This window comes from Bidens hawaiensis, unplaced genomic scaffold (assembly GCF_021521415.1).
Source record: "Bidens hawaiensis isolate Kalapana, Puna unplaced genomic scaffold, B.hawaiensis_p1.1 tig00034181_1, whole genome shotgun sequence".
Classification (NCBI taxonomy): Eukaryota; Viridiplantae; Streptophyta; class Magnoliopsida; order Asterales; family Asteraceae; genus Bidens; species Bidens hawaiensis.
In genome coordinates, this window is record NW_027505309.1 from 55,012 (window position 1) to 126,505 (window position 71,494).

General features: G+C 35.8%; 6 protein-coding genes, 1 long non-coding RNA gene and 2 pseudogenes across 7 annotated transcripts; 5 read left to right on the forward strand and 4 right to left on the reverse strand.

Moving 5' to 3' along the window:
* Positions 1–899: 899 nt before the first annotated feature.
* LOC143612257 (flavonol 4'-sulfotransferase pseudogene) lies at positions 900–2,279 on the reverse strand (annotated as a pseudogene).
* Positions 2,280–3,721: 1,442 nt separating this feature from the next.
* On the forward strand, positions 3,722–6,417 carry LOC143612264 (uncharacterized). The gene is made up of 3 exons (XM_077086289.1): positions 3,722–4,067; positions 5,936–6,041; positions 6,226–6,417. The coding sequence occupies exons 1-3, from the start codon at positions 3,737–3,739 to the stop codon at positions 6,341–6,343; spliced, it is 555 nt and encodes a 184-aa protein (XP_076942404.1). The 5' UTR covers positions 3,722–3,736; the 3' UTR covers positions 6,344–6,417.
* Positions 6,418–11,768: 5,351 nt separating this feature from the next.
* On the forward strand, positions 11,769–15,761 carry LOC143612263 (casein kinase 1-like protein HD16). Its single transcript, XM_077086288.1, has 14 exons — positions 11,769–12,098; positions 12,846–13,048; positions 13,149–13,218; positions 13,333–13,388; positions 13,459–13,530; positions 13,612–13,706; positions 13,793–13,859; positions 13,950–14,079; positions 14,155–14,373; positions 14,454–14,596; positions 14,683–14,948; positions 15,025–15,182; positions 15,264–15,452; positions 15,547–15,761. The coding sequence occupies exons 1-14, from the start codon at positions 11,874–11,876 to the stop codon at positions 15,604–15,606; spliced, it is 1,953 nt and encodes a 650-aa protein (XP_076942403.1). The 5' UTR covers positions 11,769–11,873; the 3' UTR covers positions 15,607–15,761.
* Positions 15,762–16,064: 303 nt separating this feature from the next.
* Positions 16,065–17,236, reverse strand: LOC143612255 (E3 ubiquitin-protein ligase SINAT2-like). Its single transcript, XM_077086283.1, has 2 exons — positions 17,001–17,236; positions 16,065–16,921 (listed from the first exon to the last, which is right to left on the reverse strand). Exons 1-2 carry the CDS (start codon positions 17,184–17,186, stop codon positions 16,211–16,213), a joined length of 897 nt encoding a protein of 298 aa, XP_076942398.1. The 5' UTR covers positions 17,187–17,236; the 3' UTR covers positions 16,065–16,210.
* A 9,404-nt stretch (positions 17,237–26,640) lies between these two features.
* Positions 26,641–30,647, forward strand: LOC143612259 (formate--tetrahydrofolate ligase). Its single transcript, XM_077086286.1, has 5 exons — positions 26,641–26,926; positions 27,781–27,930; positions 28,218–29,393; positions 29,476–29,622; positions 30,183–30,647. The coding sequence occupies exons 1-5, from the start codon at positions 26,777–26,779 to the stop codon at positions 30,456–30,458; spliced, it is 1,899 nt and encodes a 632-aa protein (XP_076942401.1). The 5' UTR covers positions 26,641–26,776; the 3' UTR covers positions 30,459–30,647.
* Positions 30,648–31,143: 496 nt separating this feature from the next.
* On the reverse strand, positions 31,144–32,511 carry LOC143612268 (peroxidase N-like). The gene is made up of 4 exons (XM_077086292.1): positions 32,380–32,511; positions 32,068–32,250; positions 31,814–31,977; positions 31,144–31,522 (listed from the first exon to the last, which is right to left on the reverse strand). The coding sequence occupies exons 1-4, from the start codon at positions 32,452–32,454 to the stop codon at positions 31,144–31,146; spliced, it is 801 nt and encodes a 266-aa protein (XP_076942407.1). The 5' UTR covers positions 32,455–32,511.
* Positions 32,512–37,906: 5,395 nt separating this feature from the next.
* Positions 37,907–56,126, reverse strand: LOC143612258 (callose synthase 3-like). The gene is made up of 40 exons (XM_077086285.1): positions 55,927–56,126; positions 54,905–55,005; positions 54,660–54,784; positions 54,480–54,573; positions 54,301–54,411; positions 54,111–54,224; positions 53,846–53,938; positions 53,393–53,484; positions 53,077–53,203; positions 52,603–52,740; positions 52,449–52,516; positions 52,279–52,375; positions 51,897–52,019; positions 50,908–51,025; positions 50,518–50,789; positions 50,362–50,414; positions 50,228–50,288; positions 49,926–50,007; positions 49,795–49,844; positions 49,621–49,707; positions 49,411–49,548; positions 48,502–48,578; positions 48,335–48,419; positions 48,087–48,247; positions 47,869–47,992; positions 47,703–47,794; positions 47,527–47,629; positions 47,292–47,443; positions 46,961–47,070; positions 46,762–46,887; positions 46,620–46,688; positions 46,186–46,523; positions 41,632–41,751; positions 40,503–40,621; positions 40,349–40,432; positions 40,141–40,253; positions 39,044–40,074; positions 38,899–38,937; positions 38,617–38,796; positions 37,907–38,516 (listed from the first exon to the last, which is right to left on the reverse strand). Exons 3-40 carry the CDS (start codon positions 54,755–54,757, stop codon positions 38,271–38,273), a joined length of 5,385 nt encoding a protein of 1,794 aa, XP_076942400.1. The 5' UTR covers positions 54,758–54,784; positions 54,905–55,005; positions 55,927–56,126; the 3' UTR covers positions 37,907–38,270.
* Positions 48,487–49,601, forward strand: LOC143612261 (uncharacterized). The gene is made up of 2 exons (XR_013149914.1): positions 48,487–48,583; positions 49,413–49,601. It is a non-coding gene; the product is annotated as an uncharacterized LOC143612261 (long non-coding RNA).
* A 12,961-nt stretch (positions 56,127–69,087) lies between the features above and the next one.
* The window catches only part of LOC143612269 (uncharacterized), a 3,194-nt pseudogene continuing 787 nt past the window's right edge, over positions 69,088–71,494 (forward strand).

Below are 71,494 nucleotides of genomic sequence, written 5' to 3' on the forward strand. Positions count from 1 at the left end.
GAAATCGAGTAATTTGTCTTGAGAGGAGTGACAAGGGTTTAACAGTAGTTGACTACACAGTTGTTGTCGGGCTAATAGTGGTTGTGAGTGAAGGAAAAAAAATAATGATTTTTTTGAAAATTTGGGGAGAGTTTGTTTGCCCCTATTTATCTAACTATCTAACTATTTATATAATTGTTTACCATAAAATCATAGGTGTCGCTCCCCACCCATCCTAGAGCCGCCAGATTGCTTGATTTCTAAATGGTGGTCTCTCATTGATTTAGCCCGTTTTTGTCTCAGCCGGGTTAGACGCAACCCATTTTCTTTAACGGTTTATAACGTTTTCTCTTCTTCTTCTTCCACATGTCTTCAAGTTCGATATCCGTACTTGCTTTTCTTTACTATACATGATCGGTACACTTGTCGTTGTGTGAGGTGTAAGATTTTTCCGTTTTTAAACCTTAGTTATTAATAAGTTCTTATTATTAATTTACATATATAATTTCACACATCAGCCTTCAAAAGAAAGACCAACTTACTCAGAATTGGTCGAGTAACATACATATATTGATTTAGACAAAGATTACATGTTAATCGCTCATTACTGAATGTTTTGTTTGTGCTACTTTGGAATGTACCTTTGATGGATAGTGTTATTGTTCGTACTATTTGTGCTTTTGTTTTCTACATTTCGTGTTAGCTTCTTCTTTTACTGATTTTACACTTAATGTCACTAGGCTAACAATCCTTTAATAGTTTATCATGGTAATAGATAGCACATTATTTGGTTTTAGAAATTATCAAAAGTTTTTTAAAGTTTTAATAGTGCATCTAGTGGAATTTAACAATTTTTTCCAAAAAGCATAGAAATAGAAACTATATCATTATTTGTAGACCAAAAAACAACATAGTTTTTTATACGAATGAAAGGACATCACACAACGTACAATAAATGGAAAGTATCCATCATACGAAAGAACATCATACAACGTACAATAGATGGAAAGTGTCCATCCAACGAAAGAACATCACACAACGTACACTAGATGGAAAATATTCATCCAACGAAAGAACATCACACAACGTACGATAAATGGAAAATATCCATCCAACGAAAGAACATCACGCAACGTACGATAGATGGAACGTATTCATCCAACAATTGACATATCCGTCACTTATTCAAAACCATAAACTTAAAAGCAAAGACTGAAATCAAGAGCCGAGTCGAGCCTTTCATTTTAAAACTAAACCAGTGGCACCCAGTTTCTCATCAATCAGTTTGTCAATCTTTTCGATCATCTCATCCGTGAAGTAGTTCTGCCAATCTCCGTCCTTAGCCTTCCTGAAGTAGAGTTTGTTTTCAATTGAAAAACATTGTTCTACTCCATCAACACCACTTTTGTTTACTTCGAGGTTGCTCAAATTCTCAAAACTACACATCTTCACAATGCTTTCTATCACACCTTCTTTCTCTTCTTGTGTCGTAAAGGGATATCCAATGAACTCCGCAAGTCTCTTGGCGTTGCTTGTAGGATCCTTTTTCACATCTTCATATTCAAGAGAAGAATGGTCTCGGGCCTCTCCAAGCTTGCTTTCGAGTATCCCGAGATATAATCCCAATATGGCCCAACAAATGAAACGCCCTGACAGAAGTCGTTAAATGCCTCCTTAAACGGGGCATCTTACACGTGTACTTTCTCTATTTGTCTGACAAAATGGTAATAAGAAACTATGACATCTTTTGTGTTTCGATATATGTAAACCATCTTGCATTTCGACGTTAGGATTGATTATGGCAAGTGGTTGTAAGGAAGGTGTGTGGCTATAGGTGTGTTCGGGTGGTTTTCTAGAATTCGTTCAATCTCTCTCTCAAGAGTGGGAATGCACTTATGAGGCGTGGTTGTAAGCAAAGGAGTGTTGGATTCATCAAACTTTTCTCGGGTTATGATGGCATAAGTCAAGGCCTTTAGCCATGTTGTGCCGCTTTTGGGATAACCGCACAAAAATACATCATTCGGTCGAGCCTTGAAGCTTTGTCGTGCTACAATTCCTCCTAAAAGGAATTCCCGGATGTACCAATCGTCTTGATACTTATACAAGATTCCCTTGGCATCTAACCAGCTGTGAGTGTGTTGAGGAAGTGTTTTGATCATCTCTTCAATTTCTCTAGTAGACATAAGTTGGGTTTTGGTGGTTTCCATTGATTATTGCTAGTGTGGTGGTTAGAGGTTGGATCATAAGAAAGTATAACACCTTATGCCGTATATATATTGTTTACATGGGACATGTGTGCACATCATATATATCTCTAGGTCCCCCCCCCCCCCACACACACACATATTATATATATATATATATATATATATATATATATATATATATATAGGATGAGTATCATTACAGAACTATAAAATTATTTAAGAAATTGAAGGAACCTATGAAAACTAACGTTTTTTATAAAAAATTTAGTATGTTAATGTTATTTGAGATTAGTTTTATCATTTTTTATATCTATATCTATAATTACAATTTTGAAAATTAGTTTTTATACATATCTATGTTTTGTTTGACACCTATGTAAATTTGTTAGTACATAAATTTTACATATATGTAAACTTGTGATTAATATATGTAATCAAAAAATTTTATATAAAATATAATAACACTACTCTTAAATAATGTTAATATATAAAAAAAATTAAAAAATTGTTTGATTGTTAAGGGTTCCTAAGAGTTTTTAACTTTTTTAGAGTTCTTAAATGATACCATCATTTTAGAACTCCAAAAAAGTTAAGAACTTCTAGGAACTCATAAGAAACAAACATTTTTTTAATTTTTTTTATATATTAACATTGTTTAAGAGTAGTTTTATCATATTTTATATATAAATTTGTTATTACATATATAAATCACAAGTTTACATATGTGTAAAATTTATGTAATAACAAATTTACATATATGCAGAAAAAAGTTTAGATATTTGTAAAAACTAATTTTTATAATTGTAATCACAAGTTTATATATATATATATATAAATTATGGGGAAGGTTAACGTACAAATTATATTAATGTGCTAAATGTGAAAATCAAGTCGTTTAATTATGTAATTATAATTACACTACATAATTACATTACGTTGTACATAATTACATTACTTGATTTTCATAGTTAGCACGCTAATTTATTTTGTATTTGATCCAAACATTATATTTTATAACGTAATTAATTAATCTCAAGTTTCGTTTCATGTATTTATGTGACATTCGTCAATTTTGAACTTATTCGTAATTTACTTTACAATCACGTGATCATTTATATGCAATTATATTTTACACCACACTTGTAGTATTTCATACTCATATAAAACATTCATATAAAAAAATATTATTCAATTGAACATGAGAGAAAAATATTGTCTTTTTAGGGTAATAATAGAAATGAAAATATGGGACAGGTTGAGAATGCTCTTATATAATGATTAGTAATAACCTAATAAACGCACTACTCTGCTAGTTGTAGCGACATTTGAAGTCACTGACCCACCTTTTGACGCTCGAATCAGTAAAATACTCGTAATCGACATCTGTGTGTAGTGGTAGGAATGCGCGTGTTCGGTACCAGTATTAGGTTTTGAGTTTTTAGTATCGGCATTTATTTCCCGAATTTTGAATAAAATACCGGTACGGAATCGAACATTTCAGATTTTGAGATCGATACCCGAGCTAATCCCTACACTAAACCAAATTAACAATGAAATCATCATCATCCTCATCTCCAATTTCTCTTATTATTCGAACAGCAATTGGATCAAGACTCCTTGTACTAACCCTAACTGTTATCTGGAGATCAATCGTTAACCCATACGACACCTCAGCTTCAATTAACCCCACCTGTCTCACCTCCACCACCACCGCCGCCGCAGCCGCCGTCCGGTTTCCACGCATCGCCGGCGCAATTGAAAACGGCGTCGTGTGGGACAGCGTGTACTTCGTTCGAATCGCTCAGTGTGGGTATGAGTATGAGCAGACTTATGCTTTCTTGCCTCTGCTTCCGTTTTGTATTTGGTTATTGTCTCAAACAGGTTAGTTTGTTTTGATTTTTAATAATTTAAATATTAGGGTTTTGAAGGTTAGGACAATGTATGAGATCTTGTGCATTAAAGTTTGTTAATTTGTTACAAAACAGTAGAAATGGAAGGTGATAATGAATGCTTATATTATTCTTGATATATGCCAATTGTGATTGTGCTTGTATTTCAGCATTTCGTATTCTAAGCTCTTAGGTTCGGTTTGGTTTATTTGGTTAGTTTGTTAGTTTAATAACCGAAACCAAACTTGGGCTAAAGTTTTTGCTTAGGAATACATGAAATGGTGATATAAATGCATGAAATGGAGGTGTAAAGGCTATAAATATATGAAAATATGAATGGTTCGGTCCGATTAACCAAGGGTACAAAAAAAATCGATTTTTGGTTAATTCGGTTAATCGGTTAATTTCTGGTTCGGTTTCGTTAGTTTTTGGTTTGGTTTGGTTTGGTTTGGTTTGTGTTAACTGTATAGCTATTGTTCCTCCGTAAACATAAACAAATAGAGTTGTTAATGTTCAAAGTTACTGCATTACAAGTTTTGGAGAGATAGTGTAGTCTTACACGGTTACACTCCATATATGCTGCTAAAGAGGCATGATATGACTTTGGGATCAAATTCCTACTTATGAACTTCAAAACTAAGGTTGATTCTCGCCTTTTCGTGACTGAACTTGGCTTTTTACTCCCTCTAGTTTAATGAAACTATGATAGACCAATGATTTGATATGCAAAATTTGTATGGATTCTTGTTGAAGTTATACCGTTGTCGTTTTTATTTGTAGTACTTTTTGTAACTTATAAGGTATTAAGGTTTGCTGCAAAAAGCAGCTCTTCTCAAAGAAGTTTAGAATCCCGATTTTAAGTTGAATCCTAACCTGCTTGATATGCAAAGTCAAACCGGACCACTTTGTTGGTTCTTCCCTTGTTTGGATCATTTACAGTGGAATGGAGAGAACAATAGTATTGTATAATTTACTATAGGATATGATAATTTCGTAATAAGATTACCATGGTACTTACCAATTGCATCTTACTCATTCAAAGCATCTTTTTTTAAGTTCCAGTCCTTTTCCTTGTTGTCGTCGAATTATTTTGTGGCTAAATTAATGGGCATTCATGTTGATTCTGTAAGAACCATGGAAACCCTCATAATGGACAGAAGATTGAGGTGGCATGCATCTCGGATAAGATAAAAGAGGGAAAAAAAGATTGAAGTGGTGTAGACATGTGAAGAGGAGACAAATTACAACTCTAGTAAGAACCGTGGAAACTCTCATAGTGGAAGGGAGAAGTAGAGCAGACCCAGAATAACATTGGAGAATTCATATTAAGGTCAATGTTGTAAAAATTGGTCTAGGCGGCCAAGTACTCGACGAGTAATCCCCGAGAATAACCCCTGAGTATTCCCCTGCCTAGGCCTAGTACTCGCGACTCCCTAGTCGACCGACCTGGCATCGTCTAGCGACTTCTGCAACCATGATTAAGGTTATTGACTTTTAAGGGAGCTTATGAACTTGCTTAGATTTGTCTTGGGGCCTTACTTTTTGGTATAAAGCCTAAGCCTTGTCTTAACCTTGTTTGGCGTTTAGTTCTTTTAGGAGAGTGTATAGGTATGTTTAAGGGGGTTAGTGATTTTCCGTCTCTTTGCTACTGTAGCTTAGTCACCACTGTATGCCGTTATCTTTATTAGTACTTGGGTATGGTTTTTGGTTTGATTGTATTAGCGACATTTTATATTATCTGGATCACTTATACGGTAAATTTTATATTTCATGAGTGGGATTCTACATTCTAGTGGGTAGTTTGTTTGTTTGTTTTATGTTGATTTTGTCATGAAAGCTATGTAATTATTTAATTTTCAGTTTGTCAGCCATTAATTCCCCTTGTTGGACATAGAGCCGTGTTAGTATTGTCTGGATATTTTCTTAGCAACATCTTGTTTGTTTTTGCTGCACTGTTTCTCTACAGGTAACTGTCTTAACCCTGCATCAAGCATTCTTTCTCTTCTTAACTGTCTTAGATGTTTCATGGCATATTTACTATTTTACAATGATTAAAATTATTTGCATTCTATTAGACATAAATCCAGGTCGTAGTTATCGCACATCGCTCTCTTTTCCTGACGGTTTTCTTGTTTTCTTTCTGGTTGTAGACTTTCTGTAATTGTTTTAAAGGATCCTGAAGCATCATTGAGAGCATCAATCTTGTTTTGCTTCAATCCAGCATCTATATTTACGACGTCGTTGCATAATCTTATCCGTTGGTGGTAGGGCCAGATGAGGCACACACATGACACGAAATGAAAGATAAAAAAAAAGAAATATAAGTTTTTATAATATTTTTAAAATTTAAACTAAATTTAGAATGTCGCATTGTTTACACTACTAAACAAATTGGTATCATTGACGGTTGTTTACTATTTATAATAAAAACGAAAATATGTCAGAAATGGTAAATCAAAATCTTATTATCAAGCCACAAATGTTTATTCCAAACGTTGTTACAAGAAAGCAAATAATATAAACAGATGCAAGACGAAACAACAAGAACATGCTTCAGATTGATAGCGGCAAGCGAGATCACAATCATCTGATGTACAGAAGAATCCTTGAAGAATAGATAAGATGAAGACAAATGTGCTGGAACTCCATTAACGCACATAAAACCCGTCTCCTAACTGAGATACTCTCTTTTCTTTTAATACACCTGATCACAAGTTTTAGCCCAACCCACGAATTCAGCACCGCGCTAATTTACAGGCTCATCACCAACTCTAGCAAGCACAAGCCCAAACTCTTATCTTTAACCCAAATTATGTTTAAATCCAGATCGATCTTGGTCCCATCCAACGTACAACAATAAACACAATTATATAAGAATTAACATTATTATTAACAACTAAACATTTGTATACTAACAATTAAACCTCATAACCTCATTAATATTTTTGAAAATTATTGCTATTAAATTGAAATATCCGTATACAACCTAAATCTATATCGTAACACACGTTGACAATAATTTTCCTATTCTACTGTAACATCTTGTCCATTTGACTGATATAATATATATACTTATATGGTTCAGATGTTGATAATGGTTTATACACATCACTTGCAAACCAACTTATTTAAGAATTTGATGAGTTTTACAAGAGAGAACATCATGATAGTAATAGAGTTATAGTTAGCAAAACTAATTACATAAACTTGATTTGTGATTGTAATCCTAAAGTAACTATTAATAAAATGAAGTTAATAAAGAACTTATGAACGTTAATTTTTTTTCCTTAAAAGTTAAAACAACTAGATTTTGTAACATTAGCTACCAAGAAGCAAGACGGGAACAAATGACATCGTCTCAGGTTATGAGTAGGAACATGATTCACTAACACTCGCCAAAAGCCAGAAAACAAACCATCCTAAAATTCTAACGGTTCCAAATAGTCAGCCTATCTCCATCTGAAAGAATCTTCCGGTCCATAGAATTCCTATCTCCATCGAATTCCATTTCCAAAAGTCATGCTTATCAACCACACGAACCTTTTGGAGCACACTAAGCAACCCATGTAGTCAAGCTACTACAAAATCTCATTGACTATCTCGTCGCCACCTCCATGACCAGCCATCCTGCGTCCTAAGACCCACAATACAACAATCCTAAGACACCCTAAGCAGGCAATGGATGTCATTGTAGATATTTTTTAAATTTGTTACTATGAATGAAATGTAAATATTTCAGTAGAAGGTTACACAACCTAAGCAGACGAGATAGTCAAGGAGATTGACTATCAACGTAAAATCTATTTTTTTCAATTTCACTATAACATGTTTAAACAACCTATTTTTTCAATTTCACTATAACGTGTTTACACAATCTAGTTTACAAAAGCTACTTTTTCAATTTCACTATAACGTGTTTACAAAACCTACTTTTTCAATTTCACTATAATGTGTTTATTATTCATATAGTACGATTGGATCCTGAATGAAATGACGATGTAAAATCTTGCTACAGTTTTGTCATATATTGTTAAGAAGTAAAGAGAGTTGGTCCATATGATCCACATGTATTGGTATCTTGAATTATTAACATATGTTGTTATCCTCATCCTTTAACATTGTCAAATACAAAGGGGCTTGTTTTGCCCTCTTCTCAGTTCACTTATTTTATTATGTATACTCTATTCTTCTCTCTTAAGTTAAAAGACAGTGGGCATCAGATGATTATTGACTAATCATATTCTAACGCGTACGACGAACCTATAAACACGACACTCCGGCACGTGAACGATGAGCATTTGCCCACCATAGCCAAGCCCTAGATTCGCCCCTGCTTGGGTGGGTGTCATGCTTTTAGAGTTTTAGATTCGAAGCCACAACAAAATATTTTTTTATTACATGGTAAAGTACTATGAGTGAGATAATAATCGTGTGTTAACATCTATTATATACAACTATTCATCATTATCATAGAAAACCTACCATTTTAATTTGATTAGGGTGCGCTTAACATTTAAATAGGTGTAAATTGTTAAGAAGTAAGTAGAGTTTGTTCAATGATCACATTTATTAGTATCTATTCAAGATATGTCATATTTAGTTGCATGGATCCTCTAATATTCATCAATACATGATGTGATTAGAGAGTGAGGGTGTCATGCTTTTAAATTCGTAGCCACAACAAAAACTTGATTTACTCTTGTCGTCATGGATAGTAGTACCTACATATTCAATTTCATTAGTGTGTTTAGCATTTATAGATGGTACGAATTCGACTGAATTTTGAATGCAATAATGATATACAACATGCTATGTCAAAATCTTACTACAGTCTTGTCATAAATGGTTAACATGTGAGGATAGTTTCTCCATCGATTGATCTCATTTATTATTATCATAAATAATTCAACATATTTCGTTAGAGACATTCTCTAACATTGATCAACACATGTGGAACTTTGAAAATTTCTCATGCACATAAGTCATAACACCTTAATTTCTTTTATACATTATACAAGTCGGCTCTTTATATAGATCAACAGAGAAGAAGCACACACATTTGGTTTTGGACAGAGAAATTCAATATTATTAATAATTCCTGCTTGAAATTAATACAAATGCGACATATTATACTGATTAAATACGACATAAATCCAAATTGACAAACACATAATTGGCAGACATAACTACGATACTCAAATGGAGGCGCGACCTGCAATAAAAAACCCTATACACATATAATCAAGGTCAACAACGTCTAAACAAAAGCTCTAGACAAACATAAAATCAAACAAAATACTTACATTGAATCATAAATTGATGTTGTTTAGTTATAAATTCACTTTTGGTGTTGTTTTATTAGTTACTACAAAGCGATTACAATAAAGTGACAGATAAACGGACACTACAATTGATGTTGTTTCTAAAAGCTATAAACATAAAAGTTACTAGAATTCACCTTAAAACCCCTAAATCTGTCGTTTGAGTACAAAATAAATAAAATAAATAAATAAAAATAAAAAATTAAACTGTTAATAAAATAAAAATACCAAAGAATATAATTGTAAAAGTTGTGAGCCAAAGATTATGTGTGTGCGAATCATGTGTGACACGATTCTTTGTACATTTAAAGGTGGTAAGATATGTGGATCATGTTTTTTTAAACTAAAGTGAACTCAAGCTAAAAATTTTTAAGAATTTCATGAAAATTAATCGGCAAAATCATCAAATGAATATTTATCAAGTGAAAAAAACAAAATAAATATGGGAAAAGTCAGAGTTGTATGGGTTTAAAATAAAACGAGACTTTCAGAGGCGATACATAGGTGAAACGTCTAGACTATAGGGGTTTCTTCTAATAATCAGACTTCAGACCGACCAATGATTTGCTGACACGTGACATTTTTAAAACGAAACGGCTACGTAGACTCTTGTTAAAGGAAAACGTCTTAAAAAGCTCTAGACGTTTCCTTCGGCTTAAGCGGCTCAACCCTAGACGCTGTAACGTCTAGGTCTCAAACGCTACCTCCACTTAACGCCTAAGGCTAAGACGGTTCTCATCACAAGACATCTAGGTAAACGTTTCCTCTAAAAAATACAACGTGTCAGCAAATCATTAGTCTGTCTATAAGTCCCGTTAACAAAGAAGCACCTACAGCCCAAACGTTTCAGCCATATCCTTCGATCCAGACTTTTTATAATCTTTTTTTTCTTCTTATTTTGGCTTTTTCCACATGATCAGTTGTTTTGGTGATTTTTACATGACTTATATGCTTTTAAAATAGTATAATAATAATAATAATAATAATAATAATAATGGGTTTGTAGTTGGGCAAGCAATGAAAATGGCTGGAACGAAAAAGGTGGAGAAACATGCTAAAGCCTGCGAAGAGAACCAACATGTTTTTGTCCCTCTGGCTTTTGATACCTTTGGCTCCTTGGCACCGGAAGCTATCAGTTTCCTAACCAGGATCCAACGGGTTGTGCATAGCAATGTGTCGACTCCAAAAGGGCAGGGGTATGTCTTTAGCAGGTTAGGGTTTGCAATTCGGAAGGGGGTGGCGGCGCAGCTTGTAGCCCGCCTACCTGCTATGTTGATGTAATATCTATGTTTTTTTAATGTAAAGTGACGTGCCAGCGCTACTAATTGAGTGCCAGCACGTAGCTGTGCTGTCAGTAAGAAGGTAGCCGGCGCCTTTCGAAGCCTAAGCCCTTTCTTTTCTAGTGTGCTCTTTAGTTTGATTGCAGCTAGCGCGCTTGACTAAGAAGATAGAAAGGGCTTTTCTCGCTTGGTTAGTAAAGTCAAGTTTTTGGCCTTATCTTGCAGGTGACGACGACGTCGAGTTGACGGCAGAGAAAGACTGGGCATTCAGGCAAGCCGCCCGGTGGTGTGGTACGTAGTGGGTTTAGTACGCCCCGCCAAAACGGCTCCGAAACAAACAAAAAGGTGCGTGACGCACTCACGAAGCCATCTATCCTGTCTGATTGAGAAAGTCTTTAGGTTCCAGAGTTCCGACCTATAAAGGAGTGAAACCGCTTCCAAAGACTCAGCGATAGGGTAGGCCGTAGTGACTACTCAGATAGAAAGCTTCGGAGGAAGCTTTCTATCTTGCTTTCTCCTCCGCTGTGAAGGCTTTTCTCTCTGAAGGCATACAAAAAGCTCTTCCATGCCTAGCATCGTACTTTCCTCTACTCGTGTAAGGTAAGTCCTCCTTCTCTTAGGAGAATCACTCGCTGCAAGAAAATCTTTGATATGACCTATGAATATTTCGGATCTCTTTTTTAAAAGAATGTCTTTTTTCGAACTTTCTGATAGTTAGTAGTACCTAGCCAAACCAAAGGCTGGAAAGAGCGTTTAGACTACTTATACCCCTCACTGAGAATCAAAGAAAGGAGATGATAGAACCGGTATTAGCAGAATAGATGGCTTCCTAAGAATCCATCTGATGGTCTTTAGTAAAGACTTTCACAGAAGGAAACGAATGGTTTAGCAGGAGCTGATACTTGTTATTTCGAAAAAATAATAATAATAATAATAATAATAAATAATATTTATACGGAACCAAAATATCTTTCTGACAATGAAGAACAACCCCCTTGAGTCTCTCTGACCTAAAACACAATATACTTATATACATACATACATAGATACATATAGAATCCTGTATCTATATCCATCTTATCCAAACCCTAAAATTAAATTCCAAATTCACAATCAAAACCTTCAATTCCACCCTCCAATTACTCAATCAAATCAACCTAGGGTTTCAATTTCATGTGCCAATTTAATGGATAAACAATGCCGGAGCTGCGCAGTGGAGTCCGCCGTGCCCGTGCTTCACCTGTAGTCGATAAAAAGCCCAAGGTTAACAAGCGACCGGATCGGTTGCCAGGTGGTCGCGTCAAGACAAGAGCTGCGGCGGCGGTGGTGGTTGAGACGATGGCGGATGCGAGTGGCGGGTTGAGTGCGAATAAGGTTACCGGTCAGGAGGAAGAAGGCAACACTGCTCCGTTTCCCGATAGGGTATAAATGTCTTCTTACTTATTATTATTATTATTATTATTTATTATTATTATTATTATTATTATTTTAAAATGTTTTAATTTTGGTTATTTGCTTGAAATGTTTAATTGATGCTAGTTAATGATGATCTAATGTGAATTTAAGTTAAGTTTTTAATAATGTTTACAATAATATCATACCTGAAAGTTACGACTTACGAACATAAAGTTGCGAGTTAATGCTCCGGTATCAGTTGTGAAAGTACCGATGTGTACTATGAATTTTAAAAGGTTTGTTAACAGTGGTTTAATTACATAAAAGTTGTGTCAGGTTAAAGTAATATTGAGATGTGTTTTACTTTAACCGAAAACAATTAAACGAATAACGAAGCTGATTATGATGATACTGACACCTATGTTTTTCGGTTGGCATCCGTGAGGAACTGAATGGTACTAAAATGCGTTATTTTGAATACGACTTCTTCATAATAGAATCAATATCGGAACGTTGAGAGAAAAGTCATTTTGAAATGTTAAAATTGTTTCATTTCTGTTTGGTTATATTTTAAAAGCTAGATACTTTGATTAGTATGTTACGTTTTTATTTAATGTTGATCTAGCGTGACCTTACAAGTTAAGTTTTAGAAGGATTTTGTGGAGTTTTTATTGCCAAATCTGTTTGAATATTTCAATTGATCAGTTGAATACAAATTATACAATACTAGAACATCTTTTAATATCATGTATCATTGGTTGGTTGATTTTGCAGGTTCAAGTAGGTGGATCACCGCAGTATAAGGTTGAGAGGAAGTTAGGGAAAGGTGGATTTGGTCAAGTGTTTGTAGGTCGTCGTGTTTCTGGTGGAACTGAACGGATATCAGGCCCCGGGGCTACGGAGGTAGCTCTTAAATTTGAGCATAGAAACAGCAAAGGCTGCAGTTATGGACCTCCATACGAGTGGCAAGTTTACAAGTATGTGTTTGTTTTCTGATCTGTTATAGATTCATAGTCATGTTAAATGTATTTTTCGTTTGAAGTTGGAAGTAATTGATGTCCTTTTTGGTCAAAACAGCACTCTAGGTGGCAGTCATGGTGTGCCTAAAGTACACTATAAAGGAAAACAAGGAGAGTACTATGTAATGGTATGATCGTCAACTTTCTTTTGCACATTGTGAACTATAAAAAATGATGCAACATTATAAAAGCATTATAAAGTTTATAAAAATGTTGTCTTAATGTCTTTTTCATTCATCCAGGTCATGGACATGCTTGGACCTAGTTTATGGGACGTTTGGAATTCTTCAGGGCAATCGTGAGTCCTTGCCCCTTCATATTTTTGCTTTAACCCGTGTATTTGGTTTGCTGACTTGTCAAATTTCCAGGATGTCATCTGAAATGGTATCTTGTATAGCTGTGGAGGCTTTGTCAATCTTAGACAAGATGCATGCAAGAGGGTATGTGCCACTTTTCAAATTGGAATTACATACCATAAGTGATTTGTTATGTCATTATGTTAAATAATTTATGTTTCTTAGTTATGTCCATGGAGATGTAAAGCCAGAGAACTTTTTACTCGGCCAGCCATCAACATCTCAAGAAAAGAAACTATTTCTTGTGGACCTCGGACTCGGTAAGATATCTTAATTCACTTTAAAAGATTTGAACTTTTTTTAGTATCATTATTTTTAAATGTTTTCACGGTCAAATTAAATGTAGCAACAAAATGGCGAGAGAGCGGCAATGGTCAACATGTTGATTATGATCAACGACCTGACATGTTCAGGTGAATATCATATTCTTATTATCAGTTACACAATTTTGATGAAGTTTCACTTATATAACACACACAATATTCATGTTTATTTAATTTCAGGGGTACGGTTAGATATGCTAGTGTGCATGCACATTTAGGAAGGACTGCTTCTAGAAGAGATGATCTTGAATCTCTTGCATATACACTCATATTCCTTCACCGTGGCAGGCTTCCATGGCAAGGGTATCAGGTATATATCTATTTTATATATGATAACATCTTCTATCAGCTGTTTACTATATATACATGTGGTTATGTTTATCAGGGTGACAATAAATCATTTCTAGTTTGTAAGAAGAAAATGAGCACATCTCCTGAAGTGTTGTGCTGTTTTTGTCCTGCACCCGTAAGGCAATTTTTGGAGATAGTTGTGAATATGAAGTTTGATGAAGAACCTAATTATTCCAAGCTAATTTCTTTGTTTGAGGGACTGATCGGTCCCAATCTTGCCATTAGGCCAATAAACACAGATGGTGCTCAAAAGGTAATAAATATCATTAATACTGTTATATTTTCATTTTTGTTATATCCAGTATTCTAATTGTGTACTTTGTATAATGTTAGATTATATTTCAAGTTGGTCAAAAACGGGGAAGATTGAATCTTGATGAGGAAGATGAAGGTCAACCCACAAAGAAAATCCGTATGGGCGTTCCTGCAACACAGTGGATTTCAATTTATAATGCGAGGCTACCAATGAAACAGAGGTTTATTATTTTGCATCCATTGTACAAAACTTATATAACTACACGATCTCTTATAAAGTAATAATATCTTTGTTTATCTGCATTAGGTATCATTACAATGTTGCAGATGCAAGATTAAGCCAGCACGTTGAAAGAGGAAACGCGGATGGTTTACTTATAAGTTCTGTTGCATCTTGTTCCAACTTGTGGGCCCTAATAATGGATGCTGGGACCGGTTTTACTAGCCAAGTTTACGAGCTGTCACCTTTTTTCTTACACAAGGAATGGATTATGGAACAATGGGAGAAGAACTATTATATCAGTTCCATTGCTGGTGCTAATAATGGAAGCTCTCTTGTCGTGATGTCTAAAGGTTCGTTCACCAAAACTTTTAAAGTTCGTCACTCAGTTAGTTATAACCTATAACTTGTAATAACTGATCTATGCAGGGACCCCGTACTCTCAACAGTCTTACAAAGTTAGTGACTCGTTCCCGTTCAAGTGGATTAATAAAAAATGGAGGGAAGGGTTTCATGTGACCTCCATGGCGACAGCCAAGACCCGTTGGGGTATTGTAATGTCTCGCAATGCTGGATTTAGTGATCAGGTGATGTTCGATTACTTGCACACGTTTTTTTTTTAAACAATTTTTGCAATATGTCTGTGAGTGATGGGTTGTGTTTTGTAGGTGGTGGAACTTGATTTTCTTTACCCAAGTGAGGGTATACACAGGCGGTGGGATAACGGGTACCGTATCACATCAACTGCCGCCACGTGGGATCAAACCGCGCTTATTTTGAGTGTGCCCCGTCGCAAGCCTGGTGATGAAACGCAAGAAACTTTGCGCACATCACAGTTTCCAAGCACACATGTTAAGGTCAGTTATTTTGTTTCTTTGTGAGTTTGGTAAAAAAGTCAAAATAGATGCGCCTTCTGATTCGTTACGTGTGTTGTGGTTTTGAAATTTGCAGGAGAAGTGGGCGAAGAACTTGTATCTCGCTTGTGTTTGCTATGGAAGAACCGTGTCATGATAAAATCATGGACGTGGTTGGATAATGTGTTGGTTGTAATCTGTCTTTTTAGTGACTATTTTGTAAGAAATGATTTGAGGATTTAAGTCAGTCTGATGTTTGTTGTTTGTAAAACATAATTAAATATATATATATAGATATGAATCTTTATGTAACTTCTTTCTGGAATGTTTTCTGTTCCTGCTGTTTTTATCCCCACATGTTTATGTTTGTTATTAATTAATCTTTAACAAATAAGCAGAAATAATATTATTCTACATGTTTGACCAAGTAGAAATGTTATCTAGCTCACAGATAAGTTTTAGTTATGTTAACATTTGGGAGCCTAATACTAAAACTTATATCTTGATAAGAGTATAACAAGATGTATTATATCTCAGTAACAATAGAGAATAAATTCCATTTATATCCCTGGAGATTTGAAAATTTTACTAGACCACTCATGTGCAAAATAAACCTAGTAATAAACTCTCATATCAAATGCAAAAATATTCCCTATATTAAACTAAACATTTCCCTTTAGTGATTTGTCTACACCAAAGATCACATAGTAATGTAAATTTGTTGCATACAAACCACTTGTTCTTGTTTCAAACTCCAACTTCTAACACTGTTCTTTCCATATCCGGCCCGATACTTTCAGCTTCAGCTCTCGCCTATCTCCACCCGAGAAAAACAAAGCCACATTCCTTGTAATAATCAACCCATCAAGACTGTCACGAACTGTTTTATGACTGTCACGAATGCTCCTCGGGACCCCTTGCCATTTCATTTTCCTCCCGCTACCTCCAACCTCGAGACTATAACTAAACTTATTTGCATCATTTTCATCACCCATGAACCGCAAAAACGCCATGTAAACAGGTGCATTCCCGAGATGAAACGCTTCAAAATGCAAGCAGAACTGGTACCCGAAACAGTTAAAGACAGTTAACATCCAAGTAGCATTTTCGATTTCATGAGGATTGGGTTTCACATAACGGTGATTGAAACTAGAACCGTCATGCATATCGACATTATGATCGGTTTTCAGATGTGAAACGATGAACGGGATGTCACGGGTGACGGGGCATTCCACACCTGCGTAAGGACAGTTATACCCCCGGTGCTTGCAATTCTTCTCGTGCCTCATTCGGTTATGATACGGTAAAATATCTTGGCACCCGTAACATTGGTACTTGCAAGGCAACTCGATCGACTCCGCAACTTTCTCCAACGCCAAACACCTTATGTTTCCGAGCTCTTCCCGACACATCAGGCAAACGTTTTGCACTTTCGTTTTGCACATGACACATATCGTGTGGCCATTTGGACACTGCATAAAACAATATTAGTTATAACATTATTTCATACACAATTGGTTATAAACTTATAAGTTATAACAACACGTATACCTGATGAATCGGTGGGCACATCACGGTTACACACACGGGACACTTGAGTAACTCCTGAACACCACTGTTTGATGCCATCCCGAGCCGACCACCAGCAGGACCGCATAATCTAAGGCTGATTTTGTTACCAGAATCAGCACATGATTCAGTGGCATCATCTTCATAAATATTACCTCCAGGAGCCATACTTTTGTTATCGGATGCACTTCGTTTCGGTCCTGAAGGGTTGCAATTAAACCAAAATCATCATCACATTCGCGATATAATTTTTTTTAATTTCATAAACAAATCTACACATATGGTATTAAAATTGAAAAACATATGCCTAGATTGACTATCATATAAAAATGCAGCAAGTTTTAATTTTTAACAATCTATTCAACACAAAACCTTAATCTAAAACAAAACCCACTTGACAACATCAATCTTTAAACTATTTAACCTTAAAAAAACCCAAAATTCTAATCAAAACCATAAAAAGATCACATTTTTAGCAGTTTCAGTTCTTGAAACAACAAACCCACATCAAATTAAACATACCCAGATAAAAAAAGATTGATAAAGATAGTTAAAGAAGCAAGAACTGCCAAGAACAGCAAAACCCAGATGGGATTTAATACCCAGAAGCCGAATTGAAGAAACCCATTAAAAAGTTAGGGTTTTGATGAAATGGGTCAGAACAAGATTTGAAATCCCAGGTTTCATTCAATTTAAGATTGTGGGACGGTTGAAATGGAAATAAATATTGGGATTTATGATTTGTGTTTAACAGCTAAGATTTTTATTTTTTTTTTACTTTTTTTTTGATAAAAATGGAGTCTTAATTTCTTTATATAATTTACTATAAAACGATTACAATAAAGTGACAGGCAAACGGGCAACTAGCTGCGCCGCAACCCCTTTTGAATAGCAAAGTCAATCATGCTAAAAACGAAGCTTTGGGACCTAGAAGCTGAAGAGGTTCCGTGTACGACGCGCTAAACCCTACTCAAAAATTTCACAGCCTCTGGAGTCAGAAAACCAAACGTATCAAAGGCAAATGGTAGAAAGACATGTTGATTATCTAAACAAGCTTTCTCGTGTTTAACAACTTTGCCCGATTCAGCCTTCAACGCAGCCTGACCCACAACAAACCCACGGTCCCTGAGCCCAACAAGAGGAGACACTCATGTAAGATCCACACAGGCGTGTTTCCCCCCTGCCCACCCGAACACAAGAATATCAGCTGGTCGTTTGCTTTTGTCTTCTTTTGAATTTAATTTTGTTTGGATTTTCATTCGCTCGTCATATTCAAACACCACCCCTGGTATGTTAATAACTCTGTGTGATTTGTATAGGGGATATACGAGTCGTATAGTTTTCACATGACTGACTAATGTACGGAGAGAACATGATGCCAGCTTTTTGAATCTATACGGGTTGTATAGACACTATACGAGTCATATAGGTTTCAAACACTTGAAACTATCCGATAAAAAATGACAAAATTTTGCACCTATGGTGTCCAAATAACCTATGTGGTGTGGGAATAACCTATGTGTTTTCATTGTGCACGAGTTTTTTTAACGGTCAATTCAGATCATTGATAAGCCACTGATCCACCCGATCATCTTCATTCCATCTTTAGAAGGAAACCAACAATAGGTGAAAAACCCCCTTATCCAACTTGAGCCCATAATTTTGTTTGTCTCAAGCGGACTTTAACCTAATACATCCCCTTTAAATTGGAAGTATTTGGGTGTCATACTCTAACCAATTGGATTAGAGATCATTGACAAAATAATTTCATCATATCTCAAGTGAGATTAGAATCCACAACATTTTGGTTGAAGACCATACACCTTTACTACTAGACTAAGCTAGTGGTTGTTTTTTGTTCACGAGTTGTTACGTTACAATCAATTTTTTTATTAAAATAAAAGATGATCACAATAAGTTTGTTTATAATATATTTTTAAGATAATAACTATGTGATATATAATATTTGCATTTATAGTGATAATATATACTATTATTAATGTCTTTAAAACTAATGCAAAGTCATAAAAATATAAGAAATCGTTTTGTATATTTTCACTATGATCGTATATTTGCTTTACAGTATGCCATTTTCTGCAAAGGAGAATACTACACGATTATCATGTTTTTTCTTACAAAATGCACTTGTGTTTGAATTTTTCATTGAAAAATAAAAACAACTCTTAACTCATTGAATTTTCTGCACATACAATGGTATATATGCAATCTCTTTATCCTCTAGGAAACATGCACGATTTAATTATATTGGATTAACAGCTTTGTTATTGGTGAGATTTTATAAGATATGCGTTTTTGTTGTAGTATGGTGCATATGATAATTCTGAATATTTGGTTGTCGAAACTAATAAACCCTCATTAACATCTTAACTTCATTTTCAAGCTACTGTTATTTATGGTTATACAATAATAACTAGTGTTATATTATAATTTATACTTATAATGATGAAATGCGTTATCATTATAATCACGTCTTTAAAAATGGTACAAAGCCATAAAAAAATTTTTACCGAATGTATTCTTTATACTCATATATTTGCTTTATAGTATGACATGTTCATTCGAAATAAAATATTACGTGATTATAGCAATTCTTATAAAATATATATGTTTTAAGTTTTTTTTTAAAAAAAGGCAATCAACTTATAGCCAATTGAATCTTTTATTCAAATTATGGTCCATAATACCATATGATAATTTTGAATGTTTGGTCTTTACGACCATGGAATACTCATTAATATCTTATCTTCGTTTTCAAGCTATAGTTATGTATGATCATACACCCTTTTTTTTTGTAAATTATAAAGCACATTGCTTAAAGTTTAAGTAAATGTTTAGGAGAGATATAGATAATAGGGGTCCGTGTTTTAGTTTGTAGAGTGTTTAAAAGAAATAAAATAAGAAAGTTTAGAATTAAAGAATTCAAATTGGAATTTGTTATGTGTTTAGTTTATATTATAAAATGTTGAATATATTTTACTTTTTGGTATTGTCGTGTTTGTAAATTTATCAAAGTTTAGAAAATAAATAACATTAAATGACAATTGTCTCTTTAATCTTTTTATATAATTTCATAATTTTTTTAATATCTTAAAATTTTTATAAGTTAGGGGTATTTATCGGGTAGAAACCTGATCGAACCAAATAAACTAGAACCCAAAATTTCTATAAAATCAGCACTACTGATATCGAGTGGGTTGGATAGAATGCGAAGTTTGTCTATTAAAATGTTAAATGTTTCATTTGCCACTTACCATGTACAAAAGAAAACACAAACATAATTCATATGAAGACAAACTATGAATTGTTTTATTTTGTGAATATTTTGGTATAGTGTACACGTTTCGTTTTAAAAGAATGCTCCAACATTGTTTTGATGTCCTTTTGACATTTTGTTTTTCCATTAAAAGTTGCAGAAATAAATTATAATTTTTATATCAAACCAACCGAACTTAACTGTAAGTAACAGAATTATATTTTGAGTCTCGTTGATGTATAATATAGTAAGGTGGTGTTTGTTTTTTTATAAAAGCTCTACCAGAGCTCCTCGGTGGACGTTGCGCAAACCAGAGATTCATAGTTGGTGCCTTGGTGGAGGTGAGGAGCCTTCCAAGTTCCAATAATGTGGGTTGTCTTCAAGGCCTAAACATAATGGGCCACACTAAAATAGAAAAGGTCCACTAAACATGGGCCAGAACAAGAGCCATTTTCCCTAATATTTGTTATATTTATTATTTTTTTGAACGACATTAGTTATTTATTATATTTTTATTTAGGGTAGTGACTAGATAGAACATTATATGCTTGTGTAAGCAAATTACTAAGACGACAAAACAAATGGCCAAAACATATTATACACAGGCAGTATGTGGATGTCATCATATTATACGGATTATTATTAGAAGGCCCTAATCCTAAAAATATAAAAATATTTTGTTGCATCATTCAAAAGCATATAGTGTATTGCTTTGAAAAAACAGTTGTGTATTAAGTTGAAAATAAGGTACTCATGGTTTAGTTTTTCTTATTTCGCTTTGTACTTAATGGGTCTTGCTTTTCGTGAGTGTCATCTTCTCGTTTTTTAATATATTGACCTATAAAAAAATACACACAGATAGTAGTTCAAGCGTCCAATCTTAAAAAAAATAAGTAATAATTAGAAACGTAACCAACTTGATACAAATGCACGGGGACACAAAGAAAACCTAAGTGCATCTTTAATTTACGAATAAGTTGACGTCACGACAACTTTTTATAAGTGTTATTGTCTAAATTTATATTTGGTCACTCAAGCATACTATAACAAGTTAAATCTTTTAAGAGTTATTCAAGAACTCAAGTTTTCTAAACTTGTATTAACTTTTTTAAAACTTGATAATTAAATAATACAAAATTCAAAAGCTTTTTAAACTTGTACTAACTTTACAATAAAAAATAAAGGGAAAGTTATCAATAAGTATATTTGACCACCACTTTTCACAAAAATAAACATGAAAAAAATAAAGATACAATTTTATTTGACCAATAGAAGGCCTCCAAATGTTCATTGCTCGCTGACATGGCGAGAAAAAAAATATCAAATTCTTGCCGAAATTTAAAAGAAAACGACAATAATATGATTCTTAATGAGTCATCGAGAAAATATGGTCTTTTCTCGTTGAAAAAGGTGCTTTCTCGCCATTTTAAAGAAAATGAAAAATTATATTTCTTTTTCAAAAATAAAAAAGAAAAATTGACCAAAAATTAAAATAAAACAAAATAAAACTTTTAAATAATGCAACTAATTTTTTTTTGAACATTTTAAAAGTATTAAAAATTTTAAAAAGTTTAAATAATGCAAACAATTTTAGAACCTTTTTAGAAAATTCAAGAATTATTTAATTATTATTTTTTGAACGGTTAATTTGAATTAATGACGAGCCACTGGCCAACATGCTCATATTCATTCCCCGAGTATCGGAGACCAATCTTAAAAGAAAACCCACCATAAATGAGAAAACTCTTATGCCCAACCTGAAACGTACACCCTAATTTTGTTTGTTATATATGAGACTTTAACTAAATACATTTTTTTAAATTGAAGTATTTGGGTGTCACCTTAATCACTTGAGCTAGGGATCATTAACATTATTTAGTTAAATTAGTACAATATTTAAAAAAAATAGTTAAAACCAATTAATAAATATACAACAAATAATAAACTTTTGTTAAAAAAATGATTTACACACTTACTCTTCATTATATATGTTTTGGTGGCGGCTTGTTATAGTATGACACGCTCATTGATGAAGAAGGGGGGCGCATTTTTAACTGAAATGTTTTAACAATTAAATAGATAATAAACATAACATATGAATAGGTGATAAATTGTAAACCTTTTTATATATAAAATTTGAGATAATTAAATACTAAACTTACCAAAATACTTATTTTCTTGTTTACTTTAAGACAATTAAAATACTTAACTTACCAAAATATTATTTTCTTGTTTACTGAATGGAGATTTATAAAGAATTCATAAATTATTTTTATATAAATTTACTTTTTCTACAAAATTATTAATAACTAGTACTTTCGCATAAAACCATGAAAGATGGTTGATATAAAACCGTGAAAGATATTTGATACCGTGGCATGAAGTAAACTCGTTTTACGTTTTCACATACGATGAATAAGAAATCAAATATTCTTTAGACAACTTTCAATTGGGCAATGTATTGTGTACATGGTGACTGCCTCCGATGCCTTTTTCATTGTTTTGCTAAAGGCGTTTTTGGACTTTGGTTGAGTGGTTGTGACATGGCTGCTGTATGGGTGGATGTCACGGGAGGAGTTGGTGCGGTTTGAAAGATTCTATTAACATATATGAAAGGCATCTATTTTTACTTGCAGCTGCAGAAGTGTAGGTATTCCTCCAATACCAAATGACTTTGTGAATCAAATGAAATAATTATAACTTATATAGGTTTTGAAATAAAAATGCAACTAAAGTACAAAAAGCAACAATCACTATGGAATTTATAGTAGGGTTTTACAGCAAAACACTAAAAAGAGATTATTAACAGTAACCCTTAACCTTAACTTATAATTAAAGTGCACATGTTACGCGTGTATAAACGATAATGCATAACACCTAAACTGATTACATCTTAGCAAAGTCATTAAAATCTGTAGCAATAAACGTTTTGACAACAATGTTGCTAGTTATAGCTTTAAAAAGAAAAGACAACAATGATGACACCTAAATTCGTTTTAAGACATAATTTTCTTCAAAAAAATGCAGGTCTGAAAGCTCATGTAGTCTACCAGGTCATCTAATACAAACTAAGCAAAGACAAAAAGTTCACCAAAAAACAAATAAAAAAACTCAGTCCTTCACGGTGGAAATTGAACGAATGGTTTCCATCTTTGCATGTTAACACAAACAAAACCTAGAACTCAGATAAAGATCCTAATTAAGTTGAGTGAATAATAGACCTGCGTAAACCCTAAGTTATCAGATTTCTTTTAAAAATCATACACCTGAATGAAGTCCTCATAATATCAAGCGACTGATTTTAATCATCATCGCCATCACTGAATTGTATAAATCCACACGCCGTGATGAAATCCTAATTTGAGTCCCACCGCCTCAAATATCTCAAACGAAACCTGCAATCACGCCAGAACAAACCCCCCAAATTGAACCCTACAACACCTCATGCAAGATGTACAACTATAATGCATAAAAATGAGTCACCGACCTTTGAAATTGTAATATATATATACATATATAATTACAACATATTTAGGAAAAAAATAATTAGAAGATGAGGCAAGATATTTGGTAAAGTTCTCTCTCAGGTGGCTTGCAAATAGAGGGTGTTTGGGATTGCTTATTTTTAATCAACTTATGACTTATAACTTATATTGAAAAGTTATAAAATGTGTTTAAGATTGTTTGATAAACTTATAACTTATAGCTTAGATAAGTTATAAGGAGGTAAAAATAAGGAATCCCAATTTTCAAACACCCTTTTAGGTAATATTAGATGCTAATGTTCATTTTTGCAAGGTAAAATGATCAAATGACCATCTTTATAATTTTTCTAAAAATAAATACAAAAAAAAATGATGATTTGATGCTTATAAAAAATAACCCACTACTAATATAACAAACAACTTTTAGTAGTTTAACTAGTTTTTAGGACCCCACGCTTCGCGGCGGGATCGTTAAACCGAACAAAAAAACATAACTAAAAACGTTAAATTATAAACTCGCTGCAAGTTGACGTTGAGTCAGTCTATATCAAGTATGACATTGAAACTAAACAAAAGAAATAAACATGCCAATGCCAAAATACCACAAATTATCGCATGTAAAAAAAATGGTACATTACAGCTGCAGACCCATACAAATTCGGTTAATATCAGTGTTACCAAAACAAATTCGTAATCATATAATTGTGAGCCAACAAAAAATATTATAAATGTGAGGTATCAAACATTGAATCGTGGATATAAAACCGTGCGACGATGGGATAATTTTAAATCATGAAAAAAGTTTCGGTCATTGTAAATATGAACTATATAAAATAAGAAAATCGTTTAACCGACAAGTTAAACATGTAAGCCGACACTTGCCAAAGTTTTGTGTTTGAAAATATAGTTTATTAAATATTTCAGTTAATTGAAAAAAAATAAAGAAACTAAAAACATTATTTTTTTATGAAATTATAATTAGTGGTTTAATAGTTATAATAATTAATAAAATATTAAAATAATAAATAGTAAAATGAATAGTAATGTTGTACTTAATAAAATATTAAAATAATAAATAGTAAAATGAATAGTAATGTTGTGAGTGGAGTTAAATCTTCTTTTTAATATATATATTAATATGCTTTATAATATTAAAAAGGGAAAATTACTTAAATAGCCTTTTTGATGAGAGAGAAAAGACCAAATAGCCCGTGAGATTTCATTTTTCCAAAATAGCCCACCAAATCCAACGTCCTCGTGAGTTTTTGAGATTCCCCGTGGGTTTTCGTGGATTCATAATAATCTGCCATGTGTTTTTCATTTCCACCTACCACGCTATTATTCATCTCAAATCTGTCTGAAGCGTGATTTTTGTCATCAAATATAACCTGAAGAAAAACAACTGTAACGTGATGTTTCAAGTTGTTTTTATCGGCAACGTGAGTTTTCAAATAAGATGATTTTTAAGTTTTATTGAAATTCATCTCCAAAGATGAATTTCAAATGAATTTCAACCTCGAAGATGATTTTTTATTACAATTCAACTGCGAATATGTTTTTCATTGGTCTTTAAACTTTTGTTCATACATTACTTATAACGTGTTGATTATTTTCATTTCATGTCATTTCATTTTCTCATAAACCAATAAAAATCTGGGTTATATCATCTTGAAGAATGAAGTTTAAGCGAGGTGATTCGATTGAAGTTGTGGATATGGGTCCGGGTTTCTTGGGTTCGTTTTATGATGAAAACATAATCTCACGGGTTGGAAAGGAGACATACATCGTGATTTTCCGGACACTAAATGCTTCCTCCCAAGCTGCATCTATGTCAAAGTCATCACCATCCCATATGGCAAAGGGATCATCTGTTGTTTCCATGACTTCGGGTGGGGGCAAAACCTTCTTTTCTTCGACGTGCATATCTTCGAAAACGTGTATGAAGGTTTCGATGTCGTCGAACTTATCAACATTAGGGAGAAGGTGTGTTTCTGGATCGTTGAAGATCGGTTTTGACATTGTAATAAGTTTAGGCAAGTTTAGGAAAAAATTGTTGTGTATTTAAAATAAAAGATTTTAAATATGAATTATGGCAGGACCGATAAATTTTTAACCAAATATATGTTGTACGTTACAATTTGGCCCAAAAATATTTTTTTACGTTAAATATTACCCGATTTATATGTTTAGCGTTAAATTATTTCCCAAAATATGTTGCAAATCAATTATTGGATGGGGTAGGTGGATGGGGTCCGTATAAGATTTTTCTCCTCAAAATGTCTTTGAACATGGAATTAATAAGAATTCCAACTTTGACAATGGTTTTCAACATAAAACTAACGTCCACATTACAAAAGAAGAAGAAAATGATCTTTATTCAAAATTCATCTCCGACGTTGAAATTCATTTTTGGAGATGAATTTCAAAAAAACTTTAAAAACCATGATTTTGAAAACTCACGTTGCCAATGAAAACAGCTTGAAACATCACGTTACAGTTGGTTTTCTTTATGTTAAATTTGATGACAAAAATCACGCTTCAGACAGATTTGGGATGAATAATAGCGTGGTAGGTGGAAATGGAAAACACATGGCAGATTATTATTCGTCCACGAAAACCCACGGGGAATCTCAAAAACTCACGAGGACGTTGAGTTTGATGGGCTATTTTGGGAAAATGAAATCTCACGTGCTATTTGATCTTTTCTCTCTGGCAATTTGTCACATGCACCCCAAATAAATTCAAATCATTATAAAACAATATAACATGGTAAATTGATAGATTTTTCACAGGCAATTTGGCGTCATGCTAGGGCTCCACTAACTCACTGATTCACTGATTTTAGACTAACTAAACCACCACTCACAGATAAGGTCCACACTTCTATGTTCATCATCATCTTATTCACAGACATAAACACCAGATCAGATTGGTGACTTAAATCCCATTAAAAATCCAACATCTTTGTGGATTTATCTTGTTATTCAAGAAAAAAAGAAATGACTTCAAGAAAACTGCAAGTGGTGTCTCCTGTTCCAGCAGATATAGATATTGCAAACTCTGTTGTTCCTCTGCATATTTCTGAGATTGCTAAGGATCTTCATCTTAGTCCTGATCATTATGATCTTTATGGTAAATACAAAGCAAAGGTATCAGCTTTTTGCAGTTGAATATTATTTTAATCTTGTTTTGTTAGTGATTTTGATTTAAAGAAATTTGGGTGTTGATGGGATTGATCTAAAGATTTAGAAAGATGCAATCTTTTTGTTAAATTAATTGGAATCCAAATTGGGTTCTTGATAATCTTGGATGCAGCATTAGGTTTCAAGATAGAAGTCAAACAGTAGATGTATACTGGGGTTTTGTCATTTTGTGATTGATGTTGTGATTTGAATATGTGATTATTGATTAGTGTCAAAGTGGTATCTTTCTTTACTAAACTTAAAATTTTAGAATTATTGTTTGGAATCAAGTAAGTGGTATAAATTCTCCATCTGGAATATACTAAGTTTTATTTATTATCAAGAGTCAAAGTACTGATCTATTCTTGGACTGAGGTATTGTATGATTGATTTAATGATTTGGGTATGTGTAAATTCAAGATTTTGTTGTCAGTGATGATGTAGGCATGTGATTTTTATAAGATTCTTTGTCTTGCAACTCTTGCTGATCTGGGCATGTGAAAATTTTAGAATTCAAGATAAAAGTCAAACAATAAATATTTACAGAGACTGTGTGACTAAATGCAATACTCCTTTGAATTCCAAAGTGGCATCTTTCTTTTCTAAACTTCAAATTTTAGGTTTGTTATTTGAGGGTAGTACTAGGTTTCATTTATAATCAAAAGTCAAAGTACTGATCTTTTTCTGGACTGATGTATTGGGTGGTTGATTTAATGATTTGGGTGTGTGTAAGTTCTAGATTTGGTTGTCTGTGATGATGCAGACATGTAATTTGTTTTAAGATTCTTTGTCTTTGCTGATTTGGGTATGTGAAAATATAGGTTTTACTGTCTGTGTTTGATGAACTTAAAGACAGACAAGATGGATACTATGTTGTTGTTGGAGGTATCACTCCAACTCCTCTTGGAGAAGGCAAATCTACTACTACTGTTGGTCTTTGTCAAGCTTTGGGAGCTTTTCTTGATAAAAAGGTAACATTTTTACATTATTTTGACCTTTTTGGAGCTTTTCTTGATAAAAAGATAACATTTTTACTTTATTTTGAAATTTTGTAGCTTTCTTGATAAAAATAACATTTTTACTTGATTTTGACTCTTTTTTTGTTATATAGTGTTTTTATTTGCCTTTCATTATCATTCTTTAAAGATTTGATCATATTTCTTGAACCATAAACATACTAGCAATTTCAGTTGTTATGTTGTAAGTTTCTTTTAAATGTTTTCATGATCACATTCTTGACTGTCACCTATGTTCTTAGGTTGTCACCACCCTTAGACAACCATCACAAGGGCCCACATTTGGGATCAAAGGCGGTGCAGCCGGTGGCGGTTATAGTCAAGTCATCCCAATGGATGAGTTCAATCTTCATTTGACCGGTGACATCCACGCAATCACCGCTGCAAACAACCTTCTAGCCGCTGCCATCGACACCCGAATCTTCCATGAAAACACACAAAAAGACACTGCCCTGCTTAACCGATTATGTCCACCAAACAAAGAAGGTAACCGGGAGTTCAACGACATCATGTTTAGACGCTTAAAAAAGCTCAATATCACCAAAACAAGACCCGAGGATTTGACCCCGGAAGAAGTCAACAAGTTTGCTAGACTCGACATTGACCCGGACAGCATCACTTGGAGGCGGGTCATGGACGTAAACGACCGGTTCTTGAGGAAAATAACTGTGGGCCAAGGCCCGGATGAGAAGGGAATGGTGCGAGAAACGGGCTTTGACATATCGGTTGCTAGTGAAATAATGGCAGTTTTGGCCCTCACTACATCTTTATCCGACATGCGTGAACGTCTCGGGAAAATGGTGATCGGGAACAGTAAACGAGGCGAGCCCGTGACCGCTGACGATCTCGGGCTCGGTGGGGCCTTAACCGTTCTCATGAAAGACGCCATCCACCCAACCCTGATGCAGACCCTTGAAGGCACCCCAGTCCTTGTCCACGCGGGCCCGTTTGCCAACATAGCTCACGGGAACTCGTCAATAGTAGCTGACAAGATTGCGTTAAAGCTAGTGGGGCCAGGTGGGTACGTTGTTACCGAAGCAGGGTTCGGTTCTGATATAGGAACTGAAAAGTTTATGAACATTAAATGTCGGTATAGTGGTTTGAAACCGCAATGTGCGATTATTGTAGCAACTATTCGGGCTTTAAAGATGCATGGTGGTGGCCCACTGGTGACAGCTGGCAAGCCACTTGACCGGGCTTATGTTACTGAAAACGTGGGCCTTGTGGAAGCAGGGTGCGTGAACCTGGCCCGACACATTCAGAACACAAAGGCGTATGGTGTGAATGTTGTTGTGGCGGTTAATAAGTTTTCAACTGATACTGATGCAGAAATTGCTGCTGTTAAGAATGCTGCACTTGCAGCCGGTGCATTTGATGCTGTTCTTTGCACTCATCATGCTCATGGTGGAAAAGGAGCGGTTAGTTATATTATTATCTTACACTCAAATGTTAATATCATTGTGTTGTTAACTTGCTATAAATTGTCCATTTTGTTCCTAGGTTGACCTTGGAATCGCGGTCCAAAAAGCTTGTGAAAATGCAACACAACCTTTGAAGTTTTTGTATCCTTTGGATATAAGTATTAAAGAGAAGATAGAAGCCATTGCAAGATCATATGGTGCTAGTGGTGTTGAATACTCAGAACAGGTATCAATTTAGAGTAACTTATTATTTGTGTTTTTATCAGCTTGCACTTTGCAGGTTGTGTGCTTTAACTTCAGTTTTTACAAATAAACATCATTTATTTGAAAATTTGTAGCACATTAACAGAAGTTAGATTTTCTATTAACTTTTTATAAAATGACAATTTTACCCCTACAACTTTCTATATATATATATTTTTATATCTTTTACTCTCTTTAATCACTTTTATGTTATATTTTTTTTAAAAGTTAAAAAGTAATTAGTCAACTTATTTATTTTTACAAATATATATATATATATATACTTTTTATAATTTATCTATTTTCATTTGTCTGATTAAGTAATATACATACCTTTTCACATTCTTATCATCATTTTTAAACATGTAAAATAATAATCCGATTTTTGTGTTAACATGTTATAGAACACAACCTGCAAGCTGACCTATAGTTAAAACACACAAAGTGTAACTCACTCTATAATTTATAATCCAACTAAACTCTACTCAAATACGCGCCATATATCATTATTAACGATTATTATTATTATTTTCTTTTTTGAAGGCGGAAAAACAGATTGAGATGTATACCAAACAAGGCTTTTCGGGTTTGCCAATATGCATGGCAAAAACACAATACTCGTTTTCCGATAATGCATCGGCAAAGGGGGCCCCATCAGGGTTCGTGTTGCCAATTCGGGACGTTAGAGGAAGCATTGGTGCTGGATTTATATACCCGTTGGTTGGGACAATGAGCACAATGCCTGGGCTTCCTACACGACCGTGCTTCTATGACATTGATCTAGACACTGAGACCGGACGGGTCAAAGGGCTTTCTTAAGCCTGTGTATGAAGAATGTGGTTCGGGGGTTTGGTTGGTTGAAGTTTCTTTGATATTCCAAGTTGTGAAGTTTGAAGATATTTGAGTTCTTGTGCTTGGTTTGTTGTGTATTAGATGAATAATGAATGTTTTTGGCTTGCACATTGCCTTTGAAATTGTAACCAAAGAAATAATCAACTCAAACATGGTAATAAATTATTCGAAAGATCAAAATTTTGAAGTTGTAAACGGGCCGGGTCACTTTCGGGCTCATGGACACGTTCATTTAAACAGGTCGTGTTTGAATTGAACAAAGATTCACGGGTTGACCAGTTTAACTTATTTATTTTTATAAAATAAAAGAAGTATTATTATATCATAACTTTTTATAATTTAAAAGTTTTAACATCACATAAAAGATTTTTTTTTTTTAAATTTCAAGTTACACTGGTCGTGTTTGTGTCAACCTGTGAAATTAGTATCGTGTTTGTATTCATGTGTTTTACACAATTTTAGGGTTCGTGTCCGGTTCGGCTCTCCAACTAACGAAGACACCCCGTTTAAACTAAGAAATCAAGGAGGGTAGTTTGGTCAATTTCCATTGGAAATGGATCAAGTAGAATTTAGCCAAAATTTATGAATGCTTAAGTAAAAACACAATCCATTTATTCATAATTATATTACAAAATCTTGATGTCATACAAATCTATGAATTAACCACCCTGCAGTTCTTCCTAATCTCACCAGCAGCTCCTGTGAGTGGTTGTATATTCCCCATTTTGATCATGGAATTCTTAAACTCCTCGAAGAAAATCTTCGGGTTTTTACTATAGAGCTCAACAATGCTTCGTGTAGTCGTCTTAGCCTGCTCGCTCGAATACAGGACTTGATCAGATTCAAGAACTCCGCGTCCCTTGACCAAGTTTTGGAAGTAGTTGTTGTCAAAAAGATCAGTTGAGTTCCAGTCAAGAGGCGTTGTTCGGCTACCATCTCCATTGACAGGACACAGATTCTGTAGGCCCGTTAACATATTCTGGTCAAGTAGCGTGCTGTCAGGAGCATTCGTTCCAGAAAAGTTGAATAATCTGTTTCCAAACGTTGCACAACTTGCTCGCCCGATCGTGTGTGCACCTACACATAATTAATATGTTACGATATTCGCTAGAGCTTAACTTAATCGGGTTTGTTCACATGTGAAAAAGTTGGTTTATTAATTAATCAGATAACAGATTATTGTTACAATAATATTGGGAGTTATCTACTAAATTACGTGTTTATCGTTTTTGTGTTCTTGATATCGATTCAGTACTTGAGCTAAGCCCATTAGTATAAAGTAACAAATGGTTTGTTTGCAAGAAACCGAAAACTTAAGGTACCTGAAAGTGACAACATCGGTAAGGTTAAGGCCCACGGCTTCAAACTTGAGAGTAATGTTATCGACAGACTCAAAGGGTGCGGGTAACATTAAGTTAGCCCCGGTTTGGTTGGCCACAAGTCCGTCTCGTCTTCCTAGTAACACCTGCCAACCTGTTCCTCCACTCTGCAAATCATATAATATTCTGGTTAAGTTTCGGGTCGGTTTTTAGTTTTGTATGCTGTTTTGTTTTGTTTCTGATGTTTTGATACTAACCAAGAGAACTGAATCTCGGGCAGCTATGGCCAGAATATCAGCACAAGAAACTACTCCACTGCATGAGCTTTCAACCGCACTTTTGATCGAATCGATCACCTCATATCCCCTAGCCGAATTATTATTTGGTAAAGCAAACTTCTCTCCATCGGCTCCATCAAGTAAAATCGATGCGTCACAACCCTGTTTGTTTAAAATATTTCAAATGTTAGAGCAAAGCATAATGTTTCAAATTATATATATATGAACCTGAGACCTCTGCTAAGATTATATATGGATTTATTGATTAGAAGTTATAGTTACATGACTTACATTTACAAAACAATCATGGAAGTGAAGCCGAAGCAAAGAAGCTGCCATTCTCATTTCGGTTTTAAGCGCATTCATAAGTTGTTTCCTTACAACGGTGAAGAGATTCGGGCATGATTTTGAGTAGAAATTTGTTGTTAGTTATAAACCATGCAAAACTAATCTTGTTTGAGGTCTTCATGGTTACAACTTACAAGTGATGTTTTTTTATAGAGAAAATGGTATGTAAGTGTAGTTGGAGATTCACTAATTTATAGGCAATTGCATATGATAGTTGGAGAATATAGAATACCTTAAATTGCAGCTTTACAAGATCATGGAGGTAGTTTTCTTGACCACAACAAGCATTAGTGCATAATCGGACCATGCGTAAACTAAATTAAAAATTGGAAAAGTTTTGAACAAACAAAAATGTGATTTTAATCAGAAGTTGATATATATTTTGTCTTAGTGGTTGCATGCAAATATCTTTGAGTAAACTTTAGTTTTCGTCGTTAGGAATTAGGCACCAAGAGAGCCGACCTGTCTGGGCTCTGTTTATGCCTAGGCGCCGAGGGCCTGGCACCAATAGAGCCAACCTAGAAGGGCTCCATTTATGCCTAGACGTTAAAGCAGTGCAAGGCGTTGAGGGTCAGGAACTGCACAACCTAACTGATCAGGCATTGCAAATTTGCAATAGCCTAACGAGCTTTGTTGGCCAATGGCCACGCTTATTTGAGTTTATTATGATGTTAGATGTGAATGGGAGTTCCAAGGGGTAGCGCTCCTGGCTGGGGTCGAGCCAAGTCAAATTTGAGTTATTTTATATTGATAATTATTGTTGTATTAAAAATTCTTTAGAAAATCAATTCTTGCAAAAAGTCACATTAAAATACTAAGACTCTCGAGATTTGGAGTTGGCTTGGATGATGGTTAATGGCTTGCTTAGGCTAGGAAGGTGTCGTAATAAAGGCTATCAGATACCTTAGACACTACATTAGCCCGGTTAAGACACATGTCATGATAAAATGTTGGTAACTCACTTTGTCTAGAATTCCATATGGGCCTCATTGGTGTTTAGTGGTGCCTAAGGGGGTTATGTGTCAACATTTCATTCGTTGGCTATGCTTGTTTTGGTTAGGATCTTTTTTAATTGGAAAAAATTGCCAAAATAGACATCGTTGACCTTTTTTTTCCAGTAATATCAATATCAGGTTCCGCCCTGTCGGGGTAGACGACCAAGTCTTAGCTGGCTCTTTTTCGGCATTGAAATTAAAAAGAAGTACGAGGGGGCCCACCTTATATGTATTATTCAACTAGGAGCTGGCACGTGTTACAAGTAGGCTAAATTTAGCCTACAAATCCACTTAGTTAATTAGCTATCCATGTCACATCATCTTGTAGGCTATAAAAGACACGTCTATTTAGCCGACATCTCTTTTCTTCAAAAGGCTAAGAGAAGAGAAGTCGGCTAAGCCCGAGTGTGTTTTTCTAGCCTACAAGATGATCTGGCACATACGGATAACTCAGTGGAATTGTTGGATAAATTTAACCTATTTGTGACACGTTTTAACCTAAGTGGAATTGTTAACCTATTTCTTCAATAACACACACCATTAGAGGAATTGAGTGTAATATGGGCCGGCTAAGGCTTAGCATCCTTAGCCGACTGAGCTTAGTTGGCTAAGGCTTAGACAACCCGGTGCTTCCGGCTGACCACTCCCACCCCCCCCCCCCCCAAAAAAAAATTAAAATAAAATAAAATTTATTACATTTTTTTTCTACTTACTAGCTACTGACCCGCACCATCGCTCCACCTCCTTGGACCTATAGACCACCAATTTAAGGTTATAATATTAATGTTGACACTGTTAGGTTTTTGACACATGCATGAGGGTGTTCAACTGAGAATTTTAATACTATAATACATTAGCTGAAATATTTAAAAACCTCATAAAATAGTTATTAGCAAAGAGTGGATAGTGACTAAATAAGCATTTGTAGTTATAGTGCTGATGCAGAGAGGCTGCACATTAAGAGTAAACCCTGCAATCAGAAGGCTGCATAAACTGAGTCACCAATTTTAATATTGCTAAAAGCTATAGTTAGTCAAATAATAGTGGCTTAATTAACTCTACCAGATTGTATAAAATATGTATATGGATTACCAACAAGGCAACAAGTTCATGAATCAAAGCAAACTCAACCTTATCATGAAACCGGCCGGTATATATCCCTTCATTTCCACTATTAATCTTTATGCATATTTTGAATCAACTTGACTATTAAGTGATGGTAACCATCACTAACTTTGTTTCTATAGGGCAATCTGCAAGTATTATATCTATAAACAAAGTGGTTCTTATTTTCGTTTGTAACTCGATCCTTTAAAAATTAATACCCATGTTTACATAAACCTTTTCATTCATAATCACACACTCCTTTAAAGTTAATACGCAGTTTGTGTCGAATGGTGTTTTTTGGTTACAAGAAAGTGTGACCAATATACAACTTAATAACAATATATCAATTGTCTTTAACATAACACTAAATAAAGTGCATCTAAATTAAAGATTATTAAACGAACCAAGGTTTAATAAAACACGACATATGATATTTGTAAGTTAGTCGTTCCTTGCTGATGAATATTTCCTATGCCCATTAAAGTTACGATATATTTGCAAAACTCTGTTGAATGCTCGGCCGAACAACAAATGCGCAACTGTCTTCACCGATTCCCAGAGTCCAGCCGTCTTAACTACCGGTTTGCATGCGTGTGCAATATTCTGAATATCAAAAAACACGAATGGCTAAGTTTTGAGTTTAGATTTAAAAAACTAGATGCAGCATTTGATTAAAGTCTCAATGAACAATGCAGATTGTTGGAAAAAAGAATCTAAATTAATAAAAAAAAAATGGGGCTTACACTTTAAAATGAAGCAATGAATTTTAGAATGTAATTGACATCTTTTAATCATCCAAAATTATGGTAAAGGAAAGCGCAAAGCAAGCTATCAAAAAGTCACATTTCGTGATTTTCAGCGAGATGCGTAATAATCTTATAGCAGGTCAAAAGTGTATACATGACTAACCAAATGACACGGGTCAAAGGGGTAGACATAAAATCCTTTTAGTATTATTTAGCATGTTAAGTCGAATATTATGTTGATCCAGTTGTTGACCATGACCCGTTAGTTTGTTGTTATCTAATAGTATAATTTATTTGGGTTTTTGACCCGTCATTTGATGTTTATATAAATGGTATAGAAAAGAGCGATGATCTTGAATCTTTTAATGTGTTCGATCAAGAAGGATTGAACTTTCAAGTGTATGACACCGAAGACATGACTCGAAAACAAGGTATGGGTTATTGTAGTATTCATCATCAGCGAAAGCATGGGTCGCGCGTATAAGTTTGGGAAACTACGAGTTCACATTTAGTAAGTTTCTTTTGTACCCACCTGATCCTGATCAACTTCCATCGCGTGCATAAAATCGACCTAAAATTAAAGAAAATACAACAAGAAAAATGAATTAAATAACATGTGTAGTAGCATATATAAATGATTTCTAACAATAGCCTTTTTCCAATTTATATTTAGTCATTTCAACAATTGCCCTTTGCTATTGGTGGGATATACTGAGTACGATGATGATGATGATGATGATGAACAATTGCCCTTTGCTGGTCGAGTCTAAACGAGCCAAACTGGTTTTTTAAGCGTATCGGATTGGACTAAAAAAATGGTACAACCGGTTTAACCGGGGTGAATAGTTTACTTGTAATTTCATATAAGCGTAACTTTAATTCAAAAAATAAACAAAAAGTATATGATTCCATTATAAAATATAATCCAAAAGTTAATCTATAATAAAAAAAAATAACACATAAGCAATCGATTTTCAAAAAGTAATCCAAAAGTTTACTCGTTTCAATGTTAATCATTAGATTAAAAGTATTTTTTTTTAAGTATAATCCAAAATCTCTTGAGCTTAAACTGGTTTGTCAGTTTAAACTGGTATTTTAGAAAAAACCGCACGTTTGATGTTTAGCAAACCGTCCAAAAATACCGGACTCAGAATATCGGCCTAGTATGCGAAGCCCGGTATTATCAATTCAACCGGCTTGTACAAACCGGTTTCTAAAACACTGAGTGTATGTATTAATTTCACACTACTGCACACAAGCTCAAGCCAAGCTTAGGTTCGTTTAATGTTTTTTTTTTCAAAATATATAAATAACTAAAATATGCGGTTCTATTTACCTATGCTAATAATTATTACACAATAATAATATATATGCATGCTTACGTACATAGATAAGCCACCCTGGGGTTAGCAGCTTCAACTTCGTTAGCCACACGAAGAATGGGAGCAATGTCCTTCACCAACGACGACGGCACCATTTCACTGTCAAATATTTGGTTATTCGGTTCTCCTCAGATATTACTTGTTGTCTGTGGAGGTGGATGTGGATGTGGTGGTTGTTCGCTTGATGGAAAAAAATAATCCCAAGAATTAATGCCATGATCTCTACCAACCGATGGTGGAGCTGGAGGTGGTTGCGATGAACTGCTATGATCTCCATCTTCCGACGTCATTTTTATCAGACAAAGATAATATGAAAAATTAACACAAATTGATTGTATCTGTATGTTACATTCGACTAAAAGCTTGTGGATTTGATTAATGAGTCCAAAGTTCTTTTCTTGATATATTGACATATATATGTGTAAGAGATTTCATGCATGTACTTTTCTTAGTAGTGAAGGCTTGTGCTTGCTTTTCCTTTGTGGTAGAAAGAGATCTTTTGGGCACTTAGTAATGATACACAATTTATTTCTTAGCAACCAGGATATTTATAATGATATAACTAGGTTATTTGTAATAAATATTTAAGCTATTTTTTAGTTTCCTTGAATTTAATTTAATACTAGTCGGTGTTCGTGCGATGCAGCGGGAAACAATACTTAGCAGGTGTTAGCGAGCCAAACCTAACCGAAACCTAGAAATCAGCCCTACGAATCAACCCGAATTACTTTGGTTCAGGCTCGTGTTGGCCTTTTCTCTAGTTTGGGTTTTTTAGGTCGGGCTAGTTTGGGTTTGGGTTTTCTCGGGTTGAGTTTCAGGTAAAAGTGACAGCCCTAGCCTTGGCCACTACACTAGTCCAGTTTGGTTAAGTGGTGCACTCCAATTTGATAAAGGTGTACATCCAGATTTTATATATATAGCATTACATTATAATTGCGAACCTCAGGGGTTCCTGTGCACCCCTACCTTCGATGCAGATTCGCCCATGCTGAGGAACGCGGTCAACCGCAAGCGGACAGTGGTGAGTGGACTTGTTTATGAATCAATTTTTACCTTTTAAGCAACTATTTTAATATATATATTTCACATATTTAAAAGTGTAAAAGTTATCAAACTACATTGTATCAAGCTTGTGCATTAATGGAGGGGCAAGCCACACTATATAAAAAACAAGAAATATATTAACACCAAGACCATGTGTAGTTGTGGAGGGCGTTTCATTGGCTGAAACCTTTTTTTGACCAAAGTCAACCCCATCTTGGCGCTTTCAACAAAACGCCTAAGCCATTTTTGTTCCCAAAGTGCCCCGGGGGCGTTGTGCTCAGCGCTATGGGGCTCTTACCCCTCTAAAGCCCCACTACGTTTGGCCTAATATTCTAACCTCCTCTACGTTTAACAAGAATAAATGATTTAACCCCACTAAAGATAATCACTTTTAACATAGAGGTTGTAGCCATGTTATTCTAATGTTGTTACAGACTGAATATACGATACGCACACTAAAATGACAACAATGATGTTTCTTTGGTGGTTACGATTTCGTTTACAACAAACCTGGTGCAAAATTTTCACTCGGAAACAAAACATATGGCGCTTTTTGTAGATTAGTCGTTCCTTCTTGATGAACCTTTCCTACGCCCATTAAGAATACTCGATATATCCAAATCCCTGTTGTAAGCTTGGCCAAACAACATATGCATCTGGAATTCGGAAACAAAAGGAAATCGTGCAAAAAATGCAACCGGGGTGAACACAAGTAGGCCCATCACTATTTCATACCCACGAGCCACTGTCCTCACTGATTCCCATAATCCAGCCATTTGCACTACCGGTTTGCATGCTTGCGCAATCTGAAAATTTAAAAAATATATACAAATGAATAACTGAATTGTTCAACACAAATAAGAACTAAGCATATAGTAAATATAGGTAAAAAAATGTTTTACTGACCAATATTAAGCCCCAGCCAGCTGGGATAAAGGCAAGAAAGCACACAGCTATGTCTTGCAGTGTCATCTGGGACAGTGCCTTCAGGATCATGAGAATAGTGACAAACATAATGACCCCTTTAATCAGCCCGAAAAGGAGTTGAAAATCTTCAACGCATCTCACCCGCACAAAAGATAAAACCTGTAAGATGAGAAACCAAATATATAATGTTCTTGATCATTTCAGCTTATAACATAAAAATAAAAATATGAAAAAAACTCAAAAAGTTCCTAAGTTCCTTACCTTTACCACCACAAAAATGCCAAATGATATGCCGTATACCTGTCATCAAAAAATAATTAAATAAATGAACTTTTAGCAACATTGTTTCTATGTGGTAAGGGCTCACGAAATGCAAATATGTAAAGAAAAAGAACAAAACACGTACCATGACACTCATCTCATGCTTTGTTGTCATATTTAAATGATAAACCAGCCAGTAATGATAAATGAGAAAACGTGATGCTAAAAGTATCTCTAGCACAAGACCACGCTTTCCAGAGTAACGTAGGTGTTCTTGTTCCTCCTCCCACCATGATTCCCAACTCTGCTCAACGGGGACTCCAATACCACCCCGGTTGCTGATCCACTTATTCCAATCAGACCAATCATCAATGATCTTTTGCCACTCAAAACCTGAAGGATTGAAGACAAATGGAGCAAATAGCCATGTAATAGCCATAAACCATATTGAGACAATGATCAAGGTGTGTGAAAATGCTCCTTTATATGATTCACCAAATATTTGGTACACAATAAGCAAATTCATAAGCTCGAGTCCCTTCACGAAATGAGTACGTGAGTAAAGACGGTAGTTAACAGCAAACTTTGTATGGAACACAACAGACCCACGACCAGTCGCTCCGTACTTAGCCCCTCCATGTAGCAATGTCCTACCATAGAAGTGACTCATTGTTCCAAGCAAAAATGTAAAGAACATCGGTGCAAGATTTATTAGCATAATTATAAATTCACTTAGTGCGGTCAGAAAACCTCTTTCTAAACTAATTTCCATCATCATAGGCAAGGCTACTAAGAAACCAATTTGTACAAAAGATTGTGAAGCAAAAATCACTTGAAGAGATTGATTGTTTTGAATGGCTGGTTGGTTACTAAGCTCCTGCTCACATCCACTGAGGACAAGATAAAGCCGCCCGTAGAGAAACACGTACACAGTCAATACAGTTATCAAAGTACTAAAGTAGAAACCGATTGTAGTGAAGTAACATGATAACATCCGGAAAAAGTCAAAGTTGTGTCCAAGCCTGTAGAGGTCACGGCTAAGTGTTTGTTCCCCATTTCCATTGGCAATTTTAGCCTCGAACAGAGAAATCTGATTTAGACCAACATCCATCCCTTTACCAACTTGTATGTATTCATGATGTGTGACATTACCTTCACGGAGTGTAGAATTAAAACCTGTAAAGAAAAGATAAGCTCATGAAAAATAATCACAGCATACAAGGCACTTGAGTATAAAAATACCTGCAAATATGCCCTCGCTTAGATTGATAATCCAGGAGGCTTTGCTCACACCGCCTCTTGTAAGATGAAAAAGCCTATCAAAGACATCTGGATGACCATAGTGAAAACGGACCCTACATTTATCAGCAAGTGTAATCAACTATTAATATATACACATCTTATATGCAGCTCAGAATGAATGGAACCAACAGAAGAATTTAGATCTTACTTCAAAAGGTTGGCCAGCAACCTCTGACCAATTGTTGCAAAGGTTGTTTCTTGATTAGACATAAACCATGCAAGAGAAGAAACACTGCAACAAGCAAGTAAAATAATGAACTTAATGAACAAAAAGACACAGCATGCAACGACTTGTGACAAACCTTCCACTGAAAATATGCTCCCTAAGTCCCAATATTGTAGGGTGCCTCACATCATCATGTTTTTTAAGAAATTCTTGAAGAAGATTCCTCATTTTTAAGGCCTCTTCCATGTAATTGTCCTACAAATGGATGTTTTATTAAAGTTAGGGACATAAGTGTCAATGAAGCAGAATGACTTCCTGGTCATATATAAAATCGAAGGGTCATTGGATTTAAATAATCCCAACTTTCACTTGTTGGGCGGGAACACTCCCAACTAATGAAATGTTTACCATCACTCCCAACTTTGAACTTAATTTCTTCTGGCACTCCCAAATTAATGAGACACTAACTCCGTTAACATAGCATTATCTTTAATGATGAAATAAAAAAGTAAAATAAAAAACTGATCGTCAGTAAACCGTTGAGAGGGAAGTGGCTTTTGTAAAGAAATCCACAATCTGATCGTCAGTCGAGATGAAGTGAACAGACAGTTGTCCTCGGAACAAAATGAAAGTCCACCTCAATATGTTTTGTACGTGCATGGAAGACCGGATTTGCTGATAAGTACGTTACGCCCAGATTATCACACCATAATGTAGATACCGCCTTCATGTGAACCCGAAGCTCGCGTAGGAGGGCTCAAAGCCAAGTGAGCTTGGTAATGGTATCAACTAATGCTATATAATCAAATTCTGTTGATGACCGAGAGACAGTTTTATGTTTTCATGCAAACCAAGAAATAATGTTCAACCCAAGATAGACTGCATATCCCCCAGTGAATCGACGGTCGTCTCTAGCAACAAGGAAGGCATTCAGATGATTGTAAATAAAATCGATGTATGCATGGAGAGTGAGGTGTGTTGGAACAGAAGACCATGATGTGCAGTCCCTTTTATATATTGAAGAATTTGTCTTAACTGTGGGCCATTGGTTATCAGTCGGCGACTGCATAAATGGCAGACCTTGTCTTGATGGAGGTGGTGGTGGAGAAGAAAGAGGAAGTGGGAGTGTCAGAAGAAAATACGTTGAACGTTGGGAGTGATACTAAACATTTCGTTAGCTGGGAGTGTTCCCAGTCAACAAGTGAAAGCTGTGATTATTTAAATCAATAACCCTAAAATCAAAAGCAAACCGTTTGACAGCATACCTGGTTAATGTCTATAGTCTGCAAGCCCTCTCCGCGCGTGAAGATGATAGCATGATTCTGATTCTCAGCCTTTCCTTCTCCCACAATTGCAGGTCCAGGTAATTTTATCTTATAAATAATCTGCATATCGAAGTCACATATATTGTTACCAAAGCAGTGAAGGTTGCATAAATTTGGGACAAGATATTTCCATAACTATATCATGCCTACGATGTCGACCCATGTCATCAAGCAATACAGCAGTGTCGGCTTCATAGTCCAATCATATTAAGAACTTCTCAATCATGCAAGTGGAACAAGAAAAGCTAAAAACCTTTTAATAATAGCTTACTTATACTAAAGGTATAGCACAAGTCATACTGTCAAGTCATTTATTTCTCGTCACCAGACCTAGGGTTTCAGTTCCCGGCCATCGGAGCTTGCTTCTTCCTCTCCGATCTCAAACTAAAGGGTTTTCAAGGGTACAACAATCAAATAGCTGTGATCCACCGTGCTCGACGGTGCTCCACCATACTTGCTTCGCCGCCATATTCTCTTCTACTCTATTCACAACCGCGCTTACACTGCCACCGAGTAATATTTGGCTTTGAAACTTTATACTGGTGAAACAAATTAACCCCAATTCCGTCCGGCCACTGACGATACGAAGCTCCTTCTTCAAGATCCGGTAACAACAGCCCTATTAACCCTTACCGGAGCTCTCCAACACGTCCATAGCACCACCGCAGCTCATTATTCTAGCTGTACTGTTGTTTCCGGCTACTGTTGTTAACTGCCGCCGCCGCCGTCGTCTATTGCCGCTGCCGGAAAAACGATTAAGGCTCTGTGGAGGTTGCTGGGTTGCTGCGAGGTGTTATCATTGAAGGATCTTAGCTGATTCACCCTCTGCCGCCACAGTAACACGTCGCCGGAGCTCCGCCGTCGCCGCCGCTCAACCCCGCCGCCGCCGAAACTCAGGGGTTGTAGATTGTGTCACGTTTCTAGCTTATTCTCGTTAGCTCACGGTGTCTCGTCCCAGTTTCAATATTGGTGACTTGCTAAAATCCCGGTGAGATCGTTTCATATCTTTTATTTTTGTTGGCAATAGGCCTTGATGCTGCTAGAGTAGTCAGTCCAATTTATCTGTTACTGTGTGCCGTGTGTCTATTATTATTATTATTAGTTTTTGTTACTACTATTATTATTATTATTGATTTGGTGTTCTATTGCTTGTGTTTGTGTGATTAGTTGCAACCATAGAGCGTAGGAACCATGACTATTACCTGAGACCATGTCCTGAATCGAGGGGTGTAGGAAAGAGTAAAGATAGGGAGCGTATATTGCGTTTGGCTTCTTGGAATGTAGGAACATTAAATGGTAAGTTGTTAGAATTGGTAGATGTGCTTAAAAGACGTAGGGTTCAGATAGCATGCCTCCAGGAGACTAAGTGGAAAGGACATAGAGGGGCTGAGTGTAATGGGTATAAGTTGTGGTACTCGGGGTCTGATGGAGCTAGGAATGGAGTGGGGTTTCTAGTGGCTAAGGAAATACACACTAGTGTGGTGGAGGTGATAAGACATAATGACAGGATTATGGTGTTGAAATTAGTACTAGGAGAGGAAGTAGTGGCAGTAGTCTCCGCCTACGCGCCTCATGTAGGCCTAGGGGATCAGGAAAAGAGAGAATTTTGGGATTGCCTAGACGCAGTGGTAGGGGGCATACCTAGGGGGAAGAGGATTTGCATAGGAGGTGATTTTAATGGACACATTGGTAAGGCTAACGATGGTTTTCAAGCCGTACATGGGGGTTTCGGTTTTGGTGATAGAAATGAGACCGGAACAGATCTTCTAGAGTTTGCGGTGGCACATGACCTAGGTATTATAAATTCTTTTTTTAGGAAACGAGATTCTCATTTAATCACTTTTAGCAGTGGCGGACGCGACACGCAAATTGACTACCTTTTGATGAGGCGAGGAGACCGACGTTGGTGGAAGGACTGCAAAGTCATACCTGGGGAGGCAGTTGTGACTCAACATCGACTACTAGTGACTGATATAGCCTTCAGAAATAAGCTGACTGTTCGAGAGAAGAAAGGTACACCGAGAATTCGATGGGGAAATTTGAAGGACGAAAATCTCCTACTGTTTAAGAATAAACTCATACTGCATACGCGGGCTCGACTAAATGGGGACTCAACTCATATATGGGAAGCTATGGAGACAAAGATCATCCAAGTAGCAAAGGAGACTCTCGGGGTCACAACAGGAAAGTCAAGTGGGCATAAGGAGTCTTGGTGGTGGAATGACGCAGTGCAAGACAAGATAAGGGACAAACAAGGATGTTTTAGGGAGCTAATGAGGTGCACGAATGAGGAGCGAGTGGAATTGAGGGACAACTACAAAACGGCCAAGATAGAGGCAAAGAAGGCAGTGGCGGAAGCAAAGAAGGCGGCCTTTAAACGGATGTATGAAAGTCTAGAAACAAAAGAGGGGGAACATGCTATGTTTAAGATTGCCAAAGCCAGGGAGCGTAGAAGGCAAGATCTAGGACCGGTGAAGTTCATAAAGGATACAGATGGGCATGTACTGGTCAAGGAGCAGGACATCAAGCTAAGATGGCAAACCTACTTCCACAATCTTTTTAACAATGGGAGAGCTTACCAAGAAGAACATGACATCACAAACTTTCAACGACAACAATCGAATAACTGCTACTGCCGACGGATCACACGAGAAGAGGTGAAGGACGCACTTAGGAGGATGGGAAGGTCTAAGGCGGTTGCCCCAGACAACATACCCATCGAGGTGTGGAAGTGTCTAGGGGAGGAAGGAGTCATGTGGTTAACTACTCTGTTCAATAATATTCTCAAATCAGGTAAGATGCCAGACCAGTGGAGGAGCAGCGTTGTAGTTCCTATCTATAAGAACAAAGGAGACGCCCAATGTTGTGGTAACTACCGAGGAATCAAACTACTAAGTCATACTATGAAGCTATGGGAAAGAGTGATTGAGGTTAGACTTAGACGAGAAACTCAGGTTACGGTCAACCAATTTGGCTTCATGCCGGGGCGTTCCACCACAGAGGCAATACACCTTATAAGAAGATTAATGGAAAAGTATAGGAAGAAGAAGCGTGATCTACATATGGTGTTTATTGACCTAGAAAAGGCCTACGACAGTGTGCCACGACAGGTGCTCTGGGAGTGCTTGGAGGGTAGAAGAGTGCCCAGGAAATACATAGAGATAATTATGGATATGTATACCAGGAGTGAAACAAGTGTCCGTGCGCCAGTGGGGGATACTGATTTCTTTCCTGTAGAGGTAGGTCTTCACCAGGGGTCAGCGTTGAGCCCGTTTCTTTTTGCAGTAGTCTTGGATGAGTTGTCAAAGTCGATTCAGGGGACTCTCCCGTGGTGCATGATGTTCGCAGACGATATTGTGTTACTTGCTGAGAAAAAACAAGATCTAAACATGAGGCTTGAGGAGTGGCGAACAACCTTAGAGACAAAAGGTTTAAAGATTAGCCGATCTAAGACGGAGTACCTACACTGTGATTTTGGTGAGATAAACGACAGTGAAGACGCACACATCACAATTGAAGGGCAGGTGGTCCCGCAGGTAACGAAGTTCAAGTATTTAGGATCATTTGTACAGAGCGATGGGGAATTAGACAGTGATGTGACCCACCGAGTTCAGGTAGGATGGTGTAGATGGAAAGCAGCCACAGGTATATTATGCAACAAGAGTTTCCCGACTAATCTGAAGGGAAAATTCTATAGGGTGGCAGTTAGACCTGCAATGCTATATGGAACAGATTGTTGGGCCATTAAGAAGGCACAAGTGCGGAAGATGGAGGTAGCAGAAATGAGAATGCTACGTTGGATGTGTGGGCACACAAGGCTAGACAGAATAAGAAACGTTGTGCTTCGCGAGAGATTAGGGGTGGCGAACATAGCAGACAAGATAAGAGAGTGGAGATTGAGATGGTTTGGACATGTAAAGAGAAGACAGACGACGAATCCTGTTAGATCCGTAGAAAACATTACTATAGAGGGGATGAGGGGTAGAGGACGACCGAAATTGACTTGGGATGAGAGGATTAGGCATGATTTGATAGACCTAAACCTCTCCGAGGACATGATTGAGGATAGGAATTCGTGGAGAAGTAGAATTAAAGTTAAGGATTTTTAGAGAGAATTGAATACCTTAGGGCTTAGACTTAACTTATTTAGGTCACATACCATAATGGTATTTCCCTTACATATTTTATTATTATTATTATTAGCTTTTATATTGCGGTTAAACTGTGACCTTATTATTAATATTATTATAATTAGTAGTTTTTTATATAACTGTTAAACTTTGATTTCCTTCTTTTGCTTCATACACATGTTCTTAGAGCCGAGGGTCTCTCTGGAAGCCACCTCTTTATTCCTTTGGATAGAGGTACGGTGTGCCTACATCCCACCCTCCCCAGACCCTACCTATAGCTCTGCTGTCGGTGGGATTTTACTGGGTATGATTGATTGATATACTAAAGGTCAAAAAGAATCATTTAAAAACTCCAAGCTTTTACCTGATCCAAGTTTTTCCCCGTCTCATAAGCATTTGAATTTGGCATAGCTTTGACTAGAACAGAGTAATAAACGTTATGGTTAATCTTTTTAGGTGCATCTTTGCTAGGCTCCTCCACTTCATCAATGTAAGCAACACGAAGAGATGGGTACTCTGTCATTAACCTCAGAACACTTTGTGCACAAGGATCGCCAGACCGCTTTTCAATGCCATATCGTTGACATGAAACCACATATGTAAATTTCATATCAGCTACTGCTCGACACTGAGCCCACAATGACCCTCCTCCCTTCATCTGATCCTCATTCAATTCAATCGCCTTATACCCTTCCATAAGATCTGCTCAAACCAATAACCAAGTAACAAAAACACCAAATCATCTACTGTTTATTTTAACTTGAAAATTCATTTATAATCCACAAGATGGTTATGTACCATCATCTTTAGCCATATCAAGGAAAGCCTGAAGTTCCAATGCTTTACGGTAATACATCATTCCCCTAACTAGCATTAATTAAATAAGATTAGTCAATTAGTCGGGGCGCTTTGACTTTAGTCGAATTCGGTCAAAATTTACCAGTTCTGGTCAATGTTTGATCTCTATATGAAGCCCAAAGACGCAGGTGATCTTCTAATTCATTGTTTCCACTTAGTTCATGTTCACTGGAGCAATTCATTCTCTCAAGAAAGTTGATCCACTCATCTGTATGTCATCCATCACCTGTTATTAATCTATAACGCCGATAGCACCTGAGAGTATATATATATATATATACCTGGGAACAGTTTTTGCAAATAGAAGAGGATTGATACTCCATCCTCATTTGGGACTCTTAAACCATGCAATGAAAAGAAAACCTCTTCCCTGTAATATGGGGTGAGTACACTGCCAAGAAAAAACATATTACCCAAACTTGTATGCAACAATTAAGTCAGTGGATCAACTTCCATGACTGAAAATATAGATAATGGTTCTAATGGAGAAGATATTAACTGATCATGTTAGGCTTATACAGAAAGGACTAGAATACAGGCTAAACAAGCCATAAAGATGGGGTGTGTTCCAATATATGTGGTCTAAATAAATTTAGAGAAAGAAAAACTTACGAGAAGGAAAGCATATTGCGAACTTTGGGGGCTGAGGGCATGTCCATAAATAATGAACTAGAAAAGAAGCATATTCTTCTTCTAGCTTCCAAGTTTGTAGGCACATCCTTAGCAGATTCCTTCACTGTAAGCAACAAGTACAACCTATTTATCTGGAAAAAAAAACACCATGTAAGAAAAATATACCAAATTTGAGATTACACCTCAACATATTTATAAGTTTTGTTAAAATTACTTTCTCCTTCCAAGCTTCTGAATGTGGAGTTGGGAATAAGATTGCTCCTGCAGGTTGAAATAACTGGTAGTGTTCATAAAACTCGTCTCCTTGCCCATCCAAACTATATAAAAAGAAAGAATACACAAATGTAAGTATTGATATCACGTGAAACAGAAAGATACAGGAATCTTTACTTTTGTTCTTCCATTATGTCTCTTGTCACAACTTCATGCATATCCTGGAAAAGAATTACAACTTGATCCCGGTCCTCCTGCCTATTCATTAACTGTGAATATAGCAAACCACATTGTGTTAGAATATTAACACTTATAGATCTCAAAGAGCTACTGAAGTACATACCAAGTAACCGATAAGTTTGACAACATGATCATAGAGAATAGGTAGAGCACTCATTTTGAGAACTCTAACTAGATCACCATCTTCAATATGTTTGTCAACTTCGGCAAATATATCATCAATAACCCTGAAAAGAAAAACCAAGTTGCACATACCTTTTTTCATGATAAGAACTTGTAAAACAAAATTTGGATATCTTCTTTGAACTAAAGGGAACTTACGTCTTCTCACGACTGCCACGAACCAAAAACATAATAATATTGCGAAACGAAGTGTAGCATTCACGGATAGCACAAGACATATAATTGTCACTCTCGATCCTCTTTTTCAGCTCACGGTCTTTTCCATTGCTGTCTTTTGTCATATGCAATGCAATAGGGATCTATCCATTGATTGGGAAAACAATAGATGCATTTTCATAAGCTTCTAGAAGTGCCAATTCTCACAGTTCCCTATATTTCCAACATACCTTGCTAGCAAGCAGAAATGGAGGCCACTGGATTATGTCCATGTCTCGGTCAGCCCAATATGGAACAAGCAAGAGGTCCATTTCCCTGTAGATACAACAAGCTTTCATTAACAGAATTTGTAGCCAAATGTAAAATTCAATTTCTCCAAACAAATATTTATAATTACCTATTTTTAATAAGATCTTCCTCTCGAAGACTTGTGATAACTTTGTTCCATAACTGAGCAAATCTGGCGCCTTCTTTCTGAAGTGAATACCAAAGATGGTTAGGAATGAGTTTCTGAACAGAAACTTGAACTCAAAATTAAGATAGAATTGCAGAAAATTTGTAACAATTGAAAGCACCCACTACTCAATCTCTAAAAGAAAATTAATCCACCAAGGAAAGAGAACACTTTACTCCATCAAGATCAAAATAAGATTTCAAGAAACAGAGAATAAACTCTCTCAAATTCGTAATTCATGAAGTCTCCCTATAAATGAGTCTCCTGAGAGAATCACAAGGCATTCTCTCCACAAAAAAAAAAGTGTAACAAAAAGATGTCTTGCTAGAACAAGAAAATCAGCCAATATTAAAACACATTGAAATTGGTTTGTCATTATGTCCGAGAAAAGCTTACTGTTGGAATGTGACTAAGCATGTCAAGTTTAATGATCAATATCAAACGTGTTTACAAAATCTCGCAAGAGGTCCTTGGGTTGAATACATACGAAACATGCTTGAGCATGCTCGAGCTAGAGTGGTGTTAGAAAATCTAGGTCCATTTGCTAAGCTTATTAGGGTTCTTGATTATATATAAATGCAAAACATCTCTTTTGCCTTCACAACCGCCCCATATCTGCAACATCTATTTCAAGTCCGAGCCACGAGGGAGCTCAGGTTGGAAACAAGCGGAGTTTGAGCTCAAGTTTTCAACTCGGTAGAGAATTTCGAGCCGAATCAAAGTGGCTCTTATGCTTTCAAGCTCGAGCTGACCCTCGCTAAGCTTGTGAACAGCCCTACTGCAGGGTACTAAATGGAAAGTTCCAATAAATACCTTTATAGAAGATATTATGTTAGGAAATCTTAAACTTACAGCATCATAATTACGAGACAAGGTAGCCTTAAGCCCTCTCCTTTTCATTGGATCACTTTTCTCTGGTGGAATCAAGCAACCATTAAATGCTCCAGGTAACAACTCAAAGCGGGACCGAAGCATTCCTAGGTTACGAATCTGCATAAAACTAATGTTTTAGATCATAACTTTTACATTGAAACGTCTTTTTTTTCAAATAGAAGAGCAAACCTCTCCAAGATGGTAGAATGCCCCATAGACACCTCCAAATATTGTAGAGAAAATAGCATACCAGATTTGGGTATCCATAAAATACACCTGTACATACACATTCTGGTGTTTAAAGCAACACGAAAAACAACTCAAATTCAAATGAAATATAAAAGAGAAGGTGTTTAATCCTACAAGAATGATTGGAACCCACACTCCAACCACCACACCTATATTGTTCCTTGCTGCAAAATCATATAAATCAACTTCAAAAAACATATAAAAGATATATACTATTTTGATTGTGGATTTTATATCATTATCACCTGGGGAGAAGAACGAATCCCATGTATAAGTATGCGTATGAACACTCATGATAGCTTTGGTAGGATTCACAAGTGGCTTTATCTGCAACAACATTGTACAATTGTCAATACTCAAAAAAAAAAAATTAAAAAAAAGGCTCTCAAATATCAGTGCAAAGACTAAAACATGCACCAAAAAATTGACATTCAAACTAATACATTATAGCATAATAAAACATGTATAGTGCAAGGAAAGAGCATCAAACATTATTACTATTGAGCACCAAGTAAAATAAGTCTTGCGTTACAGGTAAAAACACTACCTCTAAATTGTAACTAAATGTCAGCTTTGTGATAATTAACAGAATCCAAAAGGTTGCGTACCTGAAATTTTAAATCAATAGTGGTCACAATGTGGCTCTCAAATGTCGACAAATTAAATATAAATTAATCTTACTTGAAAACGGATAATGTGCTTTCACGCAATTCCGTCCCAACATATAGCTGAGGCTGTCATATTTCATATGTTATGAACTCAATATTTCTTTAAATAATAATGGAGCTGTGGACCTCAAAAAAACAGATGAATGAAAGGGCTATCTAATGTCTGTACCTCAGACCACCACATCACGATATTCAAAAATCTGTTGTCTGAACTCCCAAGGTAACGCCTTATGAATGGGAATAGAAACAACACAGCAGCAAACATGTTCGGTGACAAGTAGGCAATAACCGCCAGAATGAACAATGATAGGGAGTGTGAGCAAGTAACCATTAATATTACAACCCAGGTGGCAGCTGATACAGCATTCAAAAGGTATCTTAGCTTGACATTCAAGGCCATGTATTGTCTTGCCTTCCAATTCAGTGCCATGTCGAGAACAGCTGCAGAACAAATAAGTACACTTGCTCTATCAAAGCAAAAGATAAAAATAAAAATAAAAACTAGAAAAGTTTGCAGGGAATAGAGAGAGCACTTTCTAAAGTCAAGAATTCAACATACCTTGACCAAGATTCAAAATCGAAGCTGTTATAAAGACACTCAGTACTTTCTTAAAAACATCATAATCAAATAAAGTGGTCCAGTTTCCAGCACCATTCCAAGCAACAATAATCATAGCCTTAGAAAGAAACAAATTGTTACTAATGGTGCTCCTAGAGCAATGTGAACTGACATGACAACTATGATAATTTGTAAATATACAAATATATAGACACACACACATATATCTATACTAGACGGGTGCTCGCGCGATGCAGCGAGAAATACGAACTTTGGTAATCACATTACAAGTTTATGTGTGTTCATTGTACGGTTTGAAACCGTGAAACGTTCAAACCTGATTTCACGATTGACTTTTTTTCTTTAACTTTTGGCCAACCAATTTAAATTTTCAACGGGGTGGTTTCAGTTTTCGACGACAAAAAAATGTTACTAACGGTTTTGGCTCACGGTTTGATTTAAAAACCATCAAAACCAGACCGCAAACACCCATACGTAAAATGTTGTTTTTTTTAATTGAAAAAAACTATAGCAATTTGATACTCAAATTAAAGATAATAAAATGCTCGTTTTTATGGTGCAATGTTTTATAAAAAATATTAACGTATAAAAAAGTTATGATCGTTAACATTTCGTGGGGGAAGTTGGGTTAAAAGTGAAAATGAAAAGAGTATATAGGTAAAAGATTAAGGGCTATAGTTGTAAGTATTCTTTAAATTTACAAAAAAAATGATTAAAGTTAAGGGGGTAAAATTGTAACTATATTTAATGATTTGAAGTTCACGTGATATTTATCTTTTAAAAGACTATATTGCCCTTTTTCACATGCTTTGTTGGGTTGTAAGTTATGCATTATAATTTATACTTTACTTACAAACAAGTGTCTTAATTTGCCCATGGGTGATGCATTATATATAGTATAGATACATATATATATGTATGAACAATAATAGTGGTAGTATACTGGTACCAAATGCAATTAAACTCACCTGCAAGCACAATATATAGAAACTCCACATTCTGTCAAAGCTTCTGAAAATGTGCCAGTATGATCGTATCTCAACAAAGTTGACTTTCCCAACCCATGGATCTTTACCAGGTGGTTTATTATCCTGAATATCAGTCATCCCACATAACTCAGGTTACCACTAGCTTAAAAAACTGTTAAAACATGAATAGGTTTTCTCAAAAGCCCGAGTAAAAAAAAAGGGAAAAAATGTTAGTTTCATCAACAGTTATGACCATGTGCTGGAATGATGTACAAACTAGTATTGATGCATTTTTATGCAAATAAAGAAAAAAACTGAACACATAATTTATATATATGAAAAAAGTTCAATACGTGAATAAGGAATCACCGCTGTAGATTACCCTTTTTTTCTCAAACTTCAGTGGCTTCACAGGCTCGCAGCAGAAAAAATCAGCATCAAGACGCATTGGCCAACCTATCTGGAAACAATCTGGCGACCTGAAATGTTCATGATTATTTAATAAAATTAGTACATATATAATTTAAGTATCAAACTCACAAAAAATCATACCAGAAATACTCATTTAGATCATCATAATTTCTCCACTGAGAATGTTCTGATTTCCCTCTTTTACTCTCCTGTAGAACAGTTGCCATATAGAAAAAACTGGTGTAAAACACAAATTCTGAATTAATTTGAGACAAATAGAGTGAGTGAATAATACCATTTCTATCACTTGATAGATAGGAGAAACCACTTCCTTCAAGAAAGCTTCCTCATCTCCTCCATATGCTGGTTTCACATCCTCACCAGTCGTGGGACTGACATTGCCAGCTAGGATACCATGCAGTTCAAAAGCCATCTAAAAAATATAAGAAATGTGAAATTGTAAATCTCATTAATCGTGTCATTTCCAGGAAAATCTATCAGTCTATGCGTGTATAACCACTTAAAGGGAATGAATACAGATAATGATAGAAAAAAAAAGTTTTCTGTTTGTAAGATTAATGGTCACGTACAAAGTTTAGTTGTGCTTGAAGGTAGAAAAACAGAATAAGCACAAAAAAAGGCAGCAGGACTTTACTTGTTAAAATAGTATAATGTACCAATGTGAAATAAAGAAAATTTGACAACAATGCAAATGTTGAGTTGGAAAAATATATATATGTAAAAAAATCTTTTAGCACAGGGAGCATACATGATGATAGATATAGCAGAGGCATTCAGGCATGAATCTCAAGTTTGCAGCCTCTCCCCAGATAAGAAGATATAGGCCCGTGTACAATAATTTGCGTTGTTGAACTTCTGGCTGTACTATTGGTAACCTAGTGTTAGCACACCAGAAAATTACATTAGTACAACAAGATGAAGCCTGTAATAGAAAACGAGGTTTGCAAACCCTTAACAATAGAGACTGAACTTATACAGTCGGTATATAGAAAAACTAACTGAAGCTACACCCAATGTAAGTTTCCTACTTTCCATGATTTTTAAGGATGCATATGAAGCCTCACCAAAAACTACTTTTCTTGCCCAAAAATTTGCACCATTTCTTGTAGTTTTTGAGAAGTTTCTTCATCACTTCATCCAATGCCCGCTCATCCAACTAACAAAAAAGAGAGAAAAAGCAAAAGAAAGAAGCAAACTACTCAATCAGATTTTGCATATTATTTGTTCTTCTTACTCTACTCCTCTATTCCTTTTTGTAGTTATCTTTATTTTATATACTTTTGGTTATTTATGTTTAGGTCTAAAATTTTGAAACCAGATATGTTATTTAATTAAGTTTCACATCCTAATCATTTAAGATTTTAGGGCTTGTACTTAAAGTAACATGTACATCCTAGAAAGAACAATCCAAAAAGTGTTTGTAACTGCAACAAATTATTAACTATATAACAGCTCTTTTGAAACACAAAACTTTACTGCATAATTTAGCTTCAATAGGAGGTTGATCTGTAAATGACCTTGGATTGCCGACGAGGTTCTTGAATTTGGCGGATATGAACATTTGCAAGCAACAAAATCAGGTGCTCCCTTTGATTTGCCATATTATCTTTCTGCAAATTTAAAGGTTAAATCAATGGCCGTGGCGTAAAAACACAATTTCCTTCATTTAAAAAGAATTTAACATTATTTACATCTTACCATGTGAACTTAAAGGAAAAAACATATGTTGTTATTCTATAGTCGCACATTCATTAAAAAATGTTGATGAAAAGCATTTATTACCTGAAACCCAAACGTAACTTGAAGCCAATCAAAAATGTCTTGTTTTTTCCTCTTGTATTCCCTGGGCCATGGAAGGCCTCTTGTGTAACGAAGTGCACCAACAGCAACTTGAATCTACAACCCAAGAAAGCAACTTTTACAACGCTAGGAATGTACAGAAAAACAAGATTAGATGGAAGTTCCGTTACACCTCTGGGTATCTCATAATGGCCTGATTGGCACTATCAGGATCAAGAGGTAGTATATTGTATGGGACATAGATCTCTGTCTTTTGAGCAACTCTATCATGCGTTTCCAGAATCTGACAATTAAATTCAACAATTCATTCTTCCAATACGAGCAGGAATTTATTTATTTTTTTGCACCCACCTCCTGGTCAACTTCCACTGATTGTATTAGATTAACAGCCTTTAAAACCTCAAAAAGAACATTAGCAGTTTGGTATGCTTTGCTAAGCTGTGCACTGAGCATACATAAAAGTCAAGGACAGAAAATAGAGGGGGAAACAACATGCAAAAAGCAGCAAGAACATTGCATAGAACCACTAACCGGTCTGCCTTGTCAGCAGCACTTTGTAAAGCTTGGATATACTTTGAGTAGTAGTGTCGATAAAAGCTCTGTATTTCACGTGCGTCGCTTTTTTTCATCCTCCTAATCAAGGTCGGATCATTTTCCTAATTAAAATTAACCATGGGATTATTCATTGAGTGAAAAAGCAAAACGACCCGCATGCCACATCATCACATCTGTAAAGTTACTTCCCAACAACACAAAAAACCATTTAGAGTACTCACTCTTTCAAGCCGCTGAAGAAGGGCAGTTTTGAATTGACGAACACCACGTCCACTAGAAATGGGGTCCAACCTATGAGCTTTCTCATATGCATAAAACCGACCTGCAACAAAACCATCATCAGAAAGATATAACATGAAAAATGAAAGCTCCGCATAGCACAAGCCTGAACAAAGGACTCTTGGCAATCAAGAACAAACAGTAACACAATTTGGATTGATATAATTAAATGAAGAACACAAGTGGATTAATCAAATATGTCAACTAATCTTTGTGTTGAACGATGTAACAGAAGTAATGTATATATGCACGAAAATGGCTGGTAACTGCTATCCTATAACCGTTACAACGGTGGCCACCAGTTAACAGTAATCATAACGATTCATGTGTTAATAAAACTTAGTATTGAAATAAGCAAGGTAGTGAATTGCAAAACCCAATCTAGCCTATAATGGCACTTAAAAATGTGTTATCCAACATTAATAATATCTAGCCTATAATTTCATAAGTTTAATAATAATAATACAAATAACAAATATAATAATAATAATAATACAAATAACACATATAATTATAACAACCCTAATAAATGTTTATAATAATTAAATAATGACAAGGATAAAAAACTAAGTGTAGAATAAATGACTTTCAAGTTTCAACACTTTTTTCCCTTAGTGTTCCATTGTTCAGTAATTTGAGCAGTCAACAGCTGCATATGTGGTGTTTAGCATAGCATCCAATGTAATCATTAATCAAAGGCGAGCAAGACACACGCCTAGACCTATTCTCAGGTGATGTGCCCCTTTGAGTGCCTACATTTAACCTAACTACAGGCCAGCCTGAATTCGTCTTATGTGTGATCCTGTGTTGAATTTAATATATTGTTATATATCTAGCTTGCATTGCCTAATTTATGATGGTTATATATTGCCTGATTATAATTATCACAGTTTGTTAACTAATAAGTACGGAACAATAATAATAATAATAATAATAATAAGAGTAAGGCAGCTTAGTAGCTTACATAGATAAGCAACCCTAGGGTTACTAGACTCCACTTCATTAGCCACACGAAGAATCGGAGCAACCTCCACCTACGACGACGGCACCACCTCACTATCGAATACCGATTCTCCGAGACTCCCCGCCGTCTGTGTCCGTATGATCCGCCGCTGTTGCGGCTGCGGCTTTGGCTGTGACGGTGGCGGCGGTGGCGGTAGGAAGTCATGTACCGGTGGTGGCGGAGGCGGTAGCAGCTGATCTTCTTGCGGTGGTGACGGGAAGAAATAATCCCACGAACCACTACTATTATTGGACGTCATTATTACTATTCAATTCAAATAACAAACCCTTGGAAGTAGCAGCAAAGAGTCTGTGTTGACTTGGAATTTATTACTTAAAAGAGATCGTTTCATAGTCACAGTCACAGTCACAAGTCAGTCACAGTGTGCAAAATGTACCCCTATCGTCTCCATCTTTTCACACTTAATAATAATAATAATGTTATGATATTACTCTTAATTACAACAAGATTATTTAATTGATAAAGAGACGGGGGATAAGAAAAGTGAGAATGTAATATCTTTTGGGATGCCAGTACTCGTTATACATACACTCTATTTATAATGTTAGAATACTGTTTGTGAATACTATTTAGGGGGGACAAACATGCATTATTGCTTTGAAAGAAATGGTCATCAAAAATCGTCGGTGGATTCACCTTTGAAAAAGTGGTCATCCAAAAAAACGTCGGTGGATTCATAATACTCCCCCTTGGATGACACCTTTTCAAAACTTCGGGGTCTTGAAGTACTGCCTCATTAAAAACCTTGCTAAAGGAAAACCCAATGGGAAAAAACTTTTGCTAAGGGAAAAAGAGTGCAGTATATAGCTCCCCCTCAAATTGCAGGTCGTTACATTGTTCGTATATGGCGCATGCTAATATCATGAACATGTTTCCTGAATGTTACTGTGGGAAGTGCTTTTGTGAAAAGATCAGCTGAGTTGTTGCTGGACTGGACATATCTCATTTCAACCTGATTGTCTTTAATAAGGTCTCGAGTATACTCAAAGTATCTTGGTGGTATATGCTTTGTTCTGTCACTTTTGATATACCCTTCCTTCATTTGCGAGACACAAGCTGCATTATCTTCATAGATAGGAGTTGGAATTCGATCTTTCTCTAGTCCACAAGAAATCAATATGTGTCGTGACATAGATCTTAACCATACACATTCTCTTGAAGCTTCATGCAATGCAATGACTTCAGCATGATTTGAAGATGTTGCAATAAGTGTTTGTTTCTGAGAACGCCATGAAATCGCAGTTCCTCCATTCTTAAATATGTATCCAGTTTGAGATTTTGCTTTATGGGGATCAGATAAATAACCTGCATCTGCATAACCAACTAACCCTTCTTTTGAATTGTTAGGATAAAATAAACCTAAATCAGCAGTTCCTTTTAGATACCGAAAAATATGTTTAATGCCATTCCAATGTCTTTTAGTAGGGGATGAACTGAATCTTGCTAATAAGTTAACTGCAAAAGAAATGTCAGGTCTTGTACAGTTAGTAAGATACATAAGTGCTCCAATTGCACTGAGGTATGGTACTTCGGGACCAAGAATCTCTTCATTATCTTCGCAAGGACGAAATGGATCATTTTCAACATTGAGTGATCTAACAACCATCGGTGTGCTTAAAGGATTTGCTTTGTCCATATTGAAACGTTTTAAGAGTTTCTCAGTATAAGTTGACTGATGCACAAGTATCCCATTATGCATATGCTCAATTTGTAAACCAAGACAATATTTGGTTTTTCCAAGGTCTTTCATTTCGAATTCTTTCTTTAAAAGAGCAATTGCTTCATTAATTTCCTTTTGTGTCCCAATTAAATTTAGATCGTCAACATACACAGCTATGATCGCATATCCTGATGTTGTCTTCTTGATGAAGACACATGGACAAATAAGATTATTTGTGTATCCTTTGCTTATCAAATAATCACTCAAACGATTGTACCACATCCTTCCAGATTGTTTCAGTCCATACAAGGATCTTTGTAACTTGATGGAATACATTTCCTTAGGCTTTGAGCTTATTGCATCGGGGAGTTTAAATCCTTCGGGAATTTTCATATAGATGTCACTATCTAGTGATCCATACAAGTAAGCTGTGACAACATCCATAAGATGCATCTCTAACTTTTTAGAGACTGCTAAGCTGATTAAATATCTAAACGTAATAGCATCCATGACAGGAGAATACGTTTCTTCATAGTCAATTCCTGGCCTCTGAGAAAAACCTTGAGCTACAAGTCTTGCTTTATATCTTGTAACTTCATTTTTCTCATTTCTTTTTCTCACAAAAACCCATTTATATCCTACAGGTTTCATTGACTTTGGTGTAATGACAATAGGTCCAAAAACCTTTCGATTGTTTAGTGAGTTTAATTCAGCTTGCATAGCATCTTTCCATTTGTTCCAATCTTGTCGATTTTTACAATCATCTACAGATTTTGGTTCAGGATCATCATTTTCTTCCATGATATCGCTTGCCACAGAATAAGAAAATATATCATCAATATTTTCCATTTCATCTCGATCCCACATTATATGTGATTTACCATAGTTTATTGACAATTCTTTATTGGAATCATTTATTTCTTCCTGAGGAAATGTTATATCATTTATTCTTTCCTGAGGGAAGGTTTTGTCAATCATTCCTTCCTTAGGGTCAGTATCCTTCTCAGAACCCTTTCTTTTTCGAGGATTTTTATCCTTTGAACCGATTGGCCTTCCACGTTTTAAACGTTTTTGAGATTCATGAGGTGCATTATTATGGTTTTGCTTGCTTGGAATCTCAACTCGAGCTGGAGCATTAGCAGCTGGTATATGAGATTTAGTGACCCTGTTTATATCAGTAAATGCATCAGGTAACTGATTTGCAATTTCTTGTAGATGTATTATTTTTTGAACCTCTGTCTCACTTTGTTTTGATCTTGGGTCTAGGTGTAACAATGATGGTACACACCATGATATATCTCTTTCTTGCTTTTTCATTTCTCCCCCTAATGCTGGGAACATTGTCTCGTTAAAATGACAATCAGCAAAACGTGCTGTAAATACATCACCTGTTAAAGGTTCAAGGTATCTTATGATGGAAGATGTTTCATATCCAACATATATTCCCAACCTTCTTTGGGGACCCATTTTTGTGCGTTGTGGTGGTGCAATAGGAACATACACAGCACAACCAAAAATTCTAAGATGAGAGATATTTGGCTCATTTCCAGAAACAAGTTGTGTGGGAGAGTATTTATGATTTGCACTTGGTCTTACGCGGATTAATGATCCAGCATGCATAATTGCATGACCCCAAATAGAAACATGGAGTTTTGTCCTCATTATTAATGGTCTAGCTATTAGCTGTAGGCGTTTGATCAACGACTCGGCTAAGCCATTTTGTGTGTGTACATGAGCAACAGGGTGTTCTACAACAATCCCCACAGACATGCAATAATCATCAAAAGCATGTGATGTAAATTCTCCCGCATTATCAAGCCTTACTCTTTTAATGGTATAATCCGGAAAATGTGCACGTAATTTGATAATTTGAGCAAGAAATTTTGCAAAAGCAACATTACGAGTCGATAATAAAGAGATATTAGACCATCTGCTAGATGCGTCTATTAAGACCATGAAGTATCTAAATGGTCCACATGGTGGATGAATTGGTCCACATATGTCACCTTGAATTCTTTCAAGAAACATTGGTGTTTCTTTATCGACTTTTAATGGCGAAGGCCTTGTAATTAATTTTCCAAGAGAACAAGATGTACATTGAGGCATTTTATCTATTTTGTGGATCTTTTGACCTTTCAGTGGATGCCCATGTGTATTTTCAATGATCCTTTTCATCATTGTGGATCCTGGATGGCCTAATCTGTCATGCCATAAGTTTATGATACCAGAATCGCAACAATTTTCTTTGACTGCCATATGTGCTTGAGGCACATTTATATATGTATAATGCAAACCAGAATGGAGCATTGGCAATTTTTCCAATATTTGATCTTTGCTTATGATATGCAAATATTTTTCATTACTAACAGTCCTTGACTGAGTATCATATCCATTATGATATATGTTTCTGAAACTCAACAAATTTCTTGTTGATTTTGGGGAAAATAAAGCATTTTCTATTTTGAGCTTTGTACCATTTGGTAATGCTAAATTAGCTTTTCCCACTCCTTCTATCAAGTTTGTAGGACCTGATATTGTATTGATGATCCCTTTTGTTGGTTTCAGTTCATAAAAATATTTTTTAGATCTAAGTATAGTATGCGTGGCTCCACTATCCGCTATACATATATCTTCTTCATTTGTTTGATCTTGTGCTCCGGTGATTTTCATTTTAAATCTTGAAAAATATTAAGAGAGAAAAAAAAATAAGTGTATAACGAAGACATATGATATTTTAATAAGAACTTTAATTGGAACACAAGTAGTACATGGAAGAGAAACTACATAATTAAAGATAATGAGAACACGCTTAATAATTGCATCTAATTATAATAGTCAAGCAACTTTGTTTCAAAGTTCTATCCCAAAGTCTTCAACGCTCAGCTCAGCATTGATATTATTAAAGTTATCAACATGGTTTACTTCTTTCTCTTTTCCTTTTAGAGAGGCTTGGTACAGTTCACACAGATGTGGAGCTGTGCGACAAGCCTTTGCCCTGTGGTTTGTACTTCCACATCTAAAACATGAAGTGCCATTGTTTTCGGACCTACTAGCTTCATTCCATTTATTTTGGTGGTTGGAATTGGTATTGTGTGGGACATGATAATTATTGGCTCTCTGGTTATGACCACGACCACGGCCACGACCACGACCGTAAGAGTTATTGTTCCATTTGAATGGATGCTTACGATCATTAAAATGCCTTTTGTCAAAATGACCACGTCCACGGCCTCGTCCTCGACTTTGTTCCCATTTATGATCAGAATTTTTATGAGAACTTTTGTGAGCAACATGTGCTTCTGGTATTGCTAGTGAACCCGTGGGACGAGATTGATGATTTTTCATCAATAATTCATTATTTTTCTCGGCTACAAGGAGTAATGCATTTAGATCAGAGTATCTCTTAAAATTCTGCAAACGATAATGTGTTTGCAAGTTTATATTTGATGCATGAAACGTGGAGAAAGTTTTCTCTAACTTTTCTTCCTCTGTTACGGGATACCCACAAAATTCTAGCTTTGAACAGATTCGGTATAAAGCAGAGGTGTAATCATTTACCCTCTTAAAATCTTGGAACCTAAGACTGTTCCATTCATCTCTAGAAGTAGGAAGTAAAACTTCCTTTAGATGACCGAATCTGCTTTTCAAATCTTCCCATATCATATATGGGTTATCATAATTAAAATACTCATGCTGTAGCAATTCATCAATATGTTTATGGATGAAAACATCAGCTCTTGCTTTATCCTGGTCAGAGCAATCATTGTGTTCTTGGATTGCGTCTAACACATCCATAGATTTTAAATGTCTTTTGACATTTGCTGTCCAAGACATATAATTTTCTCCAGAAATGTTGAGTGCTGGGAATTCGAGTTTTGCTATATTTGACATTTTGTTGCTAAACATAATAGAGCAAATAATAAGATAAATATTAGAATCCATATATATCAATCAACAATGAGATACAATACATTGGTAGAGCTATAAACATATAAAAGAAAAAGAACATGCCGAACTCTTCAGATGGGAGATTAAAAATTAGAATGAGAAGTAGTATAAGCATTATAGTGACCAACATCAAAACCGGGTGAATCATTTTGAGAATTTTATCTTGGATAAATTTAATAAGAAGAATGTTTGTTGTAATGAAATGGGGTTAATGATTGGTTATTTATAGTGGAGGTTTATAACCCATTTATAACGATTATATTACCGTTTATAACGGTAATATTACCGTTTGTGTGTGTGTGTATATATAATATATAATATTAATTATTTTAAAGTAAGATAATAAATAAGATATTAAATACAGTTTATTTTATAAAATATATATAATTAGTATGCACAATAATAAGAATAGAATTGTTAGTGTAAATAAATCTAACTTCTAAAATAGTTATCAAATTTTAATAACAATGTTTATACACATTATTGCTATTACTCAGTATATTAGTTAGTATATGTATATGCATAGATATATATCTAATGTACATAATTAAAGAAATGTTTATGATGCTTATGTAGATACCTTTGTGTCTATTACCTTTCTTGGTTAGGATATAAGCGGCTCGTGCTGATAACGTGTTATTATATTACTCTTAATTACAACAAGATTATTTAATTGATAAAGAGACAGGGGATAAGAAAAGTGAGAATGTAATATCTTTTGGGATGCCAGTACTCGTTATACATACACTCTATTTATAATGTTAGAATACTGTTTGTGAATACTATTTAGGGGGGACAAACATGCATTATTGCTTTGAAAGAAATGGTCATCAAAAATCGTCGGTGGATTCACCTTTGAAAAAGTGGTCATCCAAAAAAACGTCGGTGGATTCATAATAAATAATAATAATAATAATAATAATAATGGAAAATTCCAAAAATTGCTTTTTAAAGAGAGAGAGAAAAGGAGGTGAATAGCCATGTTTCCTACACATTTTCAAAATGGTCATCAAATTTGGACTAAGCAGACGAGATATGATATGGAAAAATCTTTAGGCCAATATAATTCTGACAAGTGTCAAAATTCAACAGTTTTTTAAAAATATTGGGGGACCAGTCCATATTTTCCATTAAATGATCTTATAAAAGACAGTCTTTTCCGACGGTTTAATAATGTTTCCGAACAACAAAAACTTTGGAAATTGTGCCTTCAAACTCAGTCTTTCAATACGCATTTCGGGTGAATTTGTACCAAGAAGACGAGCTATAGCTTATTTCTTATGTGTTGAAATCTAGTCCACACCTTCAAAATTTATTTATAATCCGTCTACACCGACAATATATTATAAGATTTCGTCTATTCTGATACGATCGTCCAAATAATATACATGAGTTTATCTTCTTCTTCTTCTTCTTCTTCTTCTTCTTTCCCTTCATACCACCCTAAACCATCCTCTCATACCATCATAAACCTTAACTTCCATGGAATTTGAATGTTGTTGTTTGTTATGCTGGTAATTGGCAAACCGGTAACGAAAGGTATGATTATGTCTCAATAAACTGTAAACGGGGAGGTGTTAGAATGTTGAGATTATGTTGTCGTCGAAGGAGGATCCAATGAACCCGGGACCCATATCCATTACCTCCATTTGACCACCCCTCTTAAACTTCGTGATTTGATTCAAGATGTGAATGAATTGTTGAGGATTGAGGAAGATGATACATATAAAGTAATATGGACGGACACGTAAGATTACACTAGATAATCGCCTCCTTAGTACAAATTAAAAAGATATGTCTTGAAAGACAAATTTGTAAAGCACATTTTTCCATGAGTTCAAAATTTGTAGGGTTCAGATAAGAATATTTAATAAACCGTTTGTCAAGACAACTTTAAATATTAAGATTTAGTGAAAAAATATGGACATGAGCCTCAATATTTTCAAAAATATGATCCCCTTAGTTCAAATTTACCAAACAAGTGTTTTGAAAGACAAAATTTAATGGCACATTTTTCTATGTGTTTAAAATTTATAGGGGTTGGATAAGAAACATAAATAATCCGTCTGGCAATAAAGCTTTGGAAAATAAGTTTTAGTTAAAAAAATAGAGTAAAGTGTCATTTTCGTCCTTATGGTTTGACAAATAATGCGAATTTAGTCCAAAAAGTTTATTTTTTTGCATATGAACCCTTCACGTTTCCCAGTTCTTGCCATTTACATCCAAATCACTAACCCCATTAAATTTTATCGTTAAGTCAGGGGTAGACATGTATTTTCACTAATTTTTTTTTATTATAATACTTATTTCAGTGAACTGCGGTTTTCGTTCTTGTGGTTTGTCCAAATATGCATCCAATAGTTGTAAGTTTGCAATTTTCTTCCATATGGTTTCATTTCACTTGCAATTAAACTCGAATTCCCTAATCTCGTTAAGTTTGGTTGTTAAACCCATCAGTGTGCCCTTCACGTGAGGATCAGTTTTGTTTCTTCTTTTTTTCCTTTTTCCCAAATACACCAAAGCCCCTCACTTGACGGGGGTTGCGAATTAGGACTGAGGTTTGTTTGGAGATAAATATGACAAAATTGATCGTCACATGAGAGGCACGCAAATGGGTTAACGACAAGACTTAACGAGGTTAATAAATTCGGGTTTAACTGCAAGTGAAATGAAATTAAAATGACAAAAATTGCAAACTTAAAACTATTGGACTAAAACTGCAGATTTGGACAACTCACAAAGACGAAAACCGTCGTTCATTGAAATAAGTATTATAATAAAGAAATAGTGAAAAGACATGTCTACCCCTGACTTAACGATTAAATTTAACGGGGCTAGTGATTTGGATGTAATTGAAAATAACTGGGAAACGTGAAGGGTCCATATGCAAAAAAATAAACTTTTTAGACTAAATTCTCATTATTTGCCAAACCACAAAGACAAAAATGGCATTTTACTCTAAAAAATATGGGTGGTCCCTCAATATTTATAAATCTATGGTCATCTTGGTACAAATTCACCCAAAATGCATCTTGAAAGACTGAGTTTGAAGGCATAATTTCCAAAGTTTTTGGAAGTTGAGGGGATTTGTTAAGAAACATTATTAAACCGTCGAAAAAGACTGTCTTTTATAAGAACATTGTAAGTCCCCCCGCCCCGGGGCGTCGCCGATCGATACGAGATCCGCACGAGGTCTAGGAGTGCGGAATCCTCCTAGACTCGTTTATTGGTGTCGAAGACGAGGAACACGATTACACACAAACACATACACGAACAAACACACGAACGGGATAAACAAATCTGCAGATCTTTTCATAATAACCGAAACACTTACAAACCAAACATGAAAACAAATGACGGCCGACCCGAGGTGAGCTCTACCTCGGGCCGTCCCACACGGCTCACTCTCTCGGTTTCTCTCTTTACTAATAAACTGATCACAAAAACACTCTTATTTTCTGGATTACAACCTAAACAAGACACAGCCGATATATATAATCACAACTTCACGGGCTTGGGCTTGGGCCAGTAGGCGAAGTTGTTACAATTTCGCCTAAGGCGAAGTTGTTATAACTTCGCCTATGGCGAAGTTGTTCAAACTTCGTACTTCGTTTCGGCTGAACAGAATTGCATAGCGACGGTCACAAAACATGCACCAACAGACTCCCCTTTGACCGTTGCTCTCAATTCTAACAAACACAAAAGATCATCTGTTACAAAACATGCACCAACAGACTCCCTCTTAACTGATGATCTTCTGTTTGCCTTTCAACCAGCCGTGCCTGAAACTGTCTTGTAGCTTCACAAATCTACCAATCACCCAGCGTCTTCCATATCAGATCTCCCCTTCAGTGTAAGCTTCTCCGACAATATAGATTGAGGTCTTTGAAATGCATGCATCCCTGTGCCTAATTGATCATCTCAACCAATCACGTGAGTCCTTCTGACTTCACCAACACGTGAAGTTGGGCTCCCTACACAACTTCACCAACACGTCGGCATACGATAAGGTTTAATCTTCAACTACTCAACATCAAGTGATCAATTTCATCACAAAACCACCTTGACAGAATCTAACACACATGACCATTAATTAATCCGAAGCATCTTCACTCACCAGGGATAACGATCAAGAACATAAACACTTTAATTCCCGATTAAATCCAACTTGTTCCAGAATTTTCACTTTAATAAATAAGCATCACGTTTCAGGATCCAATTCTCGAACGCCTTGAAAATAACATAAATAATATGCTCTGACCGCAATCCAGTAATGACGAAAATCTTCAGTTCAATTTGACTTTCTTCAGTTGGTCAACCTCGAACAACAACAATTTCATTGCCCACAAACACCCAAATATGTGTCAATATCCAGTTTCAATCAATATCCCATTCACAAACTCAACTCCATATCCAGAGTTGACACGTATTTGTTCACATGTAAGACCAAGAGATAACAAATTTCACTCTTTGACGGAACAACGTCTCCGGTCTCACAATAATCGTGTACACCTGGCCATACAGACGAAAACTCCAAAACACTTTTTTTTTTCTCGTTAACTTCGCCTAAAGTCAACTTCGCCTGTCCATAACTTCGCATGGGATAAGCGAACTTGTGAGGTAGGCGAAGTTGTGAATAACTTCGCTTAACCTTATATCTTCGCCTAAACCCTAAAATTTAAGCGAGAACTTCGCCTGAACCCAATAACTTCGCCTGCGGCGCTGATCGGCCAGAAACGATCAGAAACGTGCCAGAAACACCAAAACTCTGATCTCGAACCATAGCATAAGAGCATAAGGCTCTGATACCACTTGTAGGTCAACCTAATTTCTGGTGATGTTTGCTTTGTCCCCCCGTGGCGTCGCCGATCGATACGAGATCCGCACGAGGTCTAGGAGTGCGGAATCCTCCTAGACTCGTTTATTGGTGTAAAGACGAAGAACACAAAAACGTAAGCCCCCCCGGGGCGTCAATTCTAACAAACACAAAAGATCATCTGTTATAACACAAAAGAACATCACCAACAGACTCCCCTTTGACCGTTGCTCTCAATTCTAACAAACACAAAAGATCATCTGTTACAAAACATGCACCAACAGACTCCCTCTTAACTAATGATCTTCTGTTTGCCCTTCAACCAGCCGTGCCTGAAACTGTCTTGTAGCTTCACAAATCTACCAATCACCTAGCGTCTTCCATATCAGATCTCCCCTTCAGTGTAAGCTTCTCCGACAATATAGATTGAGGTCTTTGAAATGCATGCATCCCTGTGCCTAATTGATCATCTCAACCAATCACGCGAGTCCTTCTGACTTCACCAACACGTGAAGTTGGGCTCCCTTCACAGCTTCACCAACACGTCGGCATACGATAAGGTTTAATCTTCAACTACTCAACATCAAGTGATCAATTTCATCACAAAACCACCTTGACAGAATCTAACACACATGACCATTAATTAATCCGAAGCATCTTCACTCACCAGGGATAACGATCAAGAACATAAACACTTTAATTCCCGATTAAATCCAACTTGTTCCAGAATTTTCACTTTAATAAATAAGCATTACGTTTCAGGATCCAATTCTCGAACGCCTTGAAAATAACATAAATAATATGCTCTGACCGCAATCTAGTAATGACGAAAATCTTCAGTTCAATTTGACTTTCTTCAGTTGGTCAACCTCGAACAACAACAATTTCATTGCCCACAAACACCCAAATATGTGTCAATATCCAGTTTCAATCAATATCCCATTCACAAACTCAACTCCATATCCAGAGTTGACACGTATTTGTTCACACGTAAGACCCAGAGATAACAAGTTTCACTCGTTGACGGAACAACGTCTCCGGTCTCACAATAATCGTGTACACCTGGCCATACAGACGAAAACTCCAAAACACTTTTTTTTTTCTCGTTAACTTCGCCTAAAGTCAACTTCGCCTGTCCATAACTTCGCCTATTCCATAACATCGCCTGACTGATAAGCGAACTTGTGAGGTAGGCGAAGTTGTGGATAACTTCGCTTAACCTTATATCTTCGCCTAAATCCTAAAATTTAAGCGACAACTTCGCCTGAACCCCATAACTTCGCTTGCGGCGCTGTTCAGCCAAGAACACATCAGATTCGTGCCAGAAACACCAAAACGCAGATCTCGAACCATAGCATAAGAGCCTAAGGCTTTGATACCACATGTAAGTCCCCCCGGGGCGTCGCCGATCGATACGAGATCCGCACGAGGTCTAGGAGTGCGGAATCCTCCTAGACTCGTTTATTGGTGTAAAGACGAAGAACACAAACACGTACACGAACAAATACACGAACAAATACAAGAACGGGATAATCAAATCTGCAGATTCTTATATAATAATCAAAACACGTTACATACCGTAACCAAACAGAAAACACAACTGACCCGAGGTGAGCTCTACCTCGGGTCGTCTCACACGACTCTCCTTGTCTCTTACTCTCTCTAAACAAACAAACTGCTCAAAACACACACTAATTTCTGGATTGCTAAACCTAAACAAGACACACGTATATATATATAAAACATTCTCGGGCCTGGGCTTCAGTAGGCGAAGTTGTTATAACTTCGCCTATGGCGAAGTTATTCTAACTTCGTACTTCGTTTCCGCTGATCAGAATTGCATAGCGACGGTCACAAAATGCACCAACATAGATTCAAAAAGGTTCTCACATGATCTTGATCCTATATATATAGGGTAAGGATCCTAAGAGAACCCTTTGCAAATTGCGAACCATTTTGAACCACTAAAAACACCTTTAAAAAAATATTTAAAAAAAATCATAAAACAAAAAATAATAAAAATTTTAAAAAAGTAAAAAAACCAAAATTTTTATACTTCATTCCGGTTTCATTAAAAAAATAAAAAAAATACAAAAAATAAAATAAAAAAAACGTCGTATTATACACATATGTATAATTTTATATAATATTTGGTTACGTAATATACACATATATACAGTATCATTTATCTTAAATTATAAACATGTGTACAAAAAAAACACGTAAATATACATATATGTATATATAATACATATGTGTATATAATTTAGCTAAACCGAGTTTTTTTTATTTTATGAAACCGGGATGATAAAATAAGAATTTTGGTTTTTACACTTTTTTGATTTTTGTGTTTTTTTTATTTTTTGGTTTTTTGTGGTCCAAAATGGTTCTCATAGTTCTCAATTTCAAAAAGGTTCTCACATGATCTTGATCCTATATATATATATATCACATTTTAATATAATAATAAAAGAAAAGAAAGAAAGAGCGACAAATATTTCTCCCCCCCCCCTCTCACACAAAAAAACGCCCCTTTGTAGTGTTAGGGATTCGGGTATTGCAAAACACACACAAACACAAATAATCTGCAAGAGAAAAAAATAAACGAAGATGAACACGCGAGATTTACGTGGTTCGGTCGGCTGACGTACGTCCACGGGCTGAAATCAGAATACTTTTTTTATTACTATCTGCTTCACTCGTAATGAGGAATTACAAGTACAAGGCTAAGTATAAATAAATACAAGATCAGGGTTTACAACTTAATCCCCAAGAAAGTAATAATGAGCCATAATTAAATAATATGGGTCAGGTCTGCCGCTACTCTTCATTTAATTAATCTGCCACAAAGATTTCTTTTACCCGGGCCCAATTAAGCCTCCACAAACCCAACATGTAGCCCAGGTGCGGTGTTCACCAAAGAATTCGCCTCTTCTCGCCCCTCAAATTAACCATCAAATTATGCATTTTTAATAATTCATCCAACGACTTAAAAGTCAAAACATGAAAGTGAACCGAAAGAGGGGTTGAAGACCTGCTGAGGAAGTGAGGATAAGGAATGGGTGGATGAATCTGGCTTCAACTTGCATGCCATGTAAGTGTAACCCACTATATATAGCACGCACTAAGAAAAAAAAGGCGATCCTTTGTGATATTGAGTTTATTTCCAGAAAATGAATTCAAAGCAACCCATAATATCCTTTTCATCGTTCTCTGCTGATCATTTCCTGTTTTCTGTTCTAGTTATATTTCTAACTTCCACGACCATTTCAGCTTCCTATGGGGGCGGAAATGAGACCGATTATCAAGCTTTGTTCAAGATCAAGTCGATGATCACTCGAGATCCATATGGAGTTCTAACCTCATGGAACGAGTCCCTTCATTTTTGTGATTGGGCTGGTGTTACATGTGGGAAGCGTCACAAAAGAGTGACTTATTTAGTACTAAGGCCGCAAGGTCTAGAAGGCGTGTTGTCTCCTCATGTAGGGAACTTGAGCTTCCTTCGCGCTCTTTCTATCTCCAACAATAGCCTTCAAGGGACCATTCCTCATGAAATCGGTCGTCTTTCCGGCCAGGCTACGTTTGCTTTATCTGCACGACAACAAATTCAACGGGGTCATTACCGCTAACATATCCGGTTGTTCTAACCTTGAAACCCTTGAACTGTCCAACAACAAGCTAGTTGGAAGCATACCAAAAGAGATTAGTTTCCTCTCTAAAGTTACTATTGTAGCCCTTGGTGACAATAAGTTAACAGGTGGAATCCCACGTTTCTTCGGGAATATTACATCAATGGAAGCGCTCTCTCTTAACAGAAATCCAATTGGTGGGAGCATTCCGGACACCTTTGGCCGTTGCAAAAGGTTAAAAGAAATTTACATTGGCGGTTGTAATTTATCTGGAACCATTCCTCAACCCCTTTTCAACCTTTCACTCCTATATAGAGCTGGCTTCGCTGGGAATAAACTAGTGGGCAGTCTTCCTACCACCATGGGTGCAATGCTCCCTCATCTCGTCGCCATTCAACTTTATGGTAACCTACTAACCGGACCTCTTCCGTCATCCTTATCTAATTGTTCAAGATTACAAGTTATTGACGCGAGTGAAAACAAGTTAAGTGGGAAGTTGACAATCAACTTCGCTAAGCTAAGAGATATTAATTTAATAGCCTTAGGTGGTAACAACGTTGAAAGTAATGAAGCCGATGAAATGAAGTTTCTTGATTCCATGAAAAATTGCACCAACTTAGATAGATTTGATTGTTATGATTGCAAATTCCAAGGAGTGCTCCCTGAATCAGTCGGTAATCTTTCTCATAAACTCCGTTTACTAAATGTAGGAGGAAATGAATTACATGGAAACCTCCCTAGATCAATTGGTCAACTGGTTGGCTTAGCAAGTTTACAATTAGGAGGTAACCAATTCACAGGAATCATCCCCTCAACATTTGGTAACCTTCAAAAACTAGAAGGTGCTTATTTTGATGAAAACCAACTTTCGGGGCAAATTCCTGACGCCATGGGGAACTTATCATCGGTGACCATACTTTCTCTAACTTCAAACCTTTTAGAAGGGGCTATTCCGTCAAGCCTAGGAAATTGTCACACGCTATTAGAGTTGTACCTTGATGATAATAATAAACTTGAAGGAAAAATACCGATACAAGTCTTTCAACTTTCATCTCTATCCATCAAATTGGATCTTTCTCAAAACCGCCTTTCTGGTCCACTACCAACTGAGGTTCAAGACCTCAAGATGTTGAGTGATCTAGATCTATCTAATAGCAATTTATCAGGTGTTGTTCCTAGCAGCCTTGGTGATTGTACTAGCCTTACCAGGTTGTCTCTAAAAGGCAACTCTTTCCAAGGTGTAATACCTCCATCATTAAGTTCTTTGAAAGGATTGGTAGAACTCGATATCTCTCATAATAATTTTTCAGGACAAGTTCCTAAATTCTTAGGAAGATTGCAATATTTGAACCTTTCATATAATGATTTTGAAGGTGAAGTACCAATGTTAGGAGTTTTCGCCAATGCAAGTGCATTTTCTATCTTAGGGAATGATAGGCTTTGTGGAGGCTTTGT

Bases quoted from the DNA above. Each gene is read 5' to 3' on its own strand.
- LOC143612255 (XM_077086283.1), bottom strand. From the start codon at position 17,186: ATGGCTCCTGGAGGTAATATTTATGAAGATGATGCCACTGAATCATGT. The intron at 16,922-17,000 runs GTATACGTGTTG...TGTTTTATGCAG, and splicing joins TGTGCCCACCGATTCATCAG to TGTCCAAATGGCCACACGAT.
- LOC143612263 (XM_077086288.1), top strand. From the start codon at position 11,874: ATGCCGGAGCTGCGCAGTGGAGTCCGCCGTGCCCGTGCTTCACCTGTA. The intron at 14,374-14,453 runs GTAATAAATATC...GTATAATGTTAG, and splicing joins ACACAGATGGTGCTCAAAAG to ATTATATTTCAAGTTGGTCA. The intron at 14,949-15,024 runs GTTCGTTCACCA...TGATCTATGCAG, and splicing joins TCTTGTCGTGATGTCTAAAG to GGACCCCGTACTCTCAACAG.
- LOC143612259 (XM_077086286.1), top strand. From the start codon at position 26,777: ATGACTTCAAGAAAACTGCAAGTGGTGTCTCCTGTTCCAGCAGATATA. The intron at 26,927-27,780 runs GTATCAGCTTTT...GTGAAAATATAG, and splicing joins ATGGTAAATACAAAGCAAAG to GTTTTACTGTCTGTGTTTGA. The intron at 29,623-30,182 runs GTATCAATTTAG...TCTTTTTTGAAG, and splicing joins GTGTTGAATACTCAGAACAG to GCGGAAAAACAGATTGAGAT.
- LOC143612264 (XM_077086289.1), top strand. From the start codon at position 3,737: ATGAAATCATCATCATCCTCATCTCCAATTTCTCTTATTATTCGAACA. The intron at 4,068-5,935 runs GTTAGTTTGTTT...TTTAATTTTCAG, and splicing joins TTGGTTATTGTCTCAAACAG to TTTGTCAGCCATTAATTCCC. The intron at 6,042-6,225 runs GTAACTGTCTTA...TTCTGGTTGTAG, and splicing joins GCTGCACTGTTTCTCTACAG to ACTTTCTGTAATTGTTTTAA.
- LOC143612258 (XM_077086285.1), bottom strand. From the start codon at position 54,757: ATGAAAAAAAGCGACGCACGTGAAATACAGAGCTTTTATCGACACTAC. The intron at 54,412-54,479 runs GTGGGTGCAAAA...TTTAATTGTCAG, and splicing joins CAGTGGAAGTTGACCAGGAG to ATTCTGGAAACGCATGATAG. The intron at 46,888-46,960 runs GTATATATATAT...GATGACATACAG, and splicing joins TTTGCAAAAACTGTTCCCAG to ATGAGTGGATCAACTTTCTT.
- LOC143612268 (XM_077086292.1), bottom strand. From the start codon at position 32,454: ATGAATGCGCTTAAAACCGAAATGAGAATGGCAGCTTCTTTGCTTCGG. The intron at 32,251-32,379 runs GTAAGTCATGTA...TTAAACAAACAG, and splicing joins TCCATGATTGTTTTGTAAAT to GGTTGTGACGCATCGATTTT. The intron at 31,523-31,813 runs GTACCTTAAGTT...GTTTGGAAACAG, and splicing joins ACCGATGTTGTCACTTTCAG to ATTATTCAACTTTTCTGGAA.